The following is a 55,433-nucleotide window of genomic DNA, read 5'->3' as shown; positions in this document are numbered from 1 at the left end:
TTTGATAGAAAGTTAGAAAAACCATGCATACAACTTTATTAAAAAATTTAGCCAAGGTATTCCAGAGTATAAAATATTTCATATATTTCAATTGTTAGATCTTACTTTTTGTATTTTTAAATAATAATTTAACAATTAAAACATCAAGAGTTCTCATGTAATGAAGTACTGTAGAAAATCACTAAAGAATATATGTGTTCCCAATTCCCCATGGTAGAATTTATTAGCCCCAAAAGAGAATACTATGTATAATTATTGAAAATTAAGTTGGTAACAACAATAGCTTAGAGCATTTGCCTTTGTATCTAACGTTTTGTATTTGAATCCTCGTTCCGTAGTTTAATATAGACATCCTATCGTTGGAATAGGAAAATGTTTTACCACTAACAAATCACAATGTAAACTGAATTCTTCTTTCTATTTAAGTATATAAGAATATGATGTTATTATGAAAGTCATATACGAAGAATCTCATTCTAAATATTGCTGCCTTGTAAAGAATGAGAACAACTTACGTATGCATCCGGTGTATACCGTTCCCAATGGGTTAAAAGGGTTAAATGAAGTATTTTTTGTAGCATCAATGTAATAATCCTTAAAAACCTGCTATTGGTTTTTTTTTTTTTTTTCTTTGAACAGATGATATTATCTAAACTAAAAGATAGGGGGTGGGCTTAGCCTCAAAATGTGCTAGCAATAACGTGGTTCAAATTCGTCTTGGAGATAATCGAACCTAATACCTCTTACTCACAAATGAAGAAAAATACTACTAGACCGTAGTATTAAGTTAACTAAGAGTCTTTCAAAATGTATATGAAGTTAACTGAGAATCCATCAGGAGTGTATATGAGTGTTGTGTGTTCGTCTAAATCATTTACTCAAGAAATAGTGAGTATAGAAATACATATTTTTTTTAGGAAGTGTTATTGACATTCCAAAAATCTTATTCTACACTCCTCACAAGTGTGTTTTTCTTTCCTAATATAGAAAGTTTTGGAATGTAGAATGAGATTTTTGGAGTGCTAATAATAATTTTTTTTTTTTTTTTTTACGTTTTCATATTACTGACAAAATGGGCAACTGAAAATGGCCAACGTAAAAAAATCAAAAAAACAAAAACGAAAAAAAAAGGAAGAAGACAAAAAAAAAGGCCAACTAAAAAGCCGACACAAATCATGACTCTTGGGCTCCCTCTTTTTCTTGGTTGGCCTGCCTGTTTTGATTTTACTTGGCTGGCCCTAATTGAAAAAAAAAAAAAAAAATATTTGATGTGCTTCATTCACGAAGCACAAACAGATGCTTCTTTTAGAAAGTATTTCATGTATTTTTTTAACTCTATATAAGTACTTGGCTTATTAGTCGGATTGCTCCCTGAAAATGTAATTGAGTCTCAGTTTACTTCTTGAAATTGGTTTTGTCTCATCTTACCCACTTTTATTAATGGACTATTAAATTTAAGAGTATTTTGGACATTTCAGTTTTACACATTTATTTACATCTAGCCGCACACTAAACAAGTCTCAATTTTATTTTTGACAACTCTAATTCAAACGCATAAATTTGGACATTTTAAAAAATAAATTGTAGCAACAAAATCATTGTATCAACCAAAATAAAGGTTGCATTTGTTCATAGAGTCATGGATGTCTTGCAAGTAAAATGACTCTACAAACAAATGTAACCCTTATTTTGGTTAATACAATGATTTTGTTGCTCGAAAAATTTCTATTGATTGAATTTTTAAAAATGCTCAAAATTTATGCGTTTGAATTAGACTTGTTAGAAATAAAATTGAGACTTGTTTAGTGTGTAGGCTAGAGGTAAATAAATGTATAAAATTTGAAATGTCTAAAATACCCTTAAATTCAACAGTCCATTAACGAAAGTGGGTAAAGTGAGACAAAAGAGTTGAAAACGTCAATTTCAAGACGCAAAGTGAAGCAAAATTAGTTTCAAAGGGCATTTCGACTAACAAGCCTAAGTACTTTTAATTTTCTTTGCTAAACACTATAAAACGCTTTTAGTTAATTTAGATAAACTTCCAAATATCCCTAATATCCACGGTGGGAACTTTTTCCCTTTTTTATTTTTTTATGGCTTGTAATGTCACAATTTAAGAGTATCTCCAAAGAAGGTTGTAAGGAAATAGGCAAAAATACCAAAAGGTTTCGTGAGGCAAAATAGCCTAGTTGTAGGAGATAAGGTAATTTTGGGTCCTCACCAATGTCAAATTGAACTAAAAAACCGAAAGAAAAATCAAACCAAATTGAATCGAACAATAATTCAGTGTGATTTAACCAAAAAAATGAACCGGTTAAAATTGAATTCACCCCAATTGTATGGGGTGTGCTTGGAGTTTTTGAAGAGGAAAAAGCGGAGGAGAGAGAGTGGGATGGTGGTGGGTCAGAGAAGAATTAAAAATAAAATAAAAGTTGTGGTCACGTGTCACACGTCTAAAGTAAGATTTTTTTTTAACGCTTTTAATAAACTTTGTCACGGAAAAACCATTTGCACAATGTAAAACCATTTGTGCGACGTCGTACAAAGGATATGGTTTGCAATTTTTTGAGAATAATACTTGGCTAAACTTTGTCGTGGGAAAACCATTTGTGCGACATCGTACAAAGGATATGGTCTGCAATTTTTGAGAATAATACTTGGCTAAACTTTGTCGCGGGAAAACCATTTGTGCGACATCGTACAAAAGATATGGTCTGCAATTTTTGAGAATAATATTTGGCTACTCAGAGAATAAATAAGAGTTCCTACACAAAATTGTTTATTGTTGATTCATATAACTTTGTTTTCATGATCATAATCGTTCATAATATAAATCACTTTATAAACGTTACATCTGCAAAAAAAAAATCAATTAAAATTAAGGTAATTTAGTATTCTATAAAAACATATGAGCAGAATTAGCAAAAGTATTATGAACCGTTTATGTATTTGCTACAACAGATTAACTAGACGACTTTAGTTTTAATTCATTTTTTGCAGAGATAATTTTTACATAGTGATTTATAATATGAACAGTTCGAACACAAGCACGAAACTCTGCTATTCGAACACGAGAGTTTTGAGTTAAAGTTTCTACTTATCTTTAAATAGCTAATTATTGTTCTTCTTTTTAGGGAGATATTTGACATGACAAATATTAAAAGACAAAATGCCGATAACTATGAAATTTCATTTTGTGATGGTTTTGACGCGGAGGCTGTCCGGTCAACGTCGGACTCCGTGAATAAAAATGCCACGTAGGTCCCAATTATTTTTCCACAAAGTCGTTGTTTTTGTTTGCGGGAGTGGGGGACTTGCTTTTGGCCTTTATGTAACTCCCATCGCTTTATTATTTGCCCATTTCATATTTTGACCGGACAATTCATAATTTTTGCATTTTTGGAGTTAATATTTGACTAAGAAGATAATTGTTGGCCGCCATCAAACTTTTCTAAATCCATTTGTGGCCCCAAGGAAATTTATAGTATTCCACTTTGAATTTTATTTTCTGCACATCATTACTTTGATCAATTAATTTACATGAAGAGGAATGCTAAGATTTGGAATGGTAAGAAAGCTCCTTTTTTTTCTTTTCTTCTGACCAGATGAGATGATGATTAGTGGGTCAGTGTGTGCTCTTGATCACAATTATTAAAGGGATGTGCTATTCACACATTATTTTTTAATTCTCACACATCTCTTGTTAATTTCTGTCCGTTGATCTTCTTCATTTTATCTGATTTGACGATCAAAAATTAGAAGGGAGTGTGAAAAGTAAAAATGTTGTGTGGATATCACACCCCTTATTAAAGGGAAGGGAAGGTGCTGGGCTGCCCTATGAATCAATTTCGGGCCGCCATGTCTATCTGTGCGAGAGTCATAAGTAGAAAGAGGAATGTTTGACGTAGTCAGTCTCATCTTTGAGGGATTCTTCATAGATTATCTATTACCTCATAGTTTAGCGTCAATTCTCATACCAACGTTATAAAATATGTGGTAAAAATATGAGATGACAGAGAGTTTATGAAGAATCTCATTGTTAACAGAGTCCCTCCATTAGCATTTTTCTTCACATGAATGATCATCAAAAGCACATAAAAGTCCTTAGAATAATCATTTAACTCTACTTTGGTTCAAGTTGAGGACCAGTCAAGAGTTATTCAGTGTACGTGTTAAAAAAGTCTTGGTCTCTCACCAATTAACTAATAGTTAGGTACTTATTTGGGGATAATATCTTGATACTTGGCCAAATTCTTATCTAATAATGTGAGTCAATAATTAGCAACATATGTACTTTTACGTAAGTTCATCCAATTCGAGATTGTGAATATGCAGAGAGAAGTCAATCTCTTTTCAAACTTTTTGTTTGCAAAAAAACATATGTAATTTTATTTGGTTGTTAATTAGATGAACTTACTTTTTTTTCTTTTTTTTATTTTATGAAAAACTTGTATGAGTAACTCAAATAAAACACAAAGATCATCCTTAAACAAATAAAGATTTTTTTTTTTTTAAAAAAAAAAAATCAAGGTCAACATAGTGTCATATTTTGTTCTTCGGTGAAATTTGTAAAGTACTATATCATACTGGTAATACCGACACTTTATTTACAACATTAAAAGAAGTTTCAAACTTGAATTATTCGTCCAAATTCAAAAGAAAGCGACATTAATTAAACTTTTTCATAAGAAAATGACTTATTTGAGCTTATCTTAATTGAATTTGGAACAAAAAAAATTAGATATCACTATCATTCTGGCCAAATTTTTTGTGGAAGTATGTGACATGAGGCCAAAGTTGCCAATAATTCCATATGGAAAAAGAGAAAAGAAAAATCAAAGGCAAAGACGTGCTAAAAAGAAAAAGATCATGGTCTGTTTAATAAAAATGTGATGTGATCCTCTCTAATCCAAACACGCTAAACTACAAAGACCAAAATATTAATTAGAGAAAGAGAAATATGAAGAATAGTCTCAAAGTGTAATTTTTATAGATTTTCTATTGCCTCACAGTTTAATGTTACTTTTTATGTAAAATATTCTAAAATATCATGTTAAAAATATGAGGTGGAGTCTCCTTAGCATTTCTCAATATGGTGTGTCAGGCACCTCTTATTTTTCATAATATTGTGTAAAGTAAATTGTAGTAATAGTCCCTTATTTTTAACTCAACTAGAGCAATGGTCTCTCAACTAAAAATCTATTACTATTGGTCTCTCAACACATCAAAACGTGCAGTTATGATTCTTCAACTAAACATCTATTACCATTGATCCCTCAACTTTAATCCAACTGAAGAAATGATCCATCAACTTTAACCTAATTAGAGCAATAATTCCTCAACTTTAACACAATTGTAGAAATGGTCATTCCAACTCATTTTGAAAAAATTCTAACGAAGTTGACGAAAATGATCATAGCTACATGTTTTGATGAGTTGATGGACTCCAATTGTAGCAACAGTCCTTTTAACATAACTTATTTTGCCAAAATTTTGATAATGTTAACGAAAATGATCATACCTATATATTTTGATAAGTTCAAGGACCAATGGTAATGAATTTTTAGTTGAGAGACCATTGCTCAAATTTGATTAAAGTTGAGGGATTATTGTTACAATTTACTCTAATATATAATATTAGTACCAAAATTAATGTTAAACAGTAAAAATTCTATAAAGAGTCTCATTTTTAAGAGAATTTCCTTACCATTTTTTCCAAATCAATCACAATAATTTCATAACAGCAATTAATCACAATAATTTCATAACAGCAATTATCGTATCAGTATTATAAAATATTTGATGAAAATATGAGGTGATATAGAGTATCCAAGAGAGTGTCTTGGCATTTTTCTTTCCAAAAACTAAATATCAAAATTTCAATATTTTCAACCACACCACCATAAAGCCATAACTGAACATGGCTTCATTAATGCTTCCGGTGGCTCTGAAAGTGACTCCACAATACAAAGACATAGACAAAGCCTCGGCGGTTGGTTGAGCGGGCACACTCCTCACTGCTTCTCTCTCTCATTAAATGTTCTACCTCCTCCTCCTTCAAAGTTTCAAACCCACTCTCTATTCGCAGGGTACTCTTAATTGTCAGTTTTGTTTGTCGGGTCTTTGAAGTTCGCAATTTTGGTTGGTGGGTTTTCTTAAGTTGCTGAAATTTTTAATCTTGGTGGAGAAAAGAAGAATTTTCAGAGAAATGGCGGAGACCACGACGGAGAAGAATTTCCATTGATGACCATGAAGTTGTTATCTGTAGCTAAAACGGCAATGGGGCGAGAGCCCAAGTCGGCGCCTTTGCCATAGCCTTAATCTTGTTCGTGATTCAGAGTGGTTTTGCGCAGCAGGGTTCTTTGAGCTCCAACATGGAGCTGTCGGCGTTACTGGAGCTCCGGTCTTCGTTGGGTCTCAGAAGCAAAAACTGGCCCAAAAGGGCCGACCCATGTTCATCCTGGACCGGAGTCACATGCAGCAAGAACGGCCGAGTCACTGGAATTACCTTGTCCGGTTTGAGGCGAACCCGAGTGGGCCGGCAAAACCCCCGGTTCTCCGTCGATTCACTGGCTAATATCACCCTCTTGGCTTCTTTCAACGCCTCCGGGTTCGCGCTTCCTGGGTCCATACCCGACTGGTTTGGCCAAAGACTTGGTGCACTCCAGGTGCTCGACCTTAGGTCTGCGTCAGTCATTGGTTCTATTCCCCAGTCGCTTGGTAATTTGAAAAATCTTACTTCTTTGTATTTATCTGGCAATGGTATTACTGGGATTTTACCTTCTGCGTTGATAAACATAACAGAGTTGGAAATTATTGATCTTTCGAGGAATGCGATTACTGGGTCCTATACCTTCTGGCTTTGCCAATCTTGGAAAGCTTAAAAGTCTTGACGTTTCTTCAAATTTTCTATCTGGGTCGGTTCCACCAGGTTTGGGAACCCTTTCAAGGCTTAAGTTCTTGGACTTGTCTGATAATAGTCTCACCAATTCGATTCCGGTTCAGTTTAGTAACCTTTCCCGGTTGGTTGAGCTTGATCTTAGCAAGAACACTTTGTCTGGGTCATTGCCTGTGGAACTGAGAGGGTTGAGGAGTTTGAGAAGGATGGGGATTGGAGATAATGCTCTCGAAGGTCCATTGCCGGAGGGTTTGTTTTCGAGTCTTGTTCAGCTGGAAGTTCTGGTTCTGAGTCGGAATAAATTTGGTGGTGCTCTTCCTGGTGCCTTGTGGTCACTTCCCAGTTTGCGATTTCTCGATGTATCCCGCAACAATTTTACAGGAACTCTACCGAACCTGGGTTCAAATGCTAGTGTTAGTGGCGCTGTGTTCAACCTTTCTCATAATCTGTTATATGGAAATCTTACTTTTCCTGTTGGGAAATTTGTCTCAATCGATTTGTCTGATAATTTTTTCCAAGGCAAGGTATTAGAAGATAGTCAAAGCAATGATACTCTTACTGGAAATTGCCTACAGATTGTACCAAATCAAAGGAGTTTGCAGGATTGTAGGCAGTTTTATGAAGAGAGGGGTTTAAGTTTCGATGATTTTGGGGCCCTAGAACCAGCTCAGCCACCTTTCCTAGAACCTAAATCAAAAAGCAAGAACCGATTAACATTTATATTGGTTGGGATATTTGGTGGACTCGGCTTCATTGTGATTTTGGTACTGGTTCTGGTAGTGCTCCTGAAAATGTGCAATAAAGGCACAAATCAACGTGGAAGTGCAAATGTTGGGCCTGTTCCAGAAGGAGATGACCCTTCACTCCCAAAGATCTCATCGATGCATCAGGTCGAGGAGATTCATTTACGTATGAGCAGATTCTCCAGTCCACTTCTGCTTTCAGTGAAGCAAATCTTATAAAACATGGACACTCTGGAGACATATACCGAGGATCCTTGGCGAGTGGAACCCCTGTAGTTATCAAAAGGGTAAATTTGCATTCCGTAAAGAAAGAATCATACACGATAGAAATGGATTTATTCAGCAAGGTTTCACATATGAGATTGGTGCCACTTTTGGGTCACTGCTTGGAGCATGAGAGCGAGAAGCTTCTGGTTTACAAATACATGCCAAATGGAGACTTGGCTAGTTCCTTGCACAGGGTTACCAACTTAGGAGATGGCAATTTACAGTCCCTGGATTGGATTACAAGATTAAAAATTGCAATTGGAGCTGCTGAAATCCTAGCTTACCTACATCATGAATGCAGCCCACCACTCGTTCACAGGTATTCCTGATCTTGCTTTCAGCTATTCTCACATCTTATAGCCATTGTTCATGGATTATAGTGATTTCGAGTCCTTGTACTAATAAAATGTAGTATTTTTTGGCTCAAGTCATTGATGTCTAATAAACCTGCTTAGTCTATCAAAATAAAGATTACATAATGATAGTGAATGGTTACAAATACAACTACTGAAACCGAAGGCAAAGTACGCCTTGTGGTTGATAGTTTATGGTTACACCACTTGGTACCTTTCGTTCGAGACTGTAGTTCCTAGACTGACTATAGTTTTTTACTCCATGCTTAATTGTGTTGTATTTTGCTAATTTTAGTTAGTTGACAAGCGATTGAAAGTTTATTTTTGGTTGTTGAAGAGATGTTCAAGCAAGCAGTATACTTCTCGATGATAAATTTGAGGTCCGGCTTGGAAGCTGGAGTGAGGTCCGTGTGCAAGAAGGGGATGGTAACCCAAATGTGATCACGAGATTGTTGCGGAAACAACAGTAAGTGTTCCTTATGAGTAGCCCTGCATGCATAACATATGTGATCTTTAGCATTTTTCATCAAATTATACTTCAGTCGTGGATAATATATGAGAAGCATAATCACAGTTTCCGTTCTGTCTTATGCAGAACCTTGGAACAAAGCCCTTATGGTACGTAAATCTACTTGAAACATTTTTTCTGAAAATTTCGTTCCTCGTATCTCCCTTCCCAGTTAAACCTCTCAAGTCTTGGGTCCTTATATTTCTCGTTCAATAGATTAATTAGTTTTCGTTTCTTTCTGCGTGGACAGCCTCAGCATCAGCTGCTTGCTCATATGATGTATACTGTTTCGGGAAGGTTTTGCTTGAGCTTGTAACGGGTAAGCTTGGCATCAGCAAATCTGATGATTCCACTACAAGGGAGTTGTTGGATCACACGGTGCGCTACATCAGCATATATGACAAGGAACTGTTGAATAAGATTGTTGACCCATCTCTGATAGTAGATGAAGATCTATTGGAAGAAGTTTGGGCCATGGCGATCGTGGCCAGGTCCTGCCTCAACCCCAAGCCGTCTAAGCGTCCCCCGATGAAATACATCCTTAAAGCATTGGAAAACCCTCTAAAGGTGGTGAGGGAAGAGAGTTCCAGCTCTGCAAGGCTGCGAACGGCTTCATCGAGAAGATCCTGGAGCACTGCTTTCTTTGGTAGCTGGCGGCAGAGCTCATCAGAGAGCGCCACCGCTCCTGGCCACACGAGCAGAGAGAGTATCAGTGGCTTAAAACGGGAATCCTCTGCATCACACAAAAGGTTATCAAGTGAAATATTCCCTGAGCCAATTGAAATACAAGATCTCGAGCGACAAGATGAACATTAGATATGAAGAACAACAACGCAGTCTTCACACAGACCTCCGGTATCTGCATTAAGCTCTGCATCTGCGATTCTACGTTAAGCTCGACGACGATGCCGGATAAAGATTACGAGCTATCTGGCGGATTGGAAATGCCTGGTGAAGTTGGTCTAAAAGTTGAGTCAGATTGTTATTGGTATGCTAAGCTTGTTAATTGAAGAAAACAAGCTGCAAAGCTCAGTGACAGATGCTTTATAAAAGATCCCACGAGCGGAGTATGAATTTGTTACAGATTGGAAATTGGTAATAAATCTATTACAAGAATTTTCGTGGTTGTCAAAATTCAAACTTCATCAGATACAAAAGCATTTGCACTGTTTCCGGAAGCACTTTTTTGACAAACAAAAGCACTTAAAAATATTTTGGCATAACTCCTTACTTTAGTTTTCGACAATGAAAATCGATAAAAGTCCCTAAGTTTGTCTACTGTACATCATTTTAATTTTTTTTTCGTAAAAATCCATCAATATCAAAAATACCCTTAAAGGGGTGATCACGTAATCGTTCACGTGACCAAAATGATTCATGGTCAATAGACTCAGGAACCACTTCTATCCATTTTCGTTGTCAATGACCAATTGAAGAGATGTGCCAATCTCAGGGCTATTTTAGCTAAATAGCCAAACTTAAAAGTGCATCCATTTTATAGAACCACTTTCTAGAAAAGCACTTCCAAATGCTTTTTGCATAATACAGTTCCAAAAAAGTCCTTAACAACCTAGATCATCTCGAGAGAAAAAAATCAAAGTGAATCGGAGGATAGTCATAACATGCAAGAAACATTTCATTCAGAATGCAGAAAAGTTTGTACCACATATGGGGCAAAGAAAAGTGAAGGGCTTTTAAGCACTTAATTTACAGCTCTGTATTGGAGCAAATCATTTACAGTTCACCTTGATCATCCATAAATGTTCGCGTCTTCTTATCACGAAGCAAACATGCTTCACAGGGGAAGAATATCGAATTCATGGGGCATGTAGTCTTCGCTCGGCCTGTAGTATTTGTCGGGTGAGTAGAGACTCAAGTTGGAAACCTGGCTAGTATAAAGGCAGGCAAATCTCTCGACCTGCATCATGAAAACACAGTTCCAATTGATGCCATCTTAGAGAAAAAGGCTTAAGTAAGAATGTATGTTTTTTTTAAAGGTCGACGCCATTTTACACCGCACCTGATGGGCAAAGCGGGAGTTCTGATAGCCAGTCTTCATGAGTTGCCCCCAAATCTTATGAAACTGCAAATGTAAGCAAACCACAAGTCAACATTCTTGAAACCGAACTCATATACCACTGGACTAAAGCCTCAGAACTAGGAAGCATGTTTCATGTTGTACAGGAGAATCACTACCATTTGGTGACATTCACGTTGAGCCTGTTGATGGGCGAAACGCACTTGATCTCTTTGAAACTATAAAATCAAGCCATTAAGAAGTATAAATACGAATTTCACAACTGTTGAGCAACATATTTAAGCAGCTGAAATAAACTTTACTCGGCAAGTTTAACAGGCTTACCTCCAAAGCATTGCATTCAGAAGATAATTTTTGCTTCTCCACAGTACTGAAATCGTCATATCTGATAAGGGCAATAGCATTTCTGTGTAAATTTTCGCTCACAATTAAAAATTTAATAAATAAAAGCACTATAGAATTCTAGATGAACACTGACTTCAGAGACCACTTTAGATGATGTATTTTGTCTTCAATCAGATCGCGTTCATTCCTCAACAATCGAAGTTGCTGTATGAACCAGCACACAAGTTAGCTTGTTGATCATGATACTACATTAAAAAAAAAAACAGCAGTTTCACAGGAAGTTTTAGAAAGACCTTGCGGGTATCTCTCAATTCCCATAGGAGTTCAACCTCCCTCTCTAGCTCTGGAACGACAAGCATTGTTCTCCACCCTATCCATAAAGACAAGAAATTAGGGAAAATATGATCACATTTGGGGAAGCAACGTAGAAGAAAAAAAACACGCACATTGTTTAAAGAAGTGACACAGATAACTGAATATCGGAAAAACAAAGGAAATTAGAAGATTCAGTACCAAGAACCTTTTTGCTGCGCAAAATATCTCCATATATATGGTCACCAACATAAAGAACCTATGAAAAATGTGTAAAATATTAGACCCAAGTTAGTTGGTAACATCGGTTTTTCTTGCAACTGACGTACTTCCAGGAAAGAATGGTTCACCTGTGAACTTGACTCAATTGAAAGCAGCTTATGAAGATGGCCAACGCTGCCTCCCTGAAACAATGTCAAGGGCACTATAACTCAAGTTGAAATAATTAACACAATAATCAGAAAAATGGAATGTTGTTGTTATAGAAAATAAACTATTCAGATAAAGCTATTAATATGATCCTATAATGCACTAAATATTTAAAAGAGTACCTGGAAAACTCTACAAGCCTTCTTCTGTCCCTTCAACGATAACATAGGTGTAGGTGAAGAACTTCCAACCTTTTGGAATATGAAATTAATTAATAAAACTGGATAAAATAAGAGGATACGAGTGTATAATGTGACGTACAATGCGTTATCAACATTAGCATACCAACCTGAGCCATAGGAGAACCATTATCAGTATTGATTAGCATCCCCGACTCGAGTTCTACCTCAAACAGATTAGCACGGTTACCATCATGAAAGAAGCTTGGCTTTGCACTGCATAGGTAACCACTTCTAATGGTTAGTAAAATGATAGTAACTATGACATAGGCGGTACATGGCAAATGCTTGGCAAATTCAGAGATGGTGAACATAAGGATAAACAGCATAACTCATAAAAACCTACACCATGTCGAAGGGTAGGGCAATTGAAATCCAGATTAGCATTCTCCAATTAAGGAATTAATAAAGTAGTGATATATGGTAATAGCAACAAGAATGCTTAGAGGAAAGGAAAAATCATGACCTGCCACTGATGACAACATCAAAGTATTTGAGCCAGTCGAAATTGCATTTTCTACTACCATCCACTGTACGCGACTCGCAGAGGAAATTCATCACAATGTTTGTGTAGTCCCATAAACTGTAAGACGTAAAATTTTTTATAAGAAAAGCGTGTGTTATAGATTATCAGCAAAAACATATATAAATTCTCAAATTTAATTAAACAGGAATAAAAGAAGCACGAATACCTGTTTGTCACTAGGAATGTAGCACGGCCAGAATCTCTCAGCATTTTGAGCATAGGAACTATGGAGGTATCTTCATTAATATACCTTGTAGCATTAATCATGAAGACCAAGTAAGATTGTTTTACAATTCAATTATTGATTAATCTGCATTATGTGAAACTAATACACAATGTTTATCCTTACCGCTGAGGGTCTTTTGCCACCATTTGCTTTAAGGTTCCATCACGGTGGCACAAATCAACAGCAGCTCGAACATCCTTGTACATAACAGCATAACTGAAAAGAAAAAAACAAAATAAATATTGATATAAAAGAATTTTACCATCCATGGACCACGGAGCAAGTCGTATTCTTACTCAACACCCTCCGGAATTTTTCCTGGATTTTTGTCTTTGAAGTCAACCAGTTGCGCAAACATGTAAGCTTCAGCTAGAGCAAAGAGGGTATCAATGATAATATAATCTGGCTCGTCAAAGGAATCCCGTATTAATGTATTTCCATAGGTGTTAACTTTATCTTCCTTAGATAACTCTTTGAATCCATGGTAAGCAACTTTCACATACTTATGTCGATCCATCTGCACATCCATGTAATACAAGTATTCACACAGAGATTCGTAAAGCAATAAAGAATAGAAATCCAACCTAACCTGGAATGACCACATAAAACATCAAAAAACCATAATCAACAGGATCACCTTCAAGATGTTGCCTCTCTTCTTATCCAGAACCAACCCTCTGACCATATATGTCCAATCGAAGGACCAATTCAGCAACTGCACCAGGTAATTATTGTTAATCAACATACTATGAATCGCTCATATTTTAAAATGGTAACAATGATGTTTACTAAGTGTTGAAATTATAAGGCACTAAAGAAAGAAAACACTATTGGGTTAATTGCAACATGAAACCAAAATAAGATGTGACATGTTCGCAACATAATGTCTTCCTGAAATGGAAAGAACAAAGGATAGAACAGACGAACCTCACGAGGGTATCCTAGATCATACACCAACTTTCGGATAGTTCCATCGTATGCAAGAGACTCAAAGGTTTCCGGCTTGTACTGTGCCAATGTGTAATCCATATCAAATCCTACCGCGACAATATTCTTCATATTCAACGATCTGTTGCAGAAAATCTGCTTTCTTAAGTCTATTTTACATCCTCCTTGGGGAGATGACCACACATATGGTTTTTGACCACCATCCGTCGAGCCCATATTTGCAAAATGTGATGGCTTGTCACCTCCTACAGCAGTCTCGTGGCCCTTTTCCATCGAATAGCTGGCATGCAATTGATAACCTCCTGTTAGATTACAGCAGTGGAGCAAAAATTAAAGCTTCTAATGGTGATTGAAAACGATGACATTTTCATTCAACTAAAGCATGATGCACTCTATGTACATTAACAGCTTCAGATAATGATTGTATACAGTACTTTTCAATAAAACAGCTCGAAAGTCCTCGTTTTTTCATCATTCTTGAACTGACCCATTTCGGAAATCATTTTCTTACAGAAACCCCATTTTCTGTCGGAAAATGAAGACGAAGAAGGAACAAACCAGAAGAAGAAAACCCCATTTCTACGAACAGAGAACCCGGGATTCGGGAAGCTTACCCGAAGTGCCAGACAAAAGTGAGCGCACAGTGCACCAGGTTAAGTTCCGACTCCACGAATCCTCCCAGCTACGCTCCAAGAGAGACCTAAAATTTCCAGTTTCTCAAAATTAAAAGAAAAGCTCTGTGCTTTTTGCTCTCTCGTTCGTTTCTCGCTGTTGAAACCCCCCAATACTTACAGCCCTCTCCTCCTACGAACTTCTAAAAAGCTTCACGCCAGATAACAAGGTAAAATCCCAAACCAACAAAAACCCACCAGCGACACGTAAATGCAGACACAGCCCTCGCAAAACTCACGCTTCAAAAGCTCAAAAAAATGGCTAAAGATTTGAAATTTTTGAAAGAAAAAACGAGGACGAAAACTGGAACGGACCTATCGTGTGAATGCCTTTTCGTTTACCGGGAGAGCGAGAGCGCAAGCGGGGAGAGAGAGAGGAAGGGGAGGCAGCGGAAAGGTCGGGAGAAAACAGAGAGAGGCAAAAGAAAACGGGTTTCTTGGGAACACGCATGGCGGTTTTAAATAGGCATTTGGGAAGAGGAGGGAATGGGAGGGATGATAAATGGGAATCGGATTCGAGGGGAATAACCTGGGAGATTCCGATGCCAATGGGATTAGGAAAAGGAATCGGAGCAAGGAACATCTAATTTGGGTGGGAGTTGGGTGTGTTATTCCTCCGCATTGGGAAAGGGAGAGGGAATTAAATTCCTTGGTGGGGACGAAGGTGGTGAGAGGAGGAGGGAGGGTGGGTTGTTGTTTCCGTTTCTGGAAACGGGAAACTTTGGTGGTGGAGGTGGTGGTGGTGGGAGAGTGGTGGGAAATTGTTCATGGGAGATTGAGATGCCGTGCCACGTAGAGTGTGCAGAGGCTGAGATAATATTTACTTTTCCATTTTTAACCTTCATTGGGTTTTTAATCTTTTTTAATTCTGTTAAAATACGGCATAGCCGCACATGTTCTTCATGGTGAAAGATTTTTGTTTTACTTTTTGTTAAAAAATTATGACGACAATGATGATGGTGATGATGATAAAAATAAATTGTAACGAAGATTTCTTAACTAAAAATTCATTATTATTAGTCCATCAATTCATTTATGGTTATTTTCGTCAATTCCGTTAGAATTTTCGTCAAAATGAGTCACGTGTCATGTACGTGAGGCTAAATCAAATGACAATATGGAAAATCAAATAAGAAAAATTGTATTAATGATCCTTTAACTTTTTTTCAGCTGGAGGAATGGTTCTTCAACTTTAACTCAATTAGAGCAATGATCCCTCAACTTTAACCTAATTGTAGCAATGGTCATTCCAACATAACTCATTTTAACAGAATTTTGATGGACTTGACGAAAATGACTATAGTTACATGTTTTGATGAGTTGAGAGACCAATGACAATGAATTTTTAGTTGAGAGATCATTGCTCTAATTTGATTAAAGTTGAGGGACCATCGCTGCAATTTACTTTAATATAAAACTAAACTAATAACAACTTTTTTTTTTTAATATAGAATATTTTAACTTAAAAACATATTTTAAAGTGTGAAATTAAGCTATTATTTTGAGGTATATGTAGTAGTGTAAAAAGATTAGGGTGTGAGAAGTACATTTTGTTCATAATTGGTTAGATGTGATTTTAAAATAACTGAAAACATTTTTAGAAATAATATTTTTGAGTCTCAATGTACTTTGAGTGCTTATTCGAATAAGCACATAACTGGTGATTCTTGCATTAAGCACTTTAAGTGCTTTGGAAACCCAAAAATATATTTTTCAAAAGTGCTTTGAAAGAAGCACATAACTGTTGCTTCTAGTACTTTTTCAGGATTTGCTTGCATTTCTATGAAGAATTGGTTTAAAAATTATTTTGACAAAAAAACGGTTTTAGTCATTTTAAAAGCACTTTCTAAACAAGCCTTATAAACACTATTAAGCTTTTATGTTAAATGTTGTCAAAATCGCTTTTAAATATGAATGTGTTTTTAATTATTCTTAAACGACGTCCAATCGAGCCTTTTGGTGAGGAACTTTCAAGTGTCACGTGATTGATGCTAGAATAGTAAAGAATGAGTCACAATATACTAGATAAAAGAGCTTAGATAAGAGGGGAAGAGGATCCTCTCCTGAGCTCAAGACGAGGAACCTCTGACCAACCTATCTGAGCTGTTCAAATTTAATCTAACGGCTCCAAACAGGGTGATTCTCTAAAAATTATAATAATTGCAACCGTTTGATTAAGTTTGAACGGCCCAGATAGGCTGGTCAGGAGGATTCCCATCTTGAGTTCAAGAGATGATCATCTTCCGATAAGAGGGATTTGATTTGCAAAAGACTCCTTACAAGCAATGTTCTAAAAAAATTGTATAGGCACCCACTTAAGGGCTAGGCGACGGCCACCTACCGCAATTAAGCTAGATTTGACAGAAAAATCGACAAATGGGTTTCTAATTTTAATGTTTAGGTTTTTAGGTAGAGCTAAAATGGGTAAAGGGCTGAAATTTTAAATTTTAGGTTTTTGGGAAAGGCTAGAATGGCACAAACCAAATGATACCCAATCAAATATTTGTAAATTGTAACCAAATGTTCTACATTCCAAAACATAAATTACACATTAACTTTTTTGCCAAAGATGACATACTTGTTTCCCATAATCTTTTTGTTGCGATGATCCAGCATAGTCAAGTTCATCTTTTATCATAGCTCGTAAATAAAAGGCTAGATAAGATGACAGAGATTACAGATGGTTTGAGTATCGAAGGTCGGAATAGGCGAGAGAAAGGTTGGAATACAAGAAATTAAGACAATAACAACCAAAGATGTTTATAAAACAAGTGTTATAACATATGGAATAATATTTGCATTCTTCTTTGGGGGATAATCGAAACTGTATCTTCACTTTAGAAATTTCATAATAAAAAATGTTCAATCTTATGAAAACCATCATCACAAAAATCATTTAAATCAGATATCGTTTAGATATCCAAAAATATTAAATAAATAAATTGTTTAACATGAATATGTTACTTAATATCTACACTGTTGATAAATGTTATATAAGATGAGATGTTATTTGCATTTCAAAAGTCATTATGCATTCGTCAAAGTGCTATTTTTCTCTATTATGATGTGGTGGTTGATGTTTAAATTCTTTATTTAAATCATTAGAAATGAAATTCAATTATCAACTGTCACATGATTTGTTTAATATGATCTAAAAAGATAGTCTACCTATCATTACTCTGATTTAATAATACATAATCTTTTTTTTTAGAACAATACATAATCTTGTAACTGTTAATCATTAAGGTTTATATTTAAATATTAATGGCTGATAATTGTTGAATAGAGTGAAGAATTACTATTTTTTTTATCACTTGAAAAGAAAAGGATAGATAAGAAATTACTTACAAAAATAAAAGTTACTCGACGCTAAAAAGAAGTTTGATGTCAGCATAATTGAAAGTGTCCGGTGGGCGTTGGCACCACTTGACCGAGGAAGAGGAGTATGGATCTTTGTTGGATCATTTTTGTGAAGATTCTAGAGATTTTCGTTTCACTATGTATGATGAACGGATATAATTTATAAATTTTCATAATCCTCACAAAAATATTCCGAAAAATATCCGGTTGGGAGGAAGAGGGCGCACGGGACAAATAATAAACATGCGGAGAGGAGTCACAATCCACTAATGACGACGAAAACCATTTAACCAGAGAAACGTGCACTCCAAAAACAAACAAAAAATTCAACGCCCACTGTACCAAAAACTGCGCCAAAGACATTTCACGTGTGTTCATAAAATTAAATTTAATAATGTTTTTATAATTTGATTTATTATTTTGATTTATTAATTATGGGCATGTGGCAGCAGCACCTTTCTAATTCTCATGTATTTATATGACCAATAAATGTACATGAAATTTTCAACTTAAATAATTCATGTTACACGAAAATAAAATACTAATTGAAAAAAAAAAAAAAAAAAAAGATTTCACGTCATGTCAAATCTTTTTTATCTGCAAAACCTAGTATCATCATTGAATATCTAAACCTAGCAAATCCAATTGCATAAAACCGTAATAACTTTACAAATCCAATTTCATTCAATTTTTATAAATAATATTCAAACTCAGTTAGTTACAAAGCACAAGAAAGAGTTGAGATTGTGTGCTTTTGAAAATTGGGATACTCTTCTTCTTGAACGCGTAAACTCTTTTTCATATGAAATTTTTTAACGGTGAAAATTTTGAAACAGGTTCCTCTCTCTTTTTCATACACGAAAAGGAAAAAAACAAAAAAACTCATGAAGAGAGAAAGGGAGTGAACGATCGAAAGAGAGATGGAGAAAGGAAGGGAATGGGCGGGAGATAGGCGGTAGAGGAAGAAGATGGAAGGTTTCACATGAGACCTTTTATTTTTTTACTTTAATCACTGCACAAAATTATTATGTTTCGGTATAACAAAGATTATTTAAATTGATAGCTTAATTTATCATAGATTAATACGAGGATTCATGTAAAAAAAACCTCAGATGAGCAGTTCTAGTAATAACCATATCTTCTTTGAGTTGAGACGCTTATCGACTACTCCTTGTAATAACTAATTTGTTGGTTTCAAGTATTAGATTATGATTGTAAAATGAGAAATATACATTACATGATTTTGTATATATCAGTAAATGACACACTAAGATTAATGAATCGAAGTGATTATAATATTCTTAATAAAAATAAAAAAATTAATACTCAGGTTTTAGTGTATTGGATATCTTGTATAGCTTGTATGAAGAAAATACTTAAATGGTAATAAAATACAATGAAGGTCAACAATTAGAATGATTTTAATACATTTTTTCACCTATTACTACTATAAGCTACACTAATAAGATGAGTGAAAGTTGAACCCGACACGCTTGATGTTGAAGAAAAATTCGTATTCAACAAGGCAATTTACTGGTCACAAATGAATTGGGGTAAATAATGACTATTCTCTAGGACAATTATATATATTTTTAGTAGGTTGGAAACACGACTGGCGCATCAAACATAATAATACAAGTTGTTGAATATTTAAAAATAAAAAATTCAACAACTTATATTATTATACTTGAAATATCAAATCATATTCTGAATACACTGAAAAAATTAATATTCAGGTTTCAGTGTATTGGATTTATTGTATAGCTTTTATGAAGAAAATACTTAAATGGTAATAAAATACAATGCAAGTTAACAATTAGAATGATTTTAATACATGTTTCCCATATTACTACTATAAGCTACACTAACAAGATGAGTGAAAGTTGAACCCGACACGCTTGAGGTTGAAGAAAAATCAGTATTCAACAAGGCAATCTACCAGTCACAAATGAATTGAGGTAAATAATGACTATTTTCTAGGACAACTATATATATTTTTAGTAGGTTGGAAACACAGCTGGTGCATGACACACCCCGACCGAAATCAGGGCATGCTGGCCATCACGAGAGGGTGACGTAACCATGTGCACAGTGCAGAAGTTAAGAATAATAATAAAAGTACGAACAAATAAAAATCAAACTACACACAGAATAGTTAACATACATGTGCAAGCGTAAGTGTGAAAAACAATATTCAGAGCACATAAAACCTTAGTGCAGTCTAGATGAACAAATACTAACTAAACACACCCAAAGGGGGTCCTACACTGGTGATAATCTGTCAGATATGCCGTGAATTCCTTGTGAGCCACCAAAAGAGCAATCGAAACTAGAACCTAGAGGGGCACAAAACAGAAAGTGTGAGTAGACAAAAACAAAGCTTTTCAAAATCATTTCATTAACAAAAGTTTTAACCCATCACCGTAAAACCTGTATAATTTCCTAGAAAATAGAATATACACATATATAGAAAACATGCTCAGAAATATGTCATGTCAAATGCCTCTACATAAAATGTAAGTAACCCAGGTAATGCCAAACAATGCAAATTACATGTTAGCCGAAGTCACCTAACGTGACCTGTACGGCTGAATCTAGAGCTTAAATCCCCAACTTACTAACTATACCTGCACACGAGTCGGAACCACCTAAAGTGGTCTGTACGACAGGACTGGGTGTAAATAAATACGCTCAAGTGCTACGATCACGTGAAGACTGGGCGAATAATCGCAGGTCACCTACGAGTCGGAACCACCTATAGTGGTTTGTACGACAAGACTGTGCACCTAACTTGGATCCAAGATGAGCATGTGGTGCGGGAGATGAACATCACGTGAAGGACTGTGCCCTACTCTCGGCAGAAGCACTAACACGGGGGGTGCAGGTTATAAGCTTTCTACGTATCTCACATAACTACAAATCATCATCATAAACCATAACTTACCTGGCACTTACCTGTGCGTCCGCATAACCAAACATACATATATGCAACTACTAATGCGTAAATAAATAGGCAAACGCAATGCATGGCATGTAAAACATATAAACATTCCATTTCATTTTATGGGAAAAACCACAGTATATAGGTATATACGGAAAACCAAAATTCCACTCACTGGTATATGAAAGGGTCGTAACCCCCTTGTCTCGAGTGATTGCGCTCGTCCTCGAGATAGGTCTTACCTATATGCAAAACAACTATAAAAACGTCAATTTAAAGCACATAACCAAAACTAGGTAATAACTTCTCATACAATGCTCAAATGGGGCGTGTGAATACACCAACGTGATCTACTCAACCTCACGAACATCCCCATATTTTTAAAATAATTTTCTGACCTCTCACGCGCCGACCATGCGTAACCACATGCCAGGCACACTGACGACATCAATTAACGCCGTCAGGAATATTTCGTTAAAACTAACAGATTCCGTTAAAGTTAACCTAAAGCCGTTAAGAATATTCTGTCCAAACTAACAGAATATTCCGTCTTCTTCTCCGGCACACCTCCGGTGCCGTCGCCGGAAAATCGGAAAAACTTCAAACCTTCGTTACTCACTCATTTTTCAACCAAATTCCATGAAATTGGTACCAAGATGAAGCTTACAACAAGTAGAACAAAATCTGACCACTTTAAGGCCCTGAAATTCACGAAATCACGCCGGAGAAAATTCACAAAATCCGGCCAAACCTGCAACTCACAATCCCGACGTCCAAAACCTTCCAACGAACCACCCCAAGCTTCATAAGGACCTTACTAAGCTTCCTACAAGCTTCAAATTCCCTGAAAAACAACATTTCACGTGTGCATGAACAGTAACCATAATCGGGGTTCCATGGTTCAACGTGAAATCGAAGGATTTCCTACCTGAAATGGGTATGGTTGAACTTGTATGATCCTCACGAACACAAAGATATAGTTTTCCACCTCAATCTACAACGTTTTCACGGGTTTTGGTACTTGTCCGTACGAAGAAGAAGAAGAAGAGGAAGAGAAAGAGAGAGACACACACATGGGACAGGGAAAGCATACGGGAATGAGATAGGTATGAGAGTGTGTGTGTGGTCCAGATGCGGCCAACAAGCCCACAAAACAAGCACCCCAAAATGAAACATAACCACTAGGGGCAAAATCATCATTTCACACCTACGGTACGAATAATTCGGAACGAGTTATCACAGTGCATCAAGCATAATAATACAAGTTGTTGAATATTTAAAAATAAAAAATTCAACAACTTATATTATAATACTTGAAATATCAAATCATATTCCGAGTACACTGAAAATATTAATATTCAGGTTTTAGTGTATTGGATTTCTTGTATAGCTTGTATGAAGAAAATACTTAAATGGTAATAAAATACAATGCAAGTCAACAATTAGAATGATTTTAATACATTTTCCCCCTATTACTACTATAAGCTACACTAATAAGATGAGTAAAAGTTGAACCCGACACGCTTGAGGTTGAAGAAAAATCTGTATTCACCAAGGCAATCTACCTACCGGTCACAAATGAATTGAGGTAAATAATGACTATTTTCTCAGACAACTGTATATTTTTTAGTAGGTCGGAAACACAGCTAGTGCACTAAACATAATAATATTAATTGTTGAATATTTGAAAATAGAAAATTCAACCACTTATATTATAATACTTAAAATATCAAATCATATTCCAAGTGTACTGAAAAATTACTTACGGACAATAGTCCGAGCACAACTATACCCAAATGCTCATTGCCAACGTCCATTAAACTAAAAAAACTCCTCTTGAAGTCCATTAAGGGAAATGATTATTTCCAAATCCTTTACACCAAGTTCACGAAAGCATACAATCCAAATCTTTGAAAATTATTATAACTTTTAAAATGAGGTCTTATTTGTAACTATTTGATCAAATACAAAAACGTCCGGATTGTGCGGACTTAGTGGAAAGGATCATTTCCCGTCCATTAACAACACAAGTAAAATCGGACCAATAGTACACCGCCACGTTGGAAATGCAAAATCGCGTCCCACGTGACGAGGAATGCAAAACATCAAGTCGTATATCGATGACCCACCCACACAACCACAACACGTCGTCGCAAAAGAAAAGCAGAAACGCAACAATAATGGCAGTTGCTTCGCGCCGCCTTATCTCTAGCTCGTCCTCATCCACTGTAACCGCCATTTCATCCTTCCCTCCAAAATTAAAAACCCTAATTTCAAATCCGCACGCTTCCCCCAATCTTCAGCTCCCAAAACGCAGTCGTAGAGACGTCGCTTTGCTCTCCCTCATCGCTCTCATCCCTTCGCTCGTCCGACCCGACCCGGCATCCGGACTTTCCTTTGGCATTTGTGAGCTACCTCGCACCATTTTGATTTAGGCCTTCAATTTGTAGTTGTTCGCTGTGGAAACCCTAATTTTTTTCGTATTTGTGCAGCAGGACCAAAGGATTGGCTCCGCGAGCAGAAGAAGAAGGCCTCCAGGTTCCTCCTGGCCCCGATTGATGCCTCCCGAGAGAGCCTCGTCGCGGCTCATCAATTACTCAGTCTCTCTCTCTAGATATATATATATATATATGTATGTATGTATGTATGTATGTATGTATGTATGTATATGTGTGTGTGTGTGTGTGTGTGTGTGTGTGTGTGTGTTGGTGCAATTTCATTTGGATTAATGTGATTTAATTTACAGCGGCTACGAATTCGGATTATACGAACAAGGAGATGGAGGAGGTTCAGAGATTGTTTAGATCTGCTGCGAGGGATTGTGTTGTAGAGGACAGGAACTCGTTTGTTGCATTTCAAGCCAATACGGGTGTTGAGGTTCGGCAATTCGCTCATTTCTCTTTGTTTTTATTTAATCAGGTTAATTAAGCCGCTATTAATCTTAATTAATGCATAGGAATGTGTAAAACTCTATTGCAATTTGGTTGGCATTGGGAGAATTTGTTGTAGGATGATGGAGATGTTGAGCTTTTGGTAATTTACCTCATATTACTAATCTCATTTACTTCACAGGTTTGCACATTCCGTTTGGTTGTAAAGAACGCGTCGTCGTTGCTTGGTGATAAGGATCCCGTAAAATTGGAAGCCGAGTCTTTGCTAAATGATCTTATAAGGTACATTTTAGGTCTGACATAATTTCATGGTAGAGAAATATATTTCTCTATACAATTGTTGTAATATTTACTTGTTATATTGCAGATCATTCACTTCTCTTAATGGTCTGGTAAATGAGACCGATGTTCAATTTTCCACTGAAAGGTAAACATGGACAAGAGAGAATTTTCTTGAAACCTTTAGAAATTTGTTTACTTTCAGTTTTGTCGCACCCTTGATCCTGAGAAAGAATTTTTTGATTGCCCTGTTTCGCATAATAGGCACCAAGTTACATACATTTTTCCATCTGACTTTTTTCTGTTGGCTGCAGAAAGAAGGTTGCAGATTCTCTCATGGATACCATATCATCCCTAGACAAATTTGAGCAGGGAATCAAGGACTGCCTTGAAGCTTAACCAATCTGTAGTTTTTTCCTTGCAGCAAAAGCTATCTAGTGGATATCATGCTTGAAATTCTGTAGATGCATGTATATTGTGGGTTTGAAACCTCTCCTTCTTTTCTTGTCTTTCCTGTGTCTTGATTTCTGTCCTCTGTCATGCTCTTCAACCTTATTTTGTCCATTTTTCTCCTCTAAGTTGTATGTTTATAAATGGCAAAGTTATTGAAGTCGATGCTAGTTTTTTCTTAATGTCTTCATATTGCCTTCTTAATTTCTCAGCGTGGCAATATCATTGCGTTCTTTGTTACTGGAAAGGCATCCAGGTAGGTCTGTTCTTGGTTTTGGAAAGATAAGGATCTGAAATATACTCACACACGCACATATATATTTATATATACTAGGTGGATGACTTGAAGCGAAGCAAAATGCACACTTCTAAATGCAGAGAATGCAGTTCACGACTCTACAAGCTATACTGTTTGATTTTTTTTTTCTTTTCTTTTTCCTTAATTTGCATACCCATTGTCAGTGGGTGTTGTTGATAATTTGCTCAACATGATTGAACAACTGCATATGTAAGTATTGGCTTGCTTGGAAAATTTCAGACATCTCAAATTCGTTTGAGTTTCTCCTTCCAATGGAATATATTTTTCTTCACAGAGCTACAAATATGAATGCCTACTCCTATGCTGCCTTAAATTTTGAGTTTGACACTTTGTGGTATCAGATATAATGACCTGTTGGTCCATGTGGAGTGGTCTAATAGTTTGATTCAGGTGGCTACACCAAGCGGTAGCGAAGTTTTGTACACAGCTGCGCAGCTAATTGAAGATATTTAGTAAAAATCTGCCGGCTATCTATGGAATAGTTTGATTTGGTGAGCCAGAAGCCTCAACCAAATACAAGCGACAACATGGTGTTCCATCATCTGGGTGGGTATATAATGACCTAGGCAAACTGCGGAGCTTGTTGAACAGATTTAATGGATCGTGCATGAGTCCAAAATGAGCATCTGGATCACCAATTTGTGAAAGTTTAACATGAGAAAAGCCGAGAGATGGCAGGAGATGATCAGGCCAATCGCTGTAGAAATGGAAGGTGGAATTGGAAAGTGTGGTTGAAGGTTTGTTCATAAAATCTGCCAGAAGCACCGTGTGAGTAATTGAGCACTTGTCTGCTATGGTTTCAAGCACTTGCGTGGCCTCAGAGTGGGTTAAGTAGTAGAGGATGCCTTCCAGAACCCACACCGTGTTCTTCTCCGGCACAAACCCGGATGTTTGAAGTTTTTCGAGCCAATTATTGCTTCTGATATCAGCCGCCACTCTGGTTATGGATTTTGCTGCCATCATTAGACACTGGTGATTGTTTGTAGAGTCCATCGCTGCTTTCAGGAGAGTGGCTTTTATTTGCAGGACATCAGGAAAATCAACTTCGAACACATTGCTTTCCTTCAAGCAACTCAGGCGGTAAGCTCTTGCATCCATTCCTACAAAAAGAAGTGCAATTTTCATTACAAGCTAAATATTTACTTTCCGTACAGATGAAAGTTGAGAGATTTCAGTTTCCATATATATTCTATCTACAATTTTATATAAACTACGATTAGTATATTTGGACGGGACCTGGTCTAAAAGTTTGCTCTGGTTTCCTAAAGTTAGCAGCACATGCATATACATGGCCAATAATTCCTGATCTGTAGTTTACATTGGTGCATAATCAGATGCTGCATGTTGGGGATCAATTTTCCTAAAAAGCGTTCGTTTTTTGACGGGAGCTGTATTTCACCGTACAGGAAGTAGATTCCGGTAAAGCAATGTAAATGAACAAGTCATCTAGTCTCGAAAACTACGTTATACACAAATATGTCCCAACATCATTCATCACAGGCACGAAGTTCACCTTGATATACGCTGCATTGGTTCAAAAAGTGCTGGTAACCAAAATATTGTGAGAGTAGTTACCAACCTGCCCCAAGAAAAACTACTTGTGCTTCTGCATCGTTGAACGAATGAAGTGCTGCTTCAAGCTTTGAATCAAACCAGAGCGTTCGAACTGCAAGAATTACACCAGAGATTTCTCGCGCCTTGTTGACGCAGTCTTTCTTTATCTTCTCATGGAAACTTTTAAGGTACGACTCTCCTGCAAGTATGTCTGCCAGGGGGTCATGAATGACATGATTCCACAAGGCTCTCCCAGCTGCCGTCTGGCAACCCGACCGCTGAAGAGGATCCCATTCGTTCTCAATAGTTGCATGAACCTGTCGAACGGTATCTGTGGACAACAAGTCCGGAAGCTTGAACTCTGGCCACATGGGGAACTCAGGTGAGCCATTGTCTTGACTCGACATGGTCTTTAAATTGCATGGAAACGCCTTTAAAGTGGACGGAAGTTTGGAAACTAATAGAAAGGAATGAAGAACATATGACATATGCTGTATGTAAGCAGAAGGTAGAGGTGGGATTCAAAAGGTTAGGCTGCAGTAGGTGATAGAGGGATAAGAAAAGAGAGCCACACAACACAAACCCAAAAGGGTTGGAGAAAATGGCTTATAACTCGCGTCGCGCCTTTTTTTTTTTGGCCTTTATAAAAAAAGGAAGGTTGCAATGCCGTCCAAGACTACCACAAGTTTATGAGCCTGCTGTTTTTGGTCTCTACAGGCATTGTGTTATTATCTGGTGCGAGTGGCTCCCAGGAAGTGATATCCGACGGTGGCACCCTGGCTCCTAATAAGGGAAGTCCAATGCGGTCCGGTGGTTTTATAACAAGTACTCATTTGTTTGGTTTTGGTTGTGCACACGACAAAGGCGTCATTTCGTGGTTCGTGTTTGCTTGCGTTGCACAAAGGCAAAGGAAGGCAATTGGCGTTAGGTCCCTAATTGAGTGGCTCTCTGTTTGCAGTTGTATCGAAGTGATTCATCTTCTATCCTTCACGAAAAGACTGACTTGTATCCGTGATGCCACCACGGAGTCTTGAGACAATACGGATAACTTTTGGACGTGACATTGTATTATTAGTTGAGAACGTGATGCTAGCATCCTAGGGGTGGAGGAAAGTCCCTCCTCTCAAGGTGACGCTAACCCCAAGTCAATGAAGCACTGTTGCACGTTTTATCTGCCGTGGTGGTTTCTTTTGTTGGTTGGTGCATGAGAACAGTGATGGGCCCAGACATACACAACTGGCATGGGCGCAGACATATACAACTGGCATGGGCCCAGACATGCACAACTGGCATCTTCAGACAGAGCCCATATTTGACAAGGATTCAGCTTAACCACGTGCGATCATAAACCAATATTTTCCTGAAGAAGGATCATGTCCTGATCCTTTTCACCTAATTCTCTTCATCAAACAATTCGGGTTTTTAAAATTTGATCAAACGATTAAAGTTATTATAACTTTTACAGTGGGTCTGTGTTTTTAGCCGTTAGATTAAATTTTAAAGATCCAGATTGTTTGATGAGAAGGATTAGGTGGAAAGGATCTGGAGAGGATCCCTTCCCTATTTTCCTAGGTGAAAAGTTATGCCCGTTTCTTAAGATGAGTTGACTTTTCTATAGGAATTTGGAGACAATTTTTTTATTTATAATTTAGTTGATTGTTTGGCTTATTAATTGAACTGCCCTGAAAATTGTTATTATGTTTCAATTTACCCCCTGAAACGGGATTTGGGGCTTAAAGTCTTGATTCTTTCAAGAGGTAAACGAAGACTTAAAGACAATCTCAGATGGCAATTCAATTAATAAGCCTTTGATTGTTTTGATTATTTTTGTGTGTACAATATGATGTTTTAAACTACCTGGATTACGAGAAGCCGATTCAAACTTGGATGTAAGGAACTAGCACACTGCCATGACTAATTGTCATAGCTCATGTCAAATGGTTATGAGAATCAGATTAAAACTCAAGTGTAAGAGGATGCTCACACATCACATTGATCAAATGACATAAATTATTTGTTTAGTATGAGAAGTATGATTAACTGGCTTAATTTACGTATGCTGATTATTTGTTTCTTTGTATGAGGTGTGAATGTCGTCCTCCAAATACAAGTCGCTTTGTGGCTCACTTTTGTCTTTTATATTACCACCACGAGTGAAAGGTCCACACCCAGCGAAAAGCATATGCGAATAAACATTGTGAAGAATTAGAGATGGCCGGAAAAAGGAGAGAGTCGTGGCATAGAGAGGACCGTCGCTGCTGTAGCCAAACAAGTGGTGGCGGTGCCGCCAATATTAATTAATGAAATATTATCCGTAAATATACCTAACTAGATACCCCGAATCAGCGGCTGACGTGTTTATTCTTGTTCCGGAAATCAACCCATTATCGTCGATCTGCATGCAAACGCAAGCGTATCGGGTAAAATCTGACTTTTCAGAGCATGTGGTGGACCAAACACAATACAAACATGATTTTTTTAATAAGAACGTCTCACTGTCTGTCATGTGTGTTTAATAATTATATTACGTGTTTGTCCACTTGCATTATAATCGTGAATAAAGGAATTGGATTCTCTCCGAGGCAAAGCTTCGAGATCCTTCTGATCGAATAACACGGATCGTTAGATTTTGATCCAACGGTTATAATTATTATAACTTTTAGAGACTCCTTGTTTATAATCGTTGAATCAAAATCTAACGGTCCATGTTGTCCGATCAGAGGATCCCAAGACATTGTCTTGAAGAGGATTCAATTCCGTGAATAAAGCGGTTGATATTACACTTGTAACACGTGTTTAAGCTTGTTATTTGAACATTGTAAAAATAGAATGTTTAAATTATCGTATCACATTACAAAATAAAAAAGAAATGGAGATGCTCAAAGAGAAAACTGCATAAAGAGAAAAGTAAGGAGATGTTCTTAAAGTATGACCCTTTATGAATTCTTTACCACACCACAATTTACATTAATTTTCGTACCATCATTATTAAAGATTGCTAAAAATATGAGGTGACAAAGAATCTTAAAACAATCTTATTGTTGAGAGAGTTTCCTTTGCATTTCTCTTGCGGAAAATACCAGATAGATTACCAAACGAATTGAAACACACCACATGTAGCATTAGCGCCACACTCAAAAAATTATAATTATTATGGTAAAGTGCTGATTTAGTCACTGAATCATCACTTTAGTGAAAATTAGATCCCTAAATTATTTTTTCAGTAAAATAAGTCTCTAAAAATTCATTAAAAATTGCTAATTTCCTCATTGCTATTATATATTCAAAGCTATTTTATCCAATTTTTCGTTAGTTTAAATTACTTGACACACTTTAGAGTGTAATACCGTCATTTTTTCGTGTATAAGCCTTTAACATTTCATATAGGTTGTGAATCTAACGTTTAAATTAACCTCTAAAGTTAACTTACATATTTTCTTACAAAAAATTATCAATTTATCCTCAAAGTTAACACGGCGGGCATTTGCTAGACTTGTGTTGCTAAAAGCAAGTGTTTTAATGCAAGAAAGTAAATAAATATGGACATGACTTCTCTGCCCTCCCAGTTCCATACACTTCTATTCCCTCTTATTTTGTGCGATCACGGTTAAGGCTACGTCAACATTTTATATTGATTTTTTTATAGAGATAATAAGACAAAAAATAATAGTAATATAAAATATTGACGTGGCTTATACGTGATTGCACAAAATAAGAGAGGATAAAAATGTATGAAGCTGAGAGGCAGAGAAGCCGGGTCCAATAAATATTACCAATTCCGGTAAAATGGGTGTGATAAAATCGAGGGAACTGAGCCGGCAAAAAGCGATCCAGTACACCCAAAGTAAAAGGTCCGAGAAAGACAAACCCACGCGCACGCGCACGGCTACAAATTTTGGTCTCCACTCTCCAGGAACTGAGCCAGCGAGCGACGGAGATGGCTGCGAAGGTGCCCTGCTGCGGGACGACGTTCTTTATTTACGTGCTGATAATCATAGGCCTGGTTTGCTTCGCCGGATTGATGGCCGGACTCACTCTCGGCCTCATGTCCCTCGGCCTCGTCGACCTCGAGGTCCTCATGAAGTCCGGCCAACCTCAGGATCGCAAGCACGCCGGTCAGCTTTTTTCCTTCTTAAATTCATCTTCTTTTTTTATTTTTTAATTTTTTTATTTTTTTGCATTTTTGAAATTTGGAACTCAGCAGTTTCAAATTTCGAATTTAATTACTTTGGGGCTTCTGTGATCCTATGGATTCTGAGCTCTAAGAACTGTTTTTGGATTGAAACTTTTTCAAATTTCGCTTTTGGAAACGGGTTTTGGATTGGAAATTATGAAATTGTTCTGTGAGATGCTGGACAGTAAGCTAAATTACTAGATGACTCAGTTGATTGCAGTCCAAGTCAAAGGAATAGTTGAATTTTACAGAAGAAGTAGATTTTCTTGTGTTTAAATGCTTTAAACTGCTCCGATTTTGGCAGCTAAAATCTATCCGGTGGTGAAGAATCAGCACCTGTTACTTTGCACGCTTTTAATCGGAAACGCGTTAGCAATGGAGGTAATTGTGTGATTTTGTGGCTTTATCGCAATTCATTAAAACGAAAACTAACAAAAAGTCCAAATATTTTTTAGTTTTAAAGAAAAAAACAAATAAATGTGTTGTGAATAGTATCAGGAAAACAAAAGGTAAAATGTGGTTTTTTTTTGTTGAAAGTGAACCGTACCGGAAGTGTTCGTTAAAACTCGTAGTGCTTTCTTACAAATTGGTGATGTTTCTTTTGTTATTAGGCTCTTCCGGTTTTTTTGGATAGTCTTGTGCCTCCTTGGGCGGCTATTGTGATATCAGTCACTCTCATTCTGGTGTTTGGGGAGGTGGGTTGTTTTCGCAAGAGCATTTTACGTTGAATGACTAATTTAACATACAAAAGACGTTCACTTTTGTTTCTTTGTATGCATTACTGCTCCAGATATTGCCACAAGCAGTGTGCACTCGCTTTGGATTGACTGTTGGGGCGGCAATGGCCCCGTTTGTGCGTGTTCTTCTTGTTCTTTTCCTCCCCATTTCGTATCCCATTAGTAAGGTGATGTTAATACTTGAACTGAACTTCCATAATGATTACAATGACTTTAGATGTTTGTAAGTTGTGTGATGCTTCTTGACTATTTGACTTAGCTGCATATATTCGGTCATTTATTGCATTTTCTTTCCTATTTTCATTTTATTTGTTCTAAATATGTTCTCTCCGCAGGTTTTGGATTATATGTTGGGTAAGGGACATTCTGCCCTTTTACGAAGAGCAGAGCTAAAGACTTTTGTGGATTTTCACGGAAATGAGGTATATAATATTTTACTAATCTCACATTAGGGCACTATGCTAGTAGCTAGTGGCATCTGTTAGGAACTTTCAACTCTCTGGAAAGTCCTCTGGTTTCCTGTGTTCTGTGATTAAATATGGCATATGCAAATTGTCTGTTACTTAGGCTGGGAAAGGCGGGGATTTAACACATGATGAGACTACCATCATTGCTGGAGCACTTGAAATGACTGAAAAGACTGCAAAAGATGCCATGACTCCCATATCAAATGCATTTTCCCTTGATCTGGATGCACCTCTTACTTTGTGGGTTTGCAGACTGCAGTTTGTTCTCTCTATCATATCTTATGCATTCTTCCATCCTTTTAAACCTGCCACTCTATTCTCTCTCCAGGGACACATTGAATGCAATAATGGCAATGGGTCATAGTAGAGTTCCAGTTTATGCTGGGAAGCCCGGAAATATAATTGGTCTAGTTCTGGTAATTCCATTTTTGCTTTCTTTATACACTTTTTTCAAAGTTGAAGTGATGCTGCGTGTCCGACCAAAAAATGAAGAGCGATGCTGTCTGAAAACTTATCAGTTCAATCTCGTATAAGTGCAGGTTAAGAATCTCTTGATGGTTGATCCAGAAGATGGAGTTACTTTAAGAAAACTGATGATACGAAAAATTCCTCGGTATGGTAGTACCTCATTATATTTTGGTTTTTATTACCGATACAAGGCATGAGCTAATGTAATTTTGAGAATTTTCACTCCTGAGATGGTTCATTTCACTGTCTATGTATTCTTCTTTTATTGGGCTTGAGCATGGTTATTCTAGACTGGCCTTTTATTTGCCCCACAGGGTTTCGGAAGACATGCCTCTGTATGATATACTAAATGAATTTCAGAAAGGTCACAGTCACATTGCTGTCGTCTATAAGGATATAAGTGGGAAAAAGGATGCACTAAAGAATGGCAAGGATGGTGAAACACCCGTGTTTAAGGATGACTGTAAGAAGCAAGCAGGCGAATCTGGGGCGTCATTCAAGAAAGGTATGTATATTCGTAGCAGCTACAAAAGTATGTTGCCGTTTTGGCTTACTTTCATTTTGAGGTTCAAAATTCAAATCTCAGTTTACGTATTTGATCGTTTCATGACATTTCTTTTTGTACACATAATGTAATGTTACGTTTGAGTATGTTAATGGATGTAACTTGTTCTGTGTGTCCTGTATGATTGATGATTAACTGAGCTTTTGGCTACATGATTTCTCAATGTGTGGGCTTTTCCTGAGTTCTTCAACCACTGCCACTTTTTTCGTATGTCTTTCTTTTGAACTACATAATTTGTGTTCTTGTTAAATTGCAGATGAAAAAGTGGGTTCAAACAATGCTCAGAGTGCCTTGGACAATGGTGACGGAGGTCAACAAGCGAAGAAAAGCCCATCAGCTACACCCGCTTTTAAGAAACGACACAGAGGCTGTTCACATTGCATTCTGGACGTTGAGAATGGTCCCATTCCAGTTTTCCCAGACAATGAAGAGGTTGTAGGAGTAATTACCATGGAGGATGTCATTGAAGAACTTCTTCAGGTAATGATCATGTATTATACAAATAAGTAATTGAATCTGCTTCTGCATTTTCTTACGAAACTTGCAGTATTATCTGGATACTAGATTTTTGTAAATATTAATTGCCGCACGTATTGATCCAAATGGTAAATCTCTGCTTATGCCAGGAAGAGATATTGGACGAAACAGATGAGTATGTCAATATCCACAACAGGTAAGATTTGAGTGATTTCCACCTACACATATTAGCACGACGCCTTTTCCTCTTAAATCATCGGTGCCATGCTGTAGTATGGGTTCGTCTTGAGAGCAGGACAACCAGAATTGCTGAAACATGTACTTTGGACCGAAAGATGGTAATATTTTGTGGATATGCAGGATTAAGGTCAATATGCATGCATCTCAGGACAAGCCTTCTGACTCGAACTCAGCCGATCCTTCCAGAGAGTGGTCATCTGTCACTGACGCCCCACTGCTAACATCAGCGTCAGTGCCATCAGATTTGGGTTCTACTCAACATCAAGACGATGGTAAGGTGTGATGCCAACGGACTCACACACCGCAGCTCATCAAGGTTCTGAACATGACACGTCAAGAGATCGGTGAGTTTGGTCGTATGTTCTTGGTATGAATGAAATTTAGATGCACAAAATCGATATTTAAGTTAAAAACTTACCTAAAATTAACCTACATGTTTGATGAAAATGCACTACTAAGACAACTCTCTTTTGAGAATGTAAAGTCCATTACTACATGAAGTGTTGCCGAAAAGGATATTAATGAAAGGTGTGGAACCATTTTTTGATTGTGTGTGTGTTTGGTAAGCACTCTTTCCCGGGTTCGTAACGTCAAGTTTTGGCCAAAAACTCCCAACACTTTGCATCGAGTTATCAATCAGTAGTCAATTTTCTGACGTGAGATTCTTGTATTCTTCAACAATTAAGACCTAAAGTTGAATAGCGAAAACCATGCCTTGTATTTTTGGTGAAACTAAAACTAACATGATCAATTGGCAACTGTATTTTACATTTCTAAAGAAAAGATACGGAAACGCATATATAATCACTTCACGTGTTTATAATCTAAACTACCTATTATCAAAACTTTATTTGTCAACTAGAAGTGAGTGAAAGATCACATTAATCTTGTCAACAAAAAAAATAATAATCAAAATAAAAGTTTTAGTCAATGTAGTAAATTAAACGCAAAATAATTTTACTGCGTTTTTTTTTTTTCTAAGCCTCATATGCAAGTAACCATATCAGTCCCTCATTTTCTCTTTCACAATGCTCTTAGTGACGAAATAAATATTCAGATATGAACAATCTCTTCGATGATGAAAATTGTTTAAAGATCGTTATCAAAAAGTTTTAATGACTATTTTATATTATTGTACTTTTTTTTTTTACCAAACGATTGATTCTGTTATATTAGATGTTAAATTAACTGCCATCGAAGTTTGAACCCACGTCGTGAAATAATGGATACCATAATGCATGACCGTATTCAAATATGAGACGGCAAGTCTTCTTAGTGCATGTGTTGGTTAGCTATTGTGTGCAGTACGCATCCATGGCGTGCCCGGAGGACATAAACCCGAAACTTTCTCATGACGGTCCTTTTTTCATCAATGGCGGTCGCCGCAAAGTGCAGATAAAATCCAACCTTCCTTCTTCCACGTGAGTTCCAGCCTCTGAGGTGACTGACACGACCACCTTATCAGCAACGCCCCGACACGACAACATAACTACCTCAATCCTACATAAATCCATCATTTTTCAATGTATTTTTCTGAAGTTACTACGAACTGGTTTGGTATTGATGTGCTTTGAAAAAAAGCTGCTTCTGTTGTGTGTGAGAATAAGCAGATGTGAAATAAAGCAGAGTGTTCGGTAAACTTTTTTGTAAAAGTGCTTTTGAAAAAAAAAAAAAAAAAAACAGTATTATAGTGTTTGGTAAGTTTTTATGTAAAACATATGTGAAAAAAGCCGGTTTTTCAAAGCTGGGTTTTGCAGCTTCTTGTTTTTGGCTTTTTTTCACCCAAAACTGTGAAAAAAAGCTGAAGCTGAATGTTTACCAAACATAAAAACAGCTCCCAGCTTTTTTTGATACCAGCTTTTTTCAGAATCACCTTAGTACCAAACCAGGCCTACCTCTGCTCATGTCCCTAGCTGATCAAACTTTTTTTTTTAATATTAATTATCTGAAAAACCTGCTCCTAATGTAAATCAGGTCGGTGCGACTTAGGCCATCTCCAACCGAGGGCTGGGCAAAGGAGCCCTCTGGCCCTCCAAGATTCTCCAAGATATTAATATTTTAATGAACAGTACATGGCCATATTTGCCTCTGTATCCAACCGAGGGTGAGAGGGCTCGTTTTAGCACTGCCACAAAAAATCGTCTCCAACCAGAGGGCCAGAGGGCTCGTTGGTTAATGTTATTTAATGTTATTTCATATTGTTTAATGTTGTTTCATGTTACTTAATTTAATTTAATGTTGTATAATGGCTTATGAAGTTATAGGAAGAAAATATAATTTAAAAAAAATATGAAACAAATTTTGTGAAATAGAAGTTATAGGATAAAAATAGAATTTAAAATAAAATAAAACAACTATGTGAAATAGAAGTTATAGGAAAAAATGAAATTTAAAAAAAAAAAGAAACAAATTTTGTAAAATAAAAGTTATAGGAAAAAGTAGAATTTAAAAAAAAAATTAAAAATAGAAGTTATAGGAAAATTTTTGTAAATAAAAAAAATAATAAAACTATAAAAAAAAGAAAAATTCAAATGCAACGGCTAGCTGACGTTAGTTAGCCGTTGCATTTGAATTTTTTTCTTAAGCATTACATTTATATTAAATAATATAAATGTATTTTTATTGGTTATAATCGACAAGAAAACTGAATTTTCTGGCCAGCTCTCTAGCCCTCTCTGATTCCGTGGAGCCCTCTCTGATTCTAGAGCCCTCTGACCTATCCTTCGGTCCCTCAGTTGAAGACGGTTTTTGAGTCATTTTCGACCCTCTGAACCCCTCGGTTGGAGAGGGGCTTAACGTACCCAGTTGAAGTTCGTCTTATAATTTCCCAGCTCATCGGAAAAAAAAAAAAAAAAAAAAATCAAACTTTCCTCTCGATTTTTCATGATCTTGGTTAATTCTTTGAAAGGTGATTACTTTTCGTCATCCTTCGATCCAGACGGTGATTTTCCCATTTGGGTACTCGCAGTTTCGTCTCGATTTTTCATGATCTCCCGCTCCAGATTTGTTGAAGATTTGCTTTTTAGTAAAATCCGACTTCTATCTTTCAATTTCGATATTTTATCCAGTTTTGGCGCGGTTTTGCATTGGGGGTCTCCAGATTTGTAGTTGCTTTAGCTTACTTTCTTCGAAGTCCATCTGTCGGGGAGGCGTTTTTTAGAGAGAGAGAGAGAGAGAGAGAGAGAGAGAGAGAGAGAGAGAGAGATGGCAGTGGCAGTGGCTCGGTTAGCTCGGTTGGGCCGCAAAGCAAAACTGCCAGGTGGGTTCTGTATAAAAATGGCAGCAGCGGCAATCTTGGGCCTCTGCTTTATATTCGCCTGGTCGATGTTTTCTTCTTCTTCCTCCTCCGTCACCACCCGAATCGAAAGCTTTGACAACATTGTGGCGCCGCCTGGATCACGGAGCACCCGGGCGAGCACTCCCGATGGGACCCAACTAGCAGCTAGTAATGGTGGGGAGGAGAAAAGGGCTACTGGGTCTGCTGTGAGGTCACATGACCATGAGCATAAATCCAAGAAGAAGAAGAAAGAAGCGGTAAATGGGAAGAAGGGGAAGGGTAAGAAAAAATTACCTGAGAGTGTGACGAAGGTTAAAAATGTGACTGAGGAATCCGAGAGCGAAGATTCGGAGAACGAAAAGGAAGATGGAGATGAAGAAAAGGAGGTAGTGGATGGAAAGGAAGAAGCTTTGAGTGATGAAGGTGAAGGTAATGGGGAAGCAGGAGGAGAGGGGGATAATTTGATGGAGACGGCGGATCAGGAATCCGAGGAGGTGAAGCTGGACGATGACGGTGGTGAATCCGAAAAAAAGGGAAAGAAGAGGTATAAGATGAAGGGTCCATTGTTTGATCCAAAAGCACATTATAATTGGAAACAATGTAGCACAAGGAGCAAGCACAATTACATTCCTTGTATTGATATGGAAGTAGTATCTGGAAGGCTGCAGTATAGGCATACGGAGAGGAGTTGCCCGAAGGCGGAACCTATGTGTCTTGTACCTCTTCCTCGTGATGGTTATGGCCCTCCGGTCCCCTGGCCTGAGAGCAAAGAGAAGGTATATATGCCTGGAGTTTCAGTATGTTTTTCTTGCATTCAATTGAAGTACACTGTGAGGAAAAATAATCTTTCTGATGTTTTGTTTTTGTAATTTTCAGTGTTTTGTAGATATTGTACAAGAATGTGGAGCATCCGAAACTTGCTGCATTCGTCAAGGAACATAGTTGGGTGATGGAGTCTGGAGAATATCTGACTTTCCCCCAAAACCAGTCTGAGTTGAAGGGCGGAATTCTTCACTATCTTGAGTCCATTGAAGAGGTGTGACTTTTACTCATTGTCTTAATTGAATATGGGAATCTGTATGATGCCTCCTTAATTCCAACCTGAAATGAATTGATAAAGTTTAGTACATGATTATTTGGGTAGATAGACTGATTTTCTCTTTCGATCATGTGTTTTTAATATATGAAATTAGTGGTAAACCTTTGAAAATCTTATATTACCTGGATAAGGAGTCTAATTGCTTTATGTCGACTGTTCTTTTGCATCCTACTATTGTGAGAGATGCGGAGTTTTGAAACTGATGGCTATTTACAGATGGCAATTAAACTTCGCCATATACATATACTGATGTGCATGTATATGCTAGTTATCTCCTAATAATAAATGCTGTCAGTCTTGCCATAAAAAGAAGTCAAAATTTTTATTTTGTTTGATAGATGGTACCAGACATCGAGTGGGGAAAGAATATCCGTGTAGTGCTGGATATTGGATGTACAGATTCCGCCTTTGGGGCTTCTCTCGTTGATAAGGATGTATTAACATTGGCATTGGGTTTGAAAGATGACCTAGTTGACCTAGCTCAAGTTGCCCTCGAGCGTGGTTTGCCTGCTTTTGTTAGCCCTTTTCGAAATAGAAGACTGCCTTTCCCCAGTAGTGTTTTTGATGCTGTTCACTGTGGCGGTTGCACCACACCTTGGCATTCAAATGGTTTGAGTCAATTTCTTCCCGATCCCACCTTTCATTCGTCATTTTTTCTTCTTGAAGTTTCAAATCCGACTTTAAGTCACACCTTTGTGATATTCTTTCTTCATCAGGGGGTAAGCATCTTCTAGAGATGAATAGGATTTTAAGGCCGGGCGGATACTTTATCTTGTCAACTAAACATGACAGCTTTGAAGATGAAGAAGGTTTGCCCTATGCTGCTAACTCTTAGTGTATCTAAGATTTGTTTGCTTTACGGGATCGTATGATTTTATCCTGAGTTGCTTGTGCTGAATAATTCGATAACATGTGGCATTTTTTTATTCTCTTCCAGCCATGACTAAATTGACCGCGTCTATCTGTTGGAATATTCTGGCTCATAAAACTGATGAAGTCAGTGACGTGGGTGTCAAAATATACCAGAAGCCAGACTCGAATGATATATATGAGTTGAGGAGGAAGAAATATCCACCTTTGTGCAAGGAAAATGAAAACCCAGATGCAGCCTGGTAAGCTTAAATAAACTTGCCTTACAATATTCATCTCTTCGAGGTTTTTAGCATTATTTCTCCATCCATATTCCGTTTGTGGTTTGTTAATTTGTTGAACAGAATCAGTATGTTCATTGTCTGCGCACGGAAGACTACTTTTCAATGATTTTGTTCTTTATTTAGGAACAGTTAGCCTTTGTGTTCCTTAACAGGTATGTTCCTGTGAAGACTTGCTTGCACCCCGTTCCATCTGCCATTGAGCAGCATGGCACGGAGTGGCCAGATCAATGGCCCCAAAGACTCGAGAGGTATCCTGACTGGTTGAGTGATAAAGCTAAGTTGGATGCGGACACCAAGCACTGGAAAGCTATTGTTGATAGATCCTATCTCACAGGACTAGGTATCGACTGGTCAAAAATTCGAAATGTAATGGACATGAAAGCCATCTATGGAGGGTATGTCAAAATTTTGAAAAGAACCTTGCACTTTCTTTTCTATTCAACAGAAACGCGTCGGAAGTTGATTGATAAGTTGAATTGCAATGTTTTTATGCAGATTTGCTGCAGCTCTCACGCAACAAAAGATTTGGGTGATGAATGTGGTCCCTGTCCATGCGCCCGATACACTTCCTTTCATTTTTGAACGCGGCCTTGTTGGAACCTACCACGACTGGTGTGAGTCTTTCGGTATTTATCCCAGATCATATGATCTTTTGCATGCTGATCATCTGTTTTCGCGGCTTAAGAACAGGTGAGTTTCTGTTGCTTGCTGATAAAGTTTCAATTTTTTTGGTATATACATATCATTTACTTCTGGAATGCTACTTTGCAGGTGTAAGCAGCCAGTATCAATCGTTGTTGAGATGGATCGCTTGTTACGGCCTGGAGGGTGGGCAATTATACGCGAGAAAGTTGAGGTACTGGAACCGCTGGAGGGAATATTGAAGAGTATGCATTGGGAGATCCGGATGACTTTTGCTCAGGGAAAGGAGGGTCTCTTATGCGCCCAGAAAACCTTGTGGCGGCCTTAAAATGGTATTGCAGCTTCATACAAGTCCATAACAGCACGAAGACCTGCGGCGAAGCCATGCTTCCTTCGGGTGCTGCAGCCTCCAGTCCATCCAATTTTGAGCGCAATTATAACCGATGTTTTTGATATGCCACTTGAATTTATTGGTGATGCAGTTGATGTAGAGGATGAACTAAGGAAGTGAGGGTGAATGAGAAAGGGATTCGAACCCAGATGCATACGAGGGAGAACATTCGCTCTAGTTGATGTGACTATGTCTGCGTCCGCAAATGTATAAGTTTCTTTCATGAGCGAAGTGCTAAATTGTTGTATACTTGTGTTTGAGTAAATTTTTAGTAACTGTCATTCTGATTCTAGTTCACGTGTTATAATACGAGTGAATTTAAATTGATGCAGTGTTAAGGTTCGTTTGGATGTGCTTTTAAAATGACTGAAAACGTTTTTGGTGAAAATATTTTTGAAACTAATCCTTAGTAAAAATCTAATTAGATCCCGAAAAAGCACGTTAAGTGCTTCCTGCAAGAAGTATATATCTGGTGCTATCAATTTCACCAAAAACACTTTCAATCATTTTAAAAGCACATCCAAACGAGTTGTTGATCATTGAACTCAAATAGTTTGGGCCGACTAAGACTCCAAAATGAATTCAGCCCACCAATACTGCGTACCCAAATTCCAGACGCCGTCTTCTGCCTCCCCTTTCGCTCTTCGCGGCGCTGCTACGAACTCCACTCTTCTTCGCGCCTCCACAACGCTCATGTGATTTTCCGCAAAAGGACAATCTCAGAACTTTAATTTCCCGCCATGTCCCTCTCCTCCACCCCTGCGCGGTTCACCCTCCTCGCCCTCCTCTCCGCCACCACAGTCTACTGCTTCTACAAATCCCGCCGCCTCCGACGCCTCAAGCTCTCCCTAAACCCTAACTCTAGCTCCTCGCCTCGCAGAGGCAAGCTCTTCTTCGTCTCCCAAACCGGCACCTCCGAAGCTCTAGCTCGTCGCCTGCTCGATTTTCTGACGTCGAACGGCGTCGCTTTCGACCTCGTCGACCCCAACAACTACGAGCCCGAGGACCTGCCGAAGGAAACCCTAGTTCTGATCGTCGCTTCGACGTGGGATGACGGGAAGCCGCCTCCGAACGCCAGATTCTTCTCCAATTGGCTCGCCGAGAGCGCGGAGGACTTCAGGGTGGGATCGCTGTTGCTCTCCAATTGCAAATTTGCCGTCTTTGGCGTCGGGAGCCGAGCCTACGGCGCTACGTTCAATGCAGTGGGGAAGGACTTGGCTAGGAGGATGAGGGCGTTGGGCGCTTCTGAGATGTTTCCGATTTGGGAAGGTGACGTGGACGGTGGTGATTTGGACGAGGTGTTTGATGCTTGGAGTGGGAAGGTGGTGAGGTTTCTGAAGGGTGGTGCGGCGGAAAATGGCGGGGTTTTGGGTAATGGGGTTGGCGATGAATGTGAAGCTGAGAGTTTTGATGGGTCGGACGAGGAGGAGGAGGACGACGAGGATGGTGGGGTTGTTGACCTTGAGGATATTGCAGGTAAAGGACCTTCAAGAAGGAATCCAGTGGCGGTGACGAAGACTAATGGGACAGTGAATGGTAAAAAAGAGATGGTCACTCCGGTGATTCGGGCTAGCTTAACGAAGCAGGTAAACTTGTCTGGGCATACTGTGACTGCAAAGATTTCAAGTTGTGTATTTGCTCTTAGGATTGGCGTTCTGATCTTTTGCTTTGATTTTACTCGAGTGAAAATGCAGGGGTATAAAATCATTGGTTCACATAGCGGCGTCAAAATTTGTAGATGGACAAAGTCGCAACTCCGAGGCCGTGGAGGTTGCTACAAGCACTCGTTTTATGGCATAGAAAGTCACAGGTGACCGGAATTTTTATCAATTTGGAGTAGATTTCGTACCGTCCTTTCCCCTATACACGTCTGTGAGACTGTAAATTCATGCATTATGCGCAGATTTTAGCTTGACTGTTGCATATTGGTTTTCATGAAGTGAGAACATAATGCCCAGCTTAGAATTTTCACAATGTATAGGTTTCTTTACTCTATCTGTAATACCTCAGCGCTGTGTAATTAGTGTGAATTGGCAGTCTTATGGCGTATACATCTGAATTTCTATATTTTACATACTTGCGTTTACTTTTAAAGTTGTTTATGTATTTATCATTGCTTTAACTAGCAGCTTAAATTTGACACGTTTTGAATGAAACAGGTGCATGGAGACGACCCCTAGTTTGGCATGTGCCAACAAATGTGTTTTTTGTTGGAGACATCACACAAATCCTGTCGGAAAGAGTTGGCAGTGGAAGATGGATGATCCGTTAGAAATTGTTAACTCTGCCATAGACCAGCACACGAAAATGATTAAACAAATGAAAGGAGTTCCTGGTAAATCCTATGTTTTTTCCTTTGGGGAAGAAATATATCCTTGGATAATGGTATTTTTAGTTGTACAAGACTGCCCGAACCAGTGATGAATTAATTGAAACACCTTTTAAGCAGACATGATTATACTGGGTTCCCAAACTATTTGGTTGTACTATCATCAACTAATCAATAGTTCACAGAAACCAGTTAACTGTGATTCATGTTTGATATCATCAACTAAATCGTAGGAAACTTGATGGTGTATAAATCTACTCAGTATATGAGATATCTTCTCCTGCAGGTGTTACATTGGAGCGATTAACAGAGGGTCTCTCTCCCAGGCATTGCGCCTTATCTCTTGTTGGTGAACCTATCATGTATCCTGAGATTAATGCACTCGTAGATGAGCTGCATCGAAGGCGGATTTCTACTTTTCTAGTCACAAATGCTCAGTTTCCTGAAAAGATCAAAATGCTGAACCCCATTACGCAGGTTTGTTTGCTACTGTTATATCACTGTCAAATTTTACATCATGCTATTATTTAGTTTTAGGAATGATTTTGGACTTCTTTGCGCACAGTTATATGTAAGTGTGGATGCTGCTACTAAAGAAAGTTTGAAGGCAATTGACAGGCCACTTTTTGGGGATTTTTGGGAGCGATTCATTGTAAGCATCTGATCTACTTGATACTTTGAGGGCCCAATTTCTTGTCTTTAATCTACTGAGAGGAAATAATATGAATCAGTACTTCTGGTGTTACTTATGTGTATGCTTGAATTTTTATTGCCAGGATTCCTTGACTTCTCTCAAGGACAAACAGCAACGAACTGTTTATCGCCTTACTCTGGTGAAAGGCTGGAATACAGAAGATATTGATGCTTATTATAACATTTTTAGCCTTGGTAGTCCTGATTTTGTTGAAATCAAGGGAGTTACATACTGTGGAACGTAAGTTTTCTTTTCTTTGGTTCCTAAGTGGTCGGGTCATTTACAGTGCTCTAGTTCTATAACGAGAGTGATCAATTCACAGGTCTGCTACATCAAAGTTGACAATGGAGAATGTGCCCTGGCATGCCGATGTTAAAGCATTTTCAGAGGCCTTAGCTTTGAAAAGTAACGGGGACTATGAAGTTGCATGTGAGCATGTCCACTCTTGTTGTGTCCTCCTGGCTAAAACTAGCAAGTTCAAGATCAACGGCCAGTGGTTCACATGGATTGACTATGAAAAGTTTCACGATCTGGTATATGCGACTCCAATAATTATATACTCCTAGAGTGCCATTCAGGCGATAATATTTATTCACTCATCCATTCTTATTGAAAATGCAGGTGGCTTCTGGAAAACCTTTTGACAGTAAGGATTACATGGCTCCAACACCTTCATGGGCCGTGTATGGGGCAGATGAAGGTGGATTTGATCCATACCAGTCTCGATACAAGAAAGAGCGCCATCACAGACTAATCCAGTGACGACCAGGTTAGGGGTTTGATTAGTGTCGAGTTCTAGGAACAGTTTTGATTGTATTTTATCGTAGTTTTACATACGTGAAACAGTATTTTCACAACATAACTGCAGTCTATAGATTAGAGAGAGAATTACTGTTTGTGTTCCGATACAGTATTATCCTTGTATTTTAGTAATTCTCTGCTTCGTTGTTTTTGGGAAGGTTTTACTCTGCAATGTTTATGTTTAAATAACGTCGTAAATATGAAGCTACTGTTAATTAGGGAGAGAATTACTGTTTATGTTCCGATTCATTCAAATCGATTCAAAAGGTTCTGGCTACTTGATGTCTTTTGTGTCCTTAGCTCTTAGCTCTTAAGATTTACATGAAACGGGGACACTAAGATAGTGGTGTGCCAAACCTGTGAGGCGGCGTGTTTCAACTTCATGCATTATGTCACATGATTGGTTTGGGATACGAGCGCTTTGGCGTTTCAATCAACATCAATTTGAATATAATCCTTCTCACCTTGTATTATAATAGGAATATGATTTTTTTCTCCTCCATATCCGGCTCCATCCCTCCTCCCACTTTCCTGTCTTCTCTTTGTAAAGAAGTCATACAAGATGTTGACGTAATTTAATCGTGATTGTTCAAATAGAAAAAGATTATAGGAAGGGAAATTTGGAGAGGAAATTGTCGTCACTCGCAAATATCGTACGCAGCTTTACACATCAGCCAACCTCATTATTGCATTTTTTTTTTCTCTTAGTTTTTATTTAGTTTTTTGTATTACTGTTAGGCAGAGCAAATTATGTCACTACCCAAAAATGTCCAATCAGTAAATTTTATTTCACGAGCGGAAAATTGTACTATATGTCTAGTCGTTTTAAATTTCTACTGTTCTTTTTGCAAATTTAGGCTCCAGTCTTGTTCGTCCATCCAATAAAATGTTGAATCGTTGGCATTTAAATATGTAAATGAAGTATAAATGATATCAATAATAAAAACGACACATCTTAATCAATAACATGTGAATGTGTTTGTTAATATTCGGTGATCGTACATACCGTGTGATTAAATGATCCAGCGATTTGACTTAAGATTCTTTCATCTAAATCGAGCCTAGAGATATCTTCGGCCTTTGAAAGCATGAGTTTTCTTCATAACTAATAGTCTAATATGTTCTACCTTCATGGATAATATTTGAAAGTTCGTATTTATTCTTCCCCATTCAATAACCTTTTGCACATAATTGTATATTCATGGCGGGTACTTGGGCAGCCACACATTACGTCAGTCATAAAATTGTGGTTGGAACTCATCTTCACAATAATCAAAACTAAGATCTTTGATATACGAGAGAAAATAAATATTATTAGACCACGATATTAAGTGACTGTTTATTCAAAATCTATTGACTAGACCTGATAAATGGGTTGTGTTTGTGTTGTTTTCATGTCATACTCATCATCGTTACAGGTTGCATTGTACCAAATCCGTTATCTTAACGCTTTCTTAACAAGTAACCTGATAATGATCCGATTAATGAATGGGTTATGTATTTTGTGTCATGTCAATGCGTCATGCAAGAAATTGATATGTTTAATGTTTTGATATGACAAACGATATCTTATTAGGTGACTGATGACGACCGACTTGTTAATAAATTCTTAACGTGCAACTCGAAAATGACCTGACTCATTAATGAGTTGACTCGAATTTATTATTTTCGTATCTTTTCGTGCAACTCGATAACGACCCGACTCATCTTCTTTGGGCAATATAATTTGCTTTTCATAAAGTGTCATACAACTCATCGCGCTTCAATCAAACAGTGGCTGTGGATTCTGGAAATCAAACAAACAGTGGGCGGCGTCTGCTGCTGATATATATCGTTGAGGTGAGGTGGGCCGCCACAACCCAACAACTTGACGAGTGGAAGCAGGAACCGTTGGGCCCCACCCAACACAAGTATAAAGCACGTCAAGACGGCTCCAGCCCTGCCAACTCCTAATTCCCTTTCTCTTCCTCATCTTCCTCCGTCATATCTCGAAACTTTTACAAAACCAAATTATAACTCTCTATTTAATGGTACGCATTTGTCAATTTCTCTAAGAACTTGTAACAAGTTGTTAATTTTTCTCTCAATTTTAATTTTAGTCAGTTATGTTCTTGAACTTTTATAATCGGCTAATTTTCTTTCAGAATTTTAATTTTGTCGATTACTCTATTAAACTTTTATAATTGACCATTTTTTTTTTTTTGCGTTAAATTTTGAATTTTTTTAAATTTAATTTTCCATCCATTTTGGATGTGTGCATGACAAAAAGGTAATTTTATCCTGATTAAAAAGTTAATCCGTTTAAGTTACAGTTCAAGGGAAAGTTCGTCGATAATACTAACAATTTTGTACTAATAACAAAACTAATTCGTAAAAAATGAAAATTTGGCAAGTCATTGGATGCAGGGTGCATATTACCAAAAGATAAATAAAAGTTAAAGATTGCTATGGTCCAAGATACAACTACTAAGATTAAGTTGTTAAAAATTTCGGAGTATACGATATTTCAAACTTTTACAAAATTTTAATTTTGTAGAGAATAAAATTTCCTACGAATTATGTAGTTGACATGAGCATGCGCGAATGACCATTAAACCCATGGCCACAACAATTTTTTGACTTTAGACACGAGGCAGGACTAATTAAGCTAGGAGCTGAACCCCTAAGCTGCCACGTCCTACTTATTACAAAAGCACTTATTGGCTTACTGAGGCGGCTAGCCGAACATGTAAAATCAGCTTTCTTCTACTAGCTTTGTGCTTTTGTTTCTTAACTTAGAACGTAAGCGTCACGTGCCAGCTGCAACGACTTAAGAAAATTAGCAATTGCCCTCCTCTCGTCAGTCTCGGAGAGCTGGCAGTCCAGAGCTGCTAACCATGCACAGCCAAAGACGACTTTTTTTGTGTGCTCCGGAGTACCCCTACTTGGAATATCAAACCGTTAATTTTTTGTTAAAATATAACAATAAATATTTAACGATTAAAAAATTTGAGCCTAGAGTATTTCAGAGCACCTAAAAGCTTTTGCAGCCAAAAACCTCCAGATTTTGCAGTCTTCCTCTTCTTTCTAAATTCTGCAGTAAAAAAACCCCACTTTTCTCACTCATTCATTTTTTACCGGAATTAGATCCTCTCCGAGGTAAATCCTTGGATTCTCCTAACTCAATAGCACGGACCGTTGGATTTTGATCTAACGACTATAATTATTATAACTTTAGAAGAGTACTCTGTTTGTAACCGTTGGATCAAAATCCAACAAACCGTGTTAGTGAATTAAGAGGATCCCGAGGGTTTGCCTCGGAGAGGATCCAATTCCTTTTTTACCCACTTCTTTTAATGGCCTTTTTATTTTTGTTTTACTTTGTGTGTGTGTGTTTTACCCTTTTCAACATAATTACATTTGCAGACTTGAGATTAATCAAGTTGACTATGTCAGTTTACTTTCTTTGTACGTTCGAGTTTTTGGGTAAAATAATCACAAATTTGATCTTAATCAAATTGGCTATATTAGTGCACTTTTCTTTTATAACTAGTTTGAATTCTCTTCATAAATTTAATTGAATTAATTTAAAATATCGCTTGTATAAAAAAATAAAAATTTAATGATTAAACAATTCGAGCCTATAGTATTTCAGAGCACCTAAAAAAGCTTTTGCAGCCAAAAACCTCCAGATTTTGCAGTCTTCCTCTTCTTTCCAAATTCTGCAGTAGAACAACCCCACCTTTCTCACTCATTCATTTTTTACCCACTTCTTTTAATGGACTTCTATTTTTATTTATTTCGCGTGCGTTTTATCCTATTCAACATAATTACAATCTCGGACTTGAGATTAATCAAGTTGACTATACCAGTTTGCTTTCTTTGAACGTTCGAGTTTTTAGATAAATTAATCACAAATTTGATCTTAATCAAGTTGGCTATATTAATGTACTGTTTTTTTTTTTATACCTAGTTGAAACTCTCTTTATTAACTTAACTGAATTAATTTAAAATATCACTGGTATAAAATAAAAACATAAACAGCAAAATTAATTCCTAGGCTTCTTCTTCATCATACAAAATCACATATGAAAATAATTAAAAACAAAGAAAATAATTATAAAAAAAACTTATTAAAAGATATGCTGTCATCAATGAACTAAGAAATAATAAACAAATCAAATGCAAAAGCAAACTCCAGCTCGTTATCTTTTCAGATTTTTCGATTGATTTAATTAATTTTCCAGATGTTTTTAACACAGAAGAGGAAATTAAGAACAATAAAAAAAAATTACCAGGAGAGTTAACTAATTGTGGCTACTCTTTCTGGGCTTGCTTTTCCTCCTTGCTCTACTTCTTGAAGGCTCCCTAGGTAAAAACCCCTCCTCTTTTTTACCACTACCTTCTTCTTCTTTTACCTTCTGCTGCTGCAACTCTTCCTGCTGCTTCTGCTTTTGATCTTCATCATCCTCGTCTACTTTTGCTTTTTTGGAATCACTTTCTTTAGCAACATCTTCAGCTGCAGAAGCAGAAGCAGATTGTTCTACTGCTGCAGTGGATTGCTCTTCAATGATAATCTTGCGAGGCCTTCCTCTCTTTCTTGGGGTGTGAGCCTGCGGTTGCTGCTGGGATTCGTCTCCAGTTGATGAAGCTTCTGCTATTGCCACTGATAGCTCCATCGTTTTCTGAGGCTTCTTCTTCCCCATTAAAACTAAAAATAAAAATAAAAATATTAATCTCTCTATCAAATAATAAATATTTTGATGATAATTTTCATCAAGACAACAACTTTTCTCTTAATCCGACGAGAAGAAATAAAACCCACAAAGCCGAAAAAGATTCAAGAACGTATTATCTAATATTTTTCATAGTTCTCTCTCTCTCTCTCTCTCTCTCTCTCTCTCTCAAGTTTGAGAATAAGCGGAGAGAAAAGACAAATCTTTGACCTGGATTCTGAAAATCTTCGTTAAAAAATCCTCCCTTTTCCAGTGACATCCAAGACCCAATAAAAATTCGATCCGGCCCCTTCCTTCTACTCCTATTTGATAAAAATAAGCAAAAATATTATCAAAAAGTCACTAGAATAATTATATTTCCGTTTTCTTTGGTAGTACAGATTTCTCTATCCAATTCATGTCTAAGTAAAAGAAGCTACAAAAAGACAGAGGAGGAAATGAGGTCGAAGGCCAGTGAGAGAAAAATATATATGGACTGGCTGAGGGTAACCCTACCATATATATTTTAGATACTACCATGGTTAGGGGACTTGTCTGGGTTTTAGGGTTTTTTTTTTTTAGATAATAATTAGGGCTTTAGGGTTTTTGTTTTTTCAGAGTTGTTCTACACATTCTAAAATATTTATATTGCAATTTAGAATGTGCAATAGTTTTTAGTGATAGTCTGTTGGCATAAGCGATACTGAAAAATGAAGAGGAAGTGAACGTTTGAATTTAGGTCAGATTTAAACATAAATCCTCTTAACTAATTGAGTTACAAACTCCTTGAATTTTGGTGATACCCTATTCTCAAACCTTAATTTAATCAACAGAGATTTGAACACAAATTCAATGAAGAAGCGAGCACATCCACTTAGCCACTCGATTACGACCACATCTGCAAAGAAGGCGTTAGGGTTGGACCAAAGGCCAAATGGGTTTTCTCTCTCGGAACCAGATCCCCTCCAGACACAAAAGAACTGAGCCCAAGGATCAAATGATCCGGGCCATTGAAATTTGATCCAACGGCTACAATTATGATAACTTTTAGAGGGACCTCCTATTTGTAGATGTTGGATTAAATTTCAATGGCCCAGATCATTTGATACTTAGACTTAGATTTTTTAGATCCGAAATGGATCCAGTTCCCTCTCTCTCGGCCCTTTTACTAGTGTGTAATGTGAAAAATGCAAAGGGGAGTGGGGAGAAGCATATGGGTTTATTTTGAGGTAGGTTGGTCCTCTTTGGATTTGTGTCTACGGATCCTACAGATCAAGTCATTTTGGCAGTTTGATTTAAATCGTGCGATCAGATTTTTATTTATTTATGTCATTTTTTTCCTTCCTCTTTCACTTTTCCTCTCTGTCTCTATCTCTCCCTCTTCTAGGAGAAAACCCAGCAGCCACCAAACTTTTCCCCCAACCCAACCCAGCAGATTTTTGTTTATTGCTTTGAATCGTGTGGTTAGAAATTGTGCCAAAATCATAACATGACAAATAATTCATTAATAATTCTACTTTTAAGAAAGTCTCCTTAACATTTCTCTCTTATATTTCTCTTGTGACAAATGGAAATCTCAGCTCATCAATAAGACTAAATGGCAAATTTATTATGGTGCCGAAAGTAATTTAAAGATTTGGTTGACCGATGAACAAGGTCTAACCTTGTAATAGTCTTCCATCCATCATATCTTCTACGCGACACGCGACGCGTGGAAAAAGCCTGCATAGACGCGTCATCATCCTTACAGTTTTAAAGATTTGCCGACAGCAAGGTAGATGCGCCCCATGTGTCCCAGCACTTGCACAATACGTCGTCGTTTCTGGGCTATTCCAACTCGAAACCTAACTGTGTTTTTTAAACGATATTTATCTCAATTAAGAAGAAGAGAGCTAGCTTATTCTCACAATGGGTTAGTAATAATTAGTAATAATGTGATTCAAACTCATTGTGAACACGAAAGTTCCTTGAAACAAGAAACAAGAATAACGTGTACAAAATAATATTTTGTGTTTAATGATTTTGGGGTTACGATCTCTCTCAATTTGGTCCTCTGATTCTTTCTTCGTAGGGTGTAGGTTTGTGGATGAGTTGTTGATCCAAAGGGCCGTCGGGGCCTTATCTAAGGATGAACAGTTGATGAACGGATGCACTTTCTTCAAGGGCCGTCGGGGCTTGATCTTGAATATGGTTGTGTGGATTTCTTCAAGGGCTTTTGGGCTTGATATTGAAGGTTGATGGATGAGCGGATCTTCAAGGGCTTTTGGGCTTAATCTTGAAGAACGATTGGATGTGTGGATTTGTTGAGGTTGTTGATCCAAAGGGCCGTTGGGGCTTGAGCTTAGGATGAACGGATGATGAATGATGAACGCTTTCTTCAAGGGCCGTTGGGGCTTGATCTTGAATAATGGTTGTGTGGATTTCTTCAAGGGGCTTTTGGGCTTGATCTTGAAGGTTGATGGATGAGCGGATCTTCAAGGGCCGTTGGGGCTTAATCTTGAAGAACGATTAGATGTGTGGATTTGTTGAGGTTGTTGATCCAAAGGGCCGTTGGGGGCTTATGCTTAGGATGAACGGATGATGAATGGTGAACACTTTCTTCAAGGGGCCGTCGGGGCTTGATTTTGAAGGTTGATGGATGAGCGGATCTTCAAGAGCTTTTGGGCTTGATCTTGAAGAACGGTTGGATGTGTGGATTTGTTGAGGTTGTTGATCCAAAGGGTCGTTGGGGGCTTATGCTTAGGATGAACGGATGAACACTTTCTTCAAGGGCCGTCGGGGCTTGATCTTGAAAGAGGATTTAACGAAGAACGAAGAGAGCTTTCTTGATCCTTCGGAATTCTTGGGAATTTGGATGGTTGGAAGCTTTGGAGTTTCAAAGCTTCAAGGATTTGGGGAATTCCTCTTCTAATTTTGGAGTAGAGAAATGTATTTGTGAATTCCTTCATGCTTGATACCTTGATGGAGAAGCCTATTTATAGGCTTTGAGAATGAATCACCACCACAAAAATATTTTTTTCCTTTCCAAGCACCATTGCCTAATTTTCCCACTTAATGCAATATTGAAATTGAAGTGGTGTAACTTATGGCCTAATTTCCCACTTAATACCATTTTAAACTTGAAGTGGTGTAACTTATGGCCTAATTTCCCACTTAACACCATTTTAAACTTGAAATGTGTATGCTTTGTCATTGCCCAAATGAGAAAAACTTGCTTTGATCCGTAATGGATTGAAGTGTGCTTGCCTTGTCATTGCCCAACATGAGAAGAAAAACTTGTTTTGATCCTCAATGGATTGAAATGTACTTGCCTTGTCATTGCCCAAAATGAGAAGAAAAACTTGTTTAATCCTTCAAGGGTATTTCTTCCTATTTTGTTGAGTCACACGCCATGTGTACAATTTGTACAACACGTGGCGTATGCCATGTATGCCTTGACACGTCAAAACTTTAATGCATTGGTGAACATTTGTTTTACTGAAATTTCGATGTCTACACTCATCTTTGACGATAATCGAACATAAAACTTCTTACTTACAAATGAAGAGATTTTTATTTTGGTTGAAAAACAAATGGAACTTAATCAGATAATTTGTGTTTGCTGGTGATGTGGCATTGTGAAGATGCCACATGTGGTCAATGACAGGTTCCAGAGCTGCCACATGTGGATTTCAGCTTCGTCGTGGTCATTCAATTATGAGTGCATTCTTGCTCACCACCATTTAGTATGGTATATGCTCACCATCCTATTTATCACCGTTATGAGTTTGAATTTTAAGATTTGTGCTTATCCACTATACGAATCTCGAAATTCAAACTCATCTAACGGTGATAAATAGGGTGGTAAGCATACACCACACTAAATGATGGTAAGCAAAAATGATCCCTTCATTTGTAGGTTGTTTAATTAGTGAAATGCAAGTTTTTTATTAATTAGGGTAAATTACACAAAACTATCTTAACTATGGGTCGAACGACACTTTCATACCTCATCTTTTTAAAATGACAGGTCATACCTCATCTTACGAATTTGTGACAATGTCAAACCTCTGTTAGTTTTTCTGTTAATTTCTCCGTTAAATACTGAAGTGACTAGAGACGGGACCCACTTTTTATTAAAATTTAATTAAATATTAAAAAATTAAAAAAAAAAACCCAAAAAAACTCAACCCACACCCAGATGTTGGCCATTAACCCGTGTCCCCCCCCACTACCTCACCGACTTGAACTTCGTCGCAAATCAGACCGGTTCTTAGTCCGAGTTCAGGTCAACGTCATGGAATTGTGAGTGCAGATCGAGGGTGGTGGAGTGAGGGAGGCAAAGTAGTCGACGAAGATGACGTCGTGGAACATCGTCATTGTGATCTCTAGATTAGGGTTTTGGACGACCCAATACCTTCAGCTTCAACTCTCTCTTCGTTTTTCAATAACGACGACGGTGGCGCGACAATCGAGGCTGCTAGCGACGGAGACTCCGCTTGTGATGGGACCAGTGTCGTCGAAAGACGGGTAGGGCTGCGAGCTCTTATTGATTTGGAACGGCGGGTTAGAGATCGTGACCATATTGGGAAAAGGGATCCAGATATGCAATATTGGGTTCTCCGTTTTAGGGTTTTCAAATTGCGGCAACAATTGCTGCAATGGGAAAATGGGTTTTGTTCCTCCCGGGTCTGGATATTCTGTGGTGTTGGATTTCGTCGAAGTTTTAGCTTCGCGTCTTCTATCAAGCTTAAGTCTCGAGCTTATTTGTTTTTGTTTTTGCCAAATTTTATTTTTCTTTGGTTTTTTTTTTTGGTGGGGTGGTGAAGATAAGTGGCGGTGGGGTGGTGAAGATGGTGGAAGAGAGGCGGCGATGGGGTGGTGAAGGAAGGTTTTTTTTTTTTTTTTGGGGGGGGGGGGGGAGGGGGGGGACACGGGTCGATGAGGAAGGTTGGGGGGACAGGGAAGAGTTTGGTGGATGCCGAAGAGAAGAAGAAGGTTGGTGCGGGTGGAGGAAAGGGGAGGCTCGCACCCCTAGGCCATTAAAATTTTTTTTTTATTCTTAATTTTTGAAAATTGTAATTAAAAATATATTTAATTATTTTTTAAATCAGTTGGATTAGTGAGTGGATCCTGTCTCTAGCCACGTCATCATTTAATAGATAAATTCATAAAAAAACTGACGGAGGTTTGACATTGTCACAAATTCGTAAGATGAGGTATGACATTGTTACTTTTAAAAGATGAGATATGAAAGTGTCGTTAGACCAATAGTTGAGATAGTTTTTTGTTATTTACCCAATTAATTAACACCCTAATTAGATACTTAACCCTTTCGTAAATCGGTGTGCTTTACTTAATCACCATGTTTAGGAAGTTGGTTATGTCACGACATGGGGAAACAATAAAACATGTTTATTAGACAACGTGACAAGATTTATACAATTACAGATAATTGTTGTTTTATTTTATGCCTTACGAAACTAATTAAACCTTTTAGTCATTACAGGAGTGTTTCAGTGGTTGAGAACAAATTTCAGGCTCGTATTTTACTCAGGACGTCCTGGGTTTGATTCATGGCGCTCGTGAATCACACAATAGTGGTCAAGAAAGGTCAAAATGCCTCTGTAAATCTTCTCGGCCTTTCAAAAAATGAATTGTCGTGGCGAAACCACCAGCTGATCATTTAAAAAAATATATACTATGATTAAGTTGGCCACCTAATAAGAATACCATATACCAAACGAATAAGAATGAAAATACCAAATTCCATATGCTGCCAAATGCATAAGTGATATTTCAAATTTTAGAAAGGAAACCACTTACCTTGTTTGGTGTCGGAGAAGCATGCAAATGACAGTTTGACACATACCTATGATAAGAAATGTTCGACGTGAAGGAGTCGTCGAGTGTTTCTCTTTTTGAGATTTAGATTGGACGGAAATCAGATTGGACTGTTGTTGGACTGCAAAAATGGGTAATATGTTAGCTCTCCAAGCCCATAGCTCAACCCTGTATGAACGGTTTGGACTTCATAAACAGTTATTTCAGCTTTTAGCCCATATGATAAGGCTTATTGGCTTGTGGATATTTCTTTTGAAATTACAGGGAGAGTGTCTCTGTTTTCCTCGTGTTAAAGAGAAGTGAACATGGTTGCAGACAAATCTGTCAAATTCCAAGATAGCGTTGGGTTAAGTTTAATATTAAGGGGTAGGGAGATTGGTTAGGATTGAACTTGTACTATGTTATATAGACCAAATGCATGCACTATTTTCTTCTTTTTACGTAGTTATGTTCAATGATATTTATTGTTTTCGTTTGATTTATTCAGTTGAATGACCACAAACAAATTGTTGTGTTGAAAACTATAAATTATGTGCGAAATCAGTTTTCCTTATAATATCTTTACCATCATTTTGTGTATGATTAGTAACTAAGAGCAATATCGTATTATCGTTAGTGAGTCAAATAGTTAATTGTTGAAGAAAACTGGTGGGATCGAACATGTACTAGAGTGCATAGGCATGTTTTTTTTTTTTCTCGCCTAAAACATCATTTGCAATTTCAATAGTTACAATTAAAGGAAAATTAATGAAAATGGTTTGAAAACTTTGAGTTTTAACGATAAAGACAAAATAAAGAGTAAAGTGAATAGTACCATGATTGATTTTTAATGTAAAAATATGATTTATCGTTAATGTGAACAATACCATGAATTTTTTGTTAAAGTTTCCTATAATTAAACAATTAAATGGTTTCAAAATTCTGTTTGGTTTAAAAAAAAAAAAATTAATTTAGTTTCCCAAATCAATTTTTAATACGAAAATTGAAGTGGTTGTCAAATTGCTTTGTGATGATAACCATGGCGCGTATATTTTATAAAGAGGCGGTTATAGTTTTTGATATTCACACTTGAGTTTGAATTAACAGTTTACAATCTTATTTACATTATCATTATTTTGATGTTTAATAAAATATCTTTCAATAAAAAATGGAGTTTTAACGAAA

The 55,433-nt window shown here is 37.4% G+C and overlaps 9 protein-coding genes across 16 annotated transcripts; 6 read left to right on the top strand and 3 right to left on the bottom strand.

Moving 5' to 3' along the window:
* The first annotated feature begins 5,855 nt into the window (after window positions 1–5,855).
* Window positions 5,856–9,885, top strand: LOC103955403 (probable LRR receptor-like serine/threonine-protein kinase At2g16250). The gene is given in 7 exon segments (XM_009367285.3): window positions 5,856–6,283; window positions 6,286–6,848; window positions 6,850–7,759; window positions 7,762–8,227; window positions 8,599–8,727; window positions 8,857–8,879; window positions 9,020–9,885. Coding segments are annotated over 7 exon segments (2,697 nt in total). The 5' UTR covers window positions 5,856–6,243; the 3' UTR covers window positions 9,586–9,885.
* A 496-nt stretch (window positions 9,886–10,381) lies between these two features.
* Window positions 10,382–15,219, bottom strand: LOC103955404 (5'-nucleotidase domain-containing protein 4). Of its 6 annotated transcripts, none has more exons than XM_009367287.3 (18): window positions 14,759–14,891; window positions 14,387–14,472; window positions 13,752–14,074; window positions 13,462–13,539; window positions 13,121–13,341; window positions 12,948–13,040; window positions 12,765–12,848; window positions 12,539–12,655; window positions 12,183–12,288; window positions 12,016–12,084; window positions 11,815–11,868; window positions 11,666–11,723; window positions 11,446–11,522; window positions 11,286–11,356; window positions 11,132–11,192; window positions 10,966–11,025; window positions 10,790–10,852; window positions 10,382–10,687 (listed from the first exon to the last, which is right to left on the bottom strand). In XM_009367287.3, the coding sequence occupies exons 3-18, from the start codon at window positions 14,043–14,045 to the stop codon at window positions 10,565–10,567; spliced, it is 1,629 nt and encodes a 542-aa protein (XP_009365562.2). In that variant the 5' UTR covers window positions 14,046–14,074; window positions 14,387–14,472; window positions 14,759–14,891; the 3' UTR covers window positions 10,382–10,564. The 6 variants fall into 6 exon arrangements, with proteins under 6 accessions (XP_009365562.2, XP_048444313.1, XP_009365561.2 ...); XM_048588356.1 differs by having other exon boundaries at window positions 13,752–14,052; XM_009367286.3 differs by lacking the exon at window positions 14,387–14,472 and having other exon boundaries at window positions 14,759–15,219.
* A 7,655-nt stretch (window positions 15,220–22,874) lies between these two features.
* On the top strand, window positions 22,875–24,546 carry LOC103955406. Its single transcript, XM_009367292.2, has 6 exons — window positions 22,875–23,150; window positions 23,237–23,344; window positions 23,491–23,621; window positions 23,817–23,917; window positions 24,003–24,062; window positions 24,229–24,546. Exons 1-6 carry the CDS (start codon window positions 22,925–22,927, stop codon window positions 24,311–24,313), a joined length of 711 nt encoding a protein of 236 aa, XP_009365567.2. The 5' UTR covers window positions 22,875–22,924; the 3' UTR covers window positions 24,314–24,546.
* Window positions 24,547–25,052: 506 nt separating this feature from the next.
* On the bottom strand, window positions 25,053–26,955 carry LOC103955405 (putative S-adenosyl-L-methionine-dependent methyltransferase Mjls_1072). The gene is made up of 2 exons (XM_009367291.3): window positions 26,263–26,955; window positions 25,053–25,783 (listed from the first exon to the last, which is right to left on the bottom strand). Exons 1-2 carry the CDS (start codon window positions 26,723–26,725, stop codon window positions 25,155–25,157), a joined length of 1,092 nt encoding a protein of 363 aa, XP_009365566.1. The 5' UTR covers window positions 26,726–26,955; the 3' UTR covers window positions 25,053–25,154.
* LOC108867812 lies at window positions 26,481–27,852 on the top strand. The gene is made up of 2 exons (XM_018649472.2): window positions 26,481–26,619; window positions 26,955–27,852. Exons 1-2 carry the CDS (start codon window positions 26,607–26,609, stop codon window positions 27,269–27,271), a joined length of 330 nt encoding a protein of 109 aa, XP_018504988.2. The 5' UTR covers window positions 26,481–26,606; the 3' UTR covers window positions 27,272–27,852.
* Window positions 27,853–30,038: 2,186 nt separating this feature from the next.
* On the top strand, window positions 30,039–34,933 carry LOC103955485 (DUF21 domain-containing protein At1g47330). 2 transcript variants are annotated; one of them, XR_007259940.1, is made up of 13 exons: window positions 30,039–30,352; window positions 30,716–30,792; window positions 31,023–31,106; window positions 31,202–31,315; window positions 31,484–31,570; window positions 31,716–31,855; window positions 31,944–32,031; window positions 32,155–32,228; window positions 32,398–32,588; window positions 32,905–33,128; window positions 33,275–33,321; window positions 33,486–33,709; window positions 34,658–34,933. XR_007259940.1 is itself a non-coding variant. In XM_018649471.2 (12 exons), the coding sequence occupies exons 1-12, from the start codon at window positions 30,175–30,177 to the stop codon at window positions 33,646–33,648; spliced, it is 1,467 nt and encodes a 488-aa protein (XP_018504987.1). In that variant the 5' UTR covers window positions 30,039–30,174; the 3' UTR covers window positions 33,649–33,912. The 2 variants fall into 2 exon arrangements, 1 of the variants encoding a protein (XP_018504987.1); XM_018649471.2 differs by lacking the exon at window positions 34,658–34,933 and having other exon boundaries at window positions 33,486–33,912.
* Window positions 34,934–36,119: 1,186 nt separating this feature from the next.
* On the top strand, window positions 36,120–40,220 carry LOC108867811 (probable methyltransferase PMT28). The gene is made up of 8 exons (XM_018649470.2): window positions 36,120–37,418; window positions 37,529–37,678; window positions 38,080–38,350; window positions 38,458–38,550; window positions 38,679–38,853; window positions 39,048–39,290; window positions 39,391–39,585; window positions 39,667–40,220. Exons 1-8 carry the CDS (start codon window positions 36,570–36,572, stop codon window positions 39,863–39,865), a joined length of 2,175 nt encoding a protein of 724 aa, XP_018504986.1. The 5' UTR covers window positions 36,120–36,569; the 3' UTR covers window positions 39,866–40,220.
* A 286-nt stretch (window positions 40,221–40,506) lies between these two features.
* Window positions 40,507–43,713, top strand: LOC103955407 (S-adenosyl-L-methionine-dependent tRNA 4-demethylwyosine synthase). Its single transcript, XM_009367293.3, has 8 exons — window positions 40,507–41,514; window positions 41,623–41,738; window positions 42,088–42,263; window positions 42,544–42,734; window positions 42,823–42,909; window positions 43,034–43,191; window positions 43,274–43,484; window positions 43,573–43,713. The coding sequence occupies exons 1-8, from the start codon at window positions 40,669–40,671 to the stop codon at window positions 43,711–43,713; spliced, it is 1,926 nt and encodes a 641-aa protein (XP_009365568.2). The 5' UTR covers window positions 40,507–40,668.
* A 2,487-nt stretch (window positions 43,714–46,200) lies between these two features.
* LOC103955408 (protein FAM9A) lies at window positions 46,201–49,154 on the bottom strand. Of its 2 annotated transcripts, none has more exons than XM_048588603.1 (3): window positions 48,678–49,154; window positions 48,027–48,442; window positions 46,201–46,675 (listed from the first exon to the last, which is right to left on the bottom strand). In XM_048588603.1, exons 1-2 carry the CDS (start codon window positions 48,724–48,726, stop codon window positions 48,039–48,041), a joined length of 453 nt encoding a protein of 150 aa, XP_048444560.1. In that variant the 5' UTR covers window positions 48,727–49,154; the 3' UTR covers window positions 46,201–46,675; window positions 48,027–48,038. The 2 variants fall into 2 exon arrangements, with proteins under 2 accessions (XP_048444560.1, XP_009365570.1); XM_009367295.3 differs by having other exon boundaries at window positions 46,201–46,672; window positions 48,678–49,149.
* Window positions 49,155–55,433: the final 6,279 nt, after the last annotated feature.

The sequence above is a fragment of a genome, unplaced genomic scaffold, assembly GCF_019419815.1.
Source record: "Pyrus x bretschneideri cultivar Hongxiangsu unplaced genomic scaffold, Pyrus_bretschneideri_v1 Contig28, whole genome shotgun sequence".
In the NCBI taxonomy this organism is placed as follows: domain Eukaryota; kingdom Viridiplantae; phylum Streptophyta; class Magnoliopsida; order Rosales; family Rosaceae; genus Pyrus; species Pyrus x bretschneideri.
Note: the sequence above shows the minus strand (reverse complement) of the source record. Positions and strands in the feature narration are given on the sequence as shown.

Bases quoted from the DNA above. Each gene is read 5' to 3' on its own strand.
- LOC103955404 (XM_009367286.3), bottom strand. From the start codon at position 15,026: ATGTTCCTTGCTCCGATTCCTTTTCCTAATCCCATTGGCATCGGAATC. The intron at 12,656-12,764 runs GTATTCGTGCTT...TACGTCTTACAG, and splicing joins ACATTCCTAGTGACAAACAG to TTTATGGGACTACACAAACA. The intron at 11,026-11,131 runs GTAAGCCTGTTA...TTGATTTTATAG, and splicing joins CTGAATGCAATGCTTTGGAG to TTTCAAAGAGATCAAGTGCG.
- LOC103955406 (XM_009367292.2), top strand. From the start codon at position 22,925: ATGGCAGTTGCTTCGCGCCGCCTTATCTCTAGCTCGTCCTCATCCACT. The intron at 23,151-23,236 runs GTGAGCTACCTC...GTATTTGTGCAG, and splicing joins CGGACTTTCCTTTGGCATTT to CAGGACCAAAGGATTGGCTC. The intron at 24,063-24,228 runs GTAAACATGGAC...TGTTGGCTGCAG, and splicing joins GTTCAATTTTCCACTGAAAG to AAAGAAGGTTGCAGATTCTC.
- LOC103955405 (XM_009367291.3), bottom strand. From the start codon at position 26,725: ATGTCATATGTTCTTCATTCCTTTCTATTAGTTTCCAAACTTCCGTCC. The intron at 25,784-26,262 runs GTTGGTAACTAC...TTCTTTTTGTAG, and splicing joins AGTAGTTTTTCTTGGGGCAG to GAATGGATGCAAGAGCTTAC.
- LOC103955485 (XM_018649471.2), top strand. From the start codon at position 30,175: ATGGCTGCGAAGGTGCCCTGCTGCGGGACGACGTTCTTTATTTACGTG. The intron at 30,793-31,022 runs GTAATTGTGTGA...TTTTGTTATTAG, and splicing joins GAAACGCGTTAGCAATGGAG to GCTCTTCCGGTTTTTTTGGA. The intron at 33,322-33,485 runs GTAAGATTTGAG...GTGGATATGCAG, and splicing joins TATGTCAATATCCACAACAG to GATTAAGGTCAATATGCATG.
- LOC108867811 (XM_018649470.2), top strand. From the start codon at position 36,570: ATGGCAGTGGCAGTGGCTCGGTTAGCTCGGTTGGGCCGCAAAGCAAAA. The intron at 38,551-38,678 runs GTTTGCCCTATG...ATTCTCTTCCAG, and splicing joins CAGCTTTGAAGATGAAGAAG to CCATGACTAAATTGACCGCG. The intron at 39,291-39,390 runs GTATGTCAAAAT...GTTTTTATGCAG, and splicing joins ATGAAAGCCATCTATGGAGG to ATTTGCTGCAGCTCTCACGC.
- LOC103955407 (XM_009367293.3), top strand. From the start codon at position 40,669: ATGTCCCTCTCCTCCACCCCTGCGCGGTTCACCCTCCTCGCCCTCCTC. The intron at 41,515-41,622 runs GTAAACTTGTCT...GTGAAAATGCAG, and splicing joins GGGCTAGCTTAACGAAGCAG to GGGTATAAAATCATTGGTTC. The intron at 42,264-42,543 runs GTAAATCCTATG...CTTCTCCTGCAG, and splicing joins ACAAATGAAAGGAGTTCCTG to GTGTTACATTGGAGCGATTA.
- LOC103955408 (XM_048588603.1), bottom strand. From the start codon at position 48,726: ATGTCACTGGAAAAGGGAGGATTTTTTAACGAAGATTTTCAGAATCCA. The intron at 48,443-48,677 runs GTCAAAGATTTG...TTTTATTTTTAG, and splicing joins CGAAGATTTTCAGAATCCAG to TTTTAATGGGGAAGAAGAAG.